Below are 50,526 nucleotides of genomic sequence, written 5' to 3' on the forward strand. Positions count from 1 at the left end.
TAACATTGGCTTATAAGACAAGTTACAAAAGTGTTCTGATACCTTTTTGTGATTGCCAGTGAAGCCCCCCAATTTAGAAATTCCTAGAATCGCCCCTGAACCATCCGGCTGAAACGCTGTAGTGGGATCTTTGTAGAAAGCCCGCAAACCTCAACAACTGAAAAATGGGCCAAAATTCTTCCACAAAAAGGTCAATCACTTACATTTACAAAAATAAGTGTGAAGCACCTGGCAGGCAAACATATACCTACATCAGTACACCGCAGTGTGAACTTCTGTTTGGCTCATTCCTGAGCGGAACAACAGAGCTACACGCAGCACGGGATTCACTGTGTAATGGTGACACCGTGTGGTGAAAGTTCTTCACTGCAGTTTGGGACAGGATAGTGGCGTCTTGGCACGCGACAGTATTTAGCGTCAGTTTCCACTCACTGATGAAGGTTTTCAACGTCTGAGACGGACAAGCGCAGTGAAACTGGCGATTAGAAACGCCCAGCAGAGCTTCTGATGGGTATGCAGTCTGTCAGCGTGTCTGTGTCCGCCTGGTGAGCTCCTGGATTTAGTGGAAAATGCTGCCCAGCGGGTAACCTTGACCTTACCCCTGGGGGAAAAGCAGGTTGTACGAGGTCAAAGGATTCATAGTCCGCAGTGCTGCTATTACAAACCCTCAGTGAACATATGAAGCTATATGAGGTATGACAGACAGCGTAGACAATGATTTATTCATTTATACCGTCCTGGAATGACACATAAATAAGATACAGTATACAATGTAGCCTACGGTACTGCATATGCCGCTGATTGCATTACTTATAGATTACAGCAGGTGGCAGCATAATGCAATGTGGTAGCTTGTTCGTTGCACGTCTAAGTACAAATTCACAAAATACATATTAGGAGTTTGATATATTTGTGTTGTTGTTTTTAAAAAGAAAAGCTCTATGTTTAATCTTTTATTTAAACGAACCCTGATATCTACAGGACCACAGTTAAGCTGTAACTGTGTGCTTTTTCTTTTAAAATGTTTTTCATGCATAAATGTGAGGTACTCAAATTATTTATTAGTTTTTTGTTGATAAGGAGAGTCGTGTTGTTATAGACACATTTTGGAGGCAAATTCTATCGACCCAACGGGATTTTGTTTTCTAGTTTATGTGAGTTTTCTTCCTGTGGAAAAAAAAAAGTATAAATATACAAATTATGACCCGATCTGCACTCTCCACTTTCACAGCACTCAGTTACAGCGGAAACCTGTGGCAGTGGCTGCATACTTCTCACAGGAGAGCATCCCACCGCTGTGTGAGATGAGTGACAGCGCACGCAGAGTGCTGTCAGTAGCATTTGCAAGTCAATGCTCAGATTTAACCTCTCCACTCTCCCTCCCTTCCTGCATTCAAAATCAAACTCTGAAAAGATGCTCTTTTCTCACTCGCTCCTTAAAAAAATGAAAAGAAAGAAAAAGAAAATGTGGGAATATGAACCATCGCATTGACCTTGTCTCGAAATTTCTCTGGCACGTATGAAGTTATCTTTTTGCAATGGGGGTCTATGAGGAAACCCCTCTAAGACGCTTCCTTGCCTCATCGTTACCTCTGAGTACACAATGCCATTTCAGATTTCATGGCCAAATTGTGCAAGCAGCTACACCGCCAGACATTTGGAAAGTCAAAAGGAGATCTTATTCGGCTTCACCGTCATACAAATCACTCCATTGTTCTGTTTTATAAAGAAAAAAAATGCCAGTGAAAAGGAGAGGAGTGCATTCCATCTTCCCGAGGCTACAACAGGTCATGATGAAAATGCCGTCCTATTTACAAATGGAACAATTTAGCAAATATCAAAGGAAAAGATGGCTCTGTATTGATCTCGTCAGCATTAGGTATGTGGGCAAAAGACTGCGGGAGACTTTTGAGCAGGGACACAATGTTATGCCGAAACACTGGAATTCCTCAGTTCTAAGATACACATGCCTGTGGGCATAAATGTGTCAGCGCCTGTTTTATGTGCGCATATGTGTGTATGTGTGGGTGTCACACAGGGTATTTATTTGTATCCGCCTGCAACGAGGAGAGAAGGTGTGTGTGTGTGTGTGTGTGTGTGTGTGTGTGTGTGTGTGTGTGTGTGTGTGTGTGTGTGTGTGAGTGAGTGAAGCTGCTGCTGATGTGGGTCATTACCCCCTTCTTTTCCCCGGGGGGCTATACAGCAGGAGAGGACAGAAGGGGAGGAGTTGGATTGAGGGTTTGGGGGCAGGGGTGGGGGTGGGGATGGGAAACATGGAGGGTGTTGTGGAGGGGATGAGAAGGAGGTAGAGGATGAGATTGTGTGTTGGGGAGGAGGGGTCCCAAAGGAGTAGAGACCAATAAATCACAGGGCCGTCTCTGCGCTGACACCCAGCTTGTCTGATGAGGGACAGAAAGAAGGGTAGGGGGGTGGGGGTCAAAGTAAGGCAGCGGGGAGGGGTGAGGGAGAGTGGGGCGGGGGGGTGGGCATTGTGACAACACTGTGGCCTTGTCTTCCTGTCACTCAAGCCAATGCAAGGCAGGAGCCGTTCTCTATACCAAACTAAAGGAACTGATGAAATTAGGGAGAGGGGGTGAGGCTGGGAAACCTAAAGTTTGACCCACGCAGGGCACCTTAATCTAAGATCATCCATCCCCTTTGCTGCTGTGTTGGAGAAAGTTGAGATGAACAAACTCTTCTTATTTGCCTACATTCTTACAGGACAATGGTGTTTATTCGAGGGCTTAAAAGCTGCTTTCGGCTACTCCCTGATTCATAAGAGGTCAGAGAGCGGGTAGCTCCACATGTTTGATTTGGCAGATTTTATTGATGCTCTTCCTGACACGACCCCAAAGGGATTTGTGTCTCCACCCAGGATCAAACTGGGGATCTTTTTCTGCTTAGGTGAATGTGTAAACCGCTACATTATGGAGACGTGTTTAATGTTTGAATCAAGCAATTTCAGATCTCAGAACATTTAGAAGAAAGTGGAATTTAACTTGTTACACAGCGTCCGTGTTATGGATGGGCCTCCGTAAGTTACACTAATTCATTTTGGTCATGAAAACCATAAACAACCATACTGGCGATAAGTTATTGCATTGCAACCTCAGTTTAATTATTCGGTTCACAGCAGTTTAGTGTTTCTGCCACAACTGTTGTACCCAGCATGACCAAAGAGGACATTAAGCAGATCAGCCTATGCAGGTCAGACTTTGGGAAGTACCCCTCATGTGTCTTTTCAAACTTAAAAAGAGATCACACCTCAGCTTGTGCATTTGGTTTCAAAGCCTGACCTTACTCGAAAACTGCAAAACACATGGGGGATATTGTGCGTTCACAGTCAACTTGCCCTAGTATGTGTGGTAAGTTCACTGATCCACATCTGCAGATAGATAGATAGATAGATAGATAGATAGATAGATAGATAGATAGATAGAGTAACAGGATAAACAATAAAAATAATAATGTCTAATAAAAAAAACAGTTAAAGTGTCACAAAAGCATCTTGAGAGCTTTATAGTGTATAGCAAACATTTTAACCCCAAATGTGGGGAAAATACAGAAAATACAAAATAAAAATGTATCTCGTATCTTCACACCATAGGCATTTGCCTTCAGATGACCCCAAAGATAAAAGTCTAAGGGGGTCAGATCGGGAGACCTTGGGGGCCATTCAACTGGCCCACGATGACCAATCCACTTTCCAGGAAACTGTTCTTCTAGGAATGCTCGGACCTGGCACCCATAATGTGGTGGTGCACCATCCTGCTGGAAAAACTCAGGGAACGTGCCAGCTTCAGTGCATAAAGAGGGAAACACATCATCACGTAGCAATTTCAAATATCCAGTGGCCTTGACGTTTGCATTGATGAAGGATGGACCCACTGTCGTTGTACCCCATATACCACACCAAACCATCACTTTTGTTGTTCCAACAGTCTTGGAGGGATCCATCCAATGTGGGTTAGTGTCAGACCAATAGCGGTGGTTTTGTTTGTTAACTTCACCATTCACATAAAAGTTTGCCTCATCACTGAACAAAATCTTCTGCGTGAACTGAGGGTCCTGTTCCAATTTTTGTTTTGCCCATTCTGCAAATTCTGTGCGCCGATTTGGGTCATCCTCGTTGAGATGCTGCAGTAGCTGGAGTTTGTAAGGGTGCCATTTGTGAGTAGCTAATATCCGCCGAAGGGACGTTCGACTAGTGCCACTCTCCAGTGACATGCGGCGAGTGCTACGCTGTGGGCTCTTGCTGAATGAAGCTAGGACAGCCACTGATGTTTCTTCATTAGTGACAGTTTTCTTGCGTCCACATTTTGGCAAATCCAACACTGAACCAGTTTCACGAAACTTAGCAAGCAGTTTGCTGACTGTAGCATGGGAGATGGGTGGTCTCGTAGGGTGTCTTGCATTGAAATCTGCTGCAATGACCCGGTTACTGCGTTCACCAGATATCAACACAATTTCGATCTGCTCCTCACGTTAACCTCTTCAACATGTCAATGGCTGTGAACAAAGAGAAACTTGTAAATAACTCATAAAAGAATAAAGTTATGTTGAAACCAAGCACACCATTGTTGTTCTTGTGACATTACCAATAAGTTTGATGTGTCACATGGCCCTCTTCCTATTGAAAAAAACAAAAGTTGTATCCAAGATGGCCGACTTCTAAATGGCCACCATGGTCACCACCCGTCTTGAGGAGTTTGCCCCCTCACATAGACTAATGTGCCACAAACAGGACTTTAATATCACCAACCATTCCCATGTTATTACGGTGTATCCATATAAATGGTCCACCCTGTATTTTGAAGGCCTATCTCTGAAACCGTCAATGCTTTACATAGTTGGCTATATTTTCTGTATTAGCTTGAGTGCTCTGAAGTGATGTCAGGTCATCTAGACTTTTTCCTTTCATCACTGCTATCCTTTCTTGACTTTCTGAGAACATGTAGCAGCTTGCATTTTTATTTCTGGATGCAGTATCACTGTATAATAACACAAATTCTCATGTCTAGGGAGAAAACATCCAGACAGGTGAAGGTTATTGATCCAAGCAAAGCAGCAATAACCACTCTCATCACGCTGCCCGCCGGAAACAAAACATACAACGGTCCATCGTCTCAACAGGATGTCTGTTCGGTAGGCTTTGTCCGTTGTTATTGGGGCATCATTTAGTATGAATATCAGTCACAGTTTGACACTGATATTGCTGCTGGCAACCACAAGGAATGAAGCTGTCTCTAAAGAATAGTGAGAAGCGAACTTGTTTTCATCGCCACTCCCTCCTGATGTTTTGCTGCTCGGTGATACTTTATGCATAACCAGCGTCTTGGCCTTCGCTCCTGTTTTCTTTTCTTAGCAAAGCAGCCCTACTCCCTTGGGAACTTTCCACCGTCCCCCCCGAGACAGGTGTGTGCGGTCATTATGTGTTTGCTTAAACTCGGCACACATGAGTCTGATAGACCTCTCTTAACAACCTCACATAATTGAGGTAAAACCGAAAGGTCCCGTGACGTTGCGACCACGGCTTCCTCTCCTTTTTGTAGAGCTTTTTTTTTTTTATGTCCCTTTGCTCCGAGCGGTTGAGTATAAGGGCACTGTGGACGGAGTGTGTTTAATCACTGGAGCTCAGCCAACACACACACACACACACACACCTAGAGCACTCCTTCACCTGACCTGCCAATAGCAATAATATGTGTCCTTCACTTATCATTTTCTATCATCTATATTATTATGCCCCGCCAGCACAACATAGCCTCATACATCCCATGAACCCTCCCACCTGCCTTCTTCCCTATGCCCCCAACACACACGCACACGCACAAGAAACATCTCCCTGTGCAGCAGCAGACTGCAAAGCACTGCATTCCTCATGACTTTTTTTTTCTAATAAATGTGATCCCAGAATCCGGGAGGGAGACCAGTGCTGTGCATTAAAATTCATGGGAAAAAATGGCAATAAAATCTTTCTTTCTCTCTCTCTCTTCCCTTCTTTCTTTCCTTCCCTCTCTACTCTCCCTACTTGCTCCCCTTCGCCCTTCTCTCTTTTTTCATTCCCTTACTTGTCTGCTCAACACATGCACGCACACGCAAAACCCACATGCACAAGCGACACACACACACACACACTCATTTTTTTTCATCACCCGTGCTCTCTCTCTCTCTCTCTCTTGTTCAATCTCCTAACCCTCCTACTGGCTCGTCTTTCTCAGCATCCCCCCTGCTGTCCTTCATCCTTTATTCTCTTCCTCCTCCCTCCCTCCCTACCCCCCTCTGCCTTTTTCTCTCTGTCTCTTTCTCACACACACATATATATTCTCACACAAACAGACACACGCACACACTCTCACACACCCATCTATATTTTCCAGCTCCACCTCTGGCAGGTTGTGATTTCCACTGTCAGAAATTGCTTTTTCAATATCTATCTCTCTAATTATGAGCCCAGCTAAAGGGGTCATGCCACCAGAATACCAATTTTTCCACCATTTCTCCCTTCTCCTCCAGAATAATTCTCCTTTTCCAGGTAACAACAAAGTGCACGTCAAAAGAATAGCCTTGTGAGTGTTGCACCATCATCACTGTTGCATTTATGTGGTTTTCAGATGCCTTACTTTTAATGTGTTTTGCCAGTTCTCTGTGGTCAAGCTTATTTTTTTCTCATCTACAAATGACTAAAATGATGCAAACATTAGTGCAAAGTCTATTTATTTCCACACTGACGAGGATGAAAGGCGGGGTGAGGGGTGTGTAAGTTTTTTTTCTCGAATGCATTGCCGAGTTTGTGGGGAGAAAAAGGAAAACCACTGAGTCTTGATACAGCAACCACACAACTCCTCGCCTTCTCAGTCACTAGACGAAGCCAGGAAAGGGTTAACCTGACGGAGCGGTTGTAGCCCCGCTTGATTGACGCGTGGAGCATTGTGCTAGCTATCCCCTCCAATCGGCAAACGGTCGCCACACCCCACGTGGGTGTTCTCCATACTCATTGGCTCGTTTTACCAATGTTTACCGTGCCGAGGCCGAGCCCCACGTGGAGATTTCATTCAATCACTGAACAATTCCTCAGAATCCCTTCTTTCTAAATACATTTTGGACTTTTTTATAAAATTAAAAAATTCCCAGTTGTGCGGATACGTCTTTATTTCCGACGCTGGATGCGAGTAAAGCTGGTTACAGTGCATCCCTAACAAGACACATGCTAAGGTTTCTTGGCAAATATCATCAGGCTGTTTGAAGAACAGCATTGTGTAAATGCTCTGATTTGCCCTCTATTTATATCCTGCATAGACTATATGTGCAATATTTCATTCTGTTAAAAGAACAATAGAAAATCTTAAGGCTGATAATTGTGAAGCAAACCGTGTCTTAAGGTTCTCCCCCAGCCCCCCCTTCCTCAAAGAAAGCTACTCATATGTAATGTCCCATTGAGGATCAGAGCAAGGGGGAGTGAGAGAAGTGAGGGACTGGGAGTGTTGTGTGAAAAGAGTGCAGGCCAACGAGCGAGACAAAAGAGGCTGCGGCTGCATTCAGTGTGCTGGTGGTGTGTCCGTCTCCGAAGCCACAAGCGAACCACATTTCCCCCCTTCCTTCTCTGGCGTTTTACGCTACAGACGGCGAATATATATATTTATATATATATTTATCGAAGAGGAGGGAAACAATTTGCCTCAGTGTAATTGCTGGAAGCGTGAAGTTGAGGACTTGGAGGAGAGCTTCCTTGGACCGGGTGTTTCTCCCTCTCCTCCTCTCCCCGTCCTTACTACTCGTCGAGCGCGGTGCGGTGTGGGGTTGGAGATATAACCCAGAACAAAGGAGTCTTGAAGCGAGGAATGAGCGAGTCGAGGCTAGCTTCGCTATTATCTTTGAAATCCGGCCAAATGCCTCTGTGAGACCAACAATAGTACATCGACTGCTCGTATTTTTCGACGAAGCTTTGGGCACCGAAAAGGGGGAAAAAGGACAAAAAAATAAATAAACGCAAAGACTCACAAGTCGGCGGCTACAATGTTTCCCCAGAACCGACCACCGGTAAGTAAGCTAGCTACTATGTAACCACGCGCTTATTGAGATTATTGTATCAGACTGAGTAGCAGTTAAATTCAGTGTGATTGAAACATTTTTTGAACCTCAACGAGAAAGTGCGAGTCAAAATTGCTTGTCTTTTGTCCTCAGTGTGTATTTCCGGGGACTCTCTTGTATGGAAAGTGTGATTCTCCGCAGGCTCTTCTCTAGAACATATATTATTTGCCTTCGTTGCTAACGCTGGGTGTAGGCTTTGTCTTATGAAGGTCAGGAAGATTGTTGTCAGTAAGGCAAAGCCCCACTCACACAACGTCCAACTTTACCCACTGCCTTTGTGTGTAAATCTCGTGTCCTTGGTGGCCACCACCAGAAACGCAGAGCCTCCCATCTCCACACTATTGTGGACTTGACCCAGATGATGAAGTGTGTGTGTTTGTTTCTGCTTTCCTCGTGAACCATGAGGGGGGGAAGTGAGTCAGCTTGGCATGTCACCTTCCCTTAATGGCCTGCCCTTCTCAAGTGCCACTCATTGTTTTTACAAATTCGGCTTTTGCTTTTTTTCCCTCCCATCATATCAAGTGATTCATCGCCCTGATTTACCGATGTGATGCTGGAAACTATAAACCCTTTTCAAGAAGATAACTGCTAGTGCCAAACGATCTCAGTAACAGCACGTGGGCTCAAAGAAAAATAAAATAAAATAAACGAAAAGAGAAAATGACAAGGTGTTTGTGTTTTGAGATAGATTTCTGCAAGGTTAGGACAGGAAATCTGTGCTGCATGGGTTTAATTTGCTTTAGTGGAGTTTATGTGGAGAGCTTTTGAGCAGGCTGAAATACATAAACACTGGTCCTCCAGCTGTGTGAAGTATCAATTAAGACCTGCTCATTTGCCTAACCCTCCTCTACATCCCTCAGTCATGCCACCCTGCACCCCACCCCTGACAGTGTTTTGACATTCACGTCCCTCGTATTGAAAAGTTCATGGGAATGTGTGTGTACGCCATTGTAATTAACGTTTCACAAATCCAGTCAAGCAGGTGGAGACTAGAAAGACATCGTTTGGATTTTTGTGGGTTTGCCATTGTGTCTATTTCAGCATTTCAACCTATACTTCCTTGTAGGAAAGACTGCATTATTGGAGCCCCCGTCCCAAACATACAGCACATGCAGAAAGATTACACACTAGCAGCAGCTGTGCTTGTAGTATAGCTGAGTGCAGGAAGGCAGGGCAGGAGGCAGACTGTGGGTCTGTGGTTTGCACTGTAAACCCAATCCCTCTCATCCAGCCTCTCCTCACTGTGTTCCTGTGAGAGCTAAGAAACCACATCTTAATGTATGGGCAGGCGTCCCAGGGTGAGAGTAGCAGACTGTGGCGGGTCTGGGTGGGATGTTTAGGACAGCGGTCCCTTTTGATTTGAACTCTCCACAGAGCTTAACGGTACCATGTGAGGCAGCCGTCATAAGGAAGTCTACGGCCATCAGCGGCTCTTGTTTGCACCTCGGAGTGAAGGGCCACTCAACCCAGCAAACTGTTTAATCTCGGAAATGCTAGGCTGGCAGTAACCTGTCATCACTGGATATTGGTGTGCTCTGAAGGAAGTGACCCATATAATATACAAACACGCAGTCACGTATTCTGACATGTATAGTTGCCAAATGGTAACTGTAAAATGCTGCATGTATTTTCACATTCTAAGAAAGAGACTTTGCGGTTGTATCTGGCAGTCAGCAGGTAAAATAACCTGAATCGTGAGAGCTTCTTACAACAGATCTTCTTTCCCGATTTCCTTCTTTCAAATACAGGAGGTGCTTGGTAATCACGAGCTTCAAATATTCTACTAGAAATGACTCTTACCTTCAAAAAAAATATACGCACATACTGTTGTAAAGTGCAAGAGGCAAATCAGAAATTAACTTTTCAATCACACATCTTGCACATCTTGGAAAATGAACGCTCTGCATGCCAGGGCTGAACTTTTCACCAGCTAATCAAAGTAAAATTATGTGCACAAATTAGATCCCTATGCCAAAATAGCATTAACACCGCATGGAAGAATTCAGTGTCTGTTTTCAGATTATTTTAGGGTCCAAGCGATGCCAAAAACAGAATAGGAAAGAAGTGCATAGATCATGGCAGGCATGTCTGGCTGTCTTAGGCCATTAGTGTTCATTCAGATCAGCCACAGTGGCACAAACACGCACAAACACAAAGAAGAAAAACATCAGAAACATAATATTAAAATATATTTAAATAGGAAACCTCCTACACTGACCCTAACCATTTAATATACATTAATGACATGTAAGATAAATGTGATGATTATTGGATGGCTAGTTAGATGTCAGGTATTCCTTGACCATCTGTTTTACTGATTCTTTTATTGTCAGAGTTTAGGGGCAATAACATAATTACCTACCTGCCATTTTATCCTAAGCAATGTCCTGGTCTAAGGGGAAGGGGTTGGTTTCTATTAGTTTAAGTCATTATGTCTGATTAAAACTGTCTATTATCCATTTAGTAGTGGCTAATGTTAGATGCACTGAGGTCTCTCCAGAAATTACAGACATCAGTTAGCAAATCTAACACAACATCCTAGATGGAAATATCGTAGACTTCTGTGAAGGTGACATTATTGCTGATTAATATAAAGCATTTCTTTTTCAGCCTAACTCATTACCTCACTGATGCCAATTCACCCCAGCACCTTTAAGAGCAGGGACAACAGGAATTAGAGTTCTGGATCTCCTTTGGTCTCTCTTTTCACAGTTTGTTAAGTAAAGCTTGAGCTGCTAAGGACATTTGTTTTTGTTTTTTTTTAGGTCTGGTAGTTAGTCTAGAGTAGCATAACAGACAAACATAATGAAAAAGGCTAAGATGTGCCTGATGGAAGCCTAGGGTTCAAATCCAGTGTGAGGCCAGAAATCAGCAGAAATATTTTAGGGCTTATGCCCCAGCTTGTCTGGTAGGAGGGGCTTAGATTATAGATGGGAGAGCTGCAGGAGGTGCGCCATGTGTTTTTAAATTCTGGCTTTTTCATCTCTAGATTTTCAGCGTTGCTGCTGTTGTTGCTTCAATCATAAGGTCTACATCATTTTCGAATTACTGTTTTGCTTTTGAGACCAAAAGGAGGCATGCATTTTCACCTTGTATATCTCCTTATTATCCACTAACACCAAGCAAGGAGTATTTCTTACTGAATTAATTTTATCTAGAGTGAGAGTAAAATGCAAAAAAGAAAAAGAAAAGAAAAGGTCAGAGAGACGAGTCATCGGCTCTCCTCCCTCAGAGCTAGCATAAAGCAAGACCCACTTCCGTAGTCCTAGCATGCTTTTAGCTCTTTATCACCAGTGTTGTCCTATGGTGAGAGCGTGGCTATCGATCTGCAGCTCGCCTGCTTTGCTCAGCCAGTGATTAGAGAGAGAAAGAAAAGGTAGAGGAAAATGAAGGAAAAGAGGCTGAAGGGATTTCAGGTTTATACAAGCTGTTGTGGCGATGTGTCTCGGCGGAAGGAACAAACGAGCTGAGGGGGTTACCTAATAAAAGAAGGCACCTCCAGCAATTAAGCCAGCTGACAGGCAAACTGTGGCGCTTTGCTAATGTGGGCTGACAGCAGGGAAATTTGAATAACGAGGCTTGCGGGAGGAAGGAGACGGGAATGAGGAGGTGGTTGTGGGGGGGTGCTGGTGGTGGTGGGAGAGAAGAAAACTGAGAAAGAAAGATGTGTGGCACTAATGAAACAGGTGCCTGGCAACCCCTCCCCTGTAAGAAGAGAAGTCATTGAGAGATTACCAGCAGGTTTCTCCAGCACCGAGACCTACTCGATGGAAGGTGGCGGGGGGCCAGAGGTGTGGGGGCAACTTCTCTTCCACACTGCACACTGTTTTAACAATGCAAATGACTGTCAAATGTTGACAGTCATGCCTGAATAATTTCATATGAGAGGCTTTAATTTCAAAAGCTTTTTTGAGAGGACAGGATATCGACACGTTTCGTGGCCCTCAGAGATGAGTAGGTGTGGGGGTGGCGACACACAGATACGCATTCGGACATGCTGTTCGGGGTTAGACCTATTGTCATTGCGTCCTTGGTGGTATTCAGATGAGACACAACAAGAGAGAGCTCGGTGGGTGTTTACTCTGATCGACTCTGTGGGTAAGCGGTGTAATTAGTAGCCTGACTAATGAGCTATATGAGGGGAGGCAGCAGTAAATTATTTTCCCAGTTGTAGGAGACAGACGGAGGAATTGACATTCGATGAAACAATTAAACATATATTTGGCAAGGGTTTTTTTTTTTCAGTCATGCAAGTAGAGTGACTCGAGGGATGAGTCGGTTGGTCCGCCACTTGGTGTCGGTCCAGCCTGAAATGTCTCATTAAGTCCTGGCTGGATGAAAATGAAATTTTGTTGACATTTATGCCTCCCCAGCAGTGAATCCTGCTGACTTTCACTGGTGTTATTATGTTCCTGTATATATATTTTATTTGTGGAAACAAATTTATTGACTACATTGTTACATTGCTGTTCCCCTCACGAAGGATTTCAATCATTTTCCTGACCTCCTGACTCTTTTTTCTAGTGGCATTAAGTCAGAATATTGCCATATGCTCTCTTTCTTACTTATGATGTTTCAGTACGTCTCAGCTATAGTTCGTTTCCAACCCACTACCCAGAAGAGCCTGGATACTATGTAACGAAATACAGATTGAATGTTCAAAATGGGATTTTCTATGAAATATAGCGTCTTTCTGAGTTTAAGATTATGGCTTTATTAGGAAGGTGATTCTGTTAAGCTGCTCAGCATAAAGTTTCAAAGAATTTGGATTTAAATCTGGAACCGTATCTGGAATAATCTCTGTATGCAAGGCTGAAGACTGAAAACTAAGACTGAATTTCTGTGATTTTTATTGGCCTTCAGACGGCACTGCATTAAAGCATGATTCTGTAATGGAAGCCCGCACATGGTCTCAGGGACACTCCTGAAAACATAATTTGGAGCTGCACCCACAGGTTTGGGTAAAAGACAACAAAAAACCCCAAGAAGGAACAGTCTTTTCTATTTCGCCAAGATGATGCCAGATCACGTTTTGCTTCTATTACAACACCGTGGCTCGTATGAGTCAGAGTGCTAAATTGGTTTACCTGCAGCCCAGATCTGCCACCCACAGAAATTTGGCACATTATGAAACGAAAAATATGACAAAAGCTTTTTAAAAAAACTAGGCCACGCACCACCTTGCACAAACTTGCCACGTTTTAAACTTTTTTGATGCGTGTTGCTGGCATTAAATTTTCAAATCAGCACATAATATTCAATTATGATAAAATGGTGACATTTTAAAGAAAATGCTGTGTTATTGATTTACAAATCCATTCTTTCTGTTTTGTTTACATCTACAGCATCATTTCTTTTGCAATCAGAGTTGAACTTTTGATTGGAAAATGTAATCACGCTAACACACAATGAATGTGGACATGGTAAATATAGCCACTAACTGCTGACGCTGTCGTGCGGAGAATGTCTCACCTAACTGCTAGTGTTATTTGAGACTCTTAATCTTGTTTTACTGTGAGCAGGCTTATTTTTAAGTTGAACATGTTTTGCTGCAGTGTAAATATTGGCGTTGGTTGCATTCTTTTGCAAAGGCACTATTCAGGATTTGCAGTGTGGAAGTCAAATCTTTTATTTTTTCTTTCTTGGATTGTGCATATGGAAAAACACATTTTTTAGTGGTGAAGACTACAGTTTAAAAAAAAGTTATTGTTTTTGTCCACTGGAAATCTCTTCCTTCCCTAATTACCTGCATCCTTATAAAGAAGACACTGAAAAGCATTCTTCAGAGTGGACACAACTACCTCATGACAGCGACGGCCCCATTTCCGCTCCATTTGCGAATTTTGTATCACTGTAGGTCAGCGTGAGTAGCGAGGACGAAGACACATCTTGCAGGTTTCCGCTGATACTGACGTTGGAGCTGCAGTCATGTGTGAATGCAATGAAGTGCATATGTGCTTGTAAATACTTGTGGAAAATTTAATGTTTATAATGGTCATGTGTGGGTGTGTTGTCTCATCTGTGAGTCTGATTGCACATGTTTGTTTGAGAGCGTGGGGGTTCGAGCAAGGATGTGAGGTCATGGCGGTTTGCTGCTCGTGGTGTAATTTGAGGTAACTCAAATAAAAACAGGAATGATATAATTCAGAAAACACCACACTGGCAATGGTCCCTTTACATCAGATTTTTAATGGGTGCTTAGTTTCTCCTTTATTCATACATTTATAATTTTGCTTGTCTTTGCACTGTCGGGTGCATTGTTGGATTGTCACGGCCACGCTGCTGTGTTTGATTTTTGGATGCAGTGTTTGATGTTAAATAATATCTGTCTTTATGGATGGCTGTGCTCTCTTCCAGGAAAGATCTTGTTTAAATCTGTGAAACTGAACTAGGCTTTTCAGTACTGACAAAGATTAGTGGCGAATATGTCTGTGTGTGTTCGCATATACATTTAATCTGATGGGGTCGCAAGTTAGGGTCCTGGACCTCTAACTTTAACTTTTCTCTCTACACAAGAATGAGCAGTTTCATAATGATTTAACTGAACAGTTGAGTAATCAGATGATCTCTCATCATAACAGATAAGCTTTCCTTCCGTGTTCCTTGCCACCCAACTTCCCGCAATCCCTGCCCAGTATTACAGAACCTGACTTCATAATTGTATCACACACAAAAAGGTCGAGCCTGTAATTGTGTAACAGTGATTTTCAGCCTATGTAAGCTTTGTTCAAGGGCAGACGGCATGTCTCTTGTTTGCCTTCGAGCCTGGGACACGGCAGAGGAGGGAGGGAATAACTGACCGTGGGATTATCAGGTGAGGCTCCCCGCTTAGATCTATTCCCAGAGGTTACCAGGTCAGCTTAATGGTCTGACCTCTCACTTTTAAGCCTGCTCAGCTGTTTGCCAGATCAGGGGTTTGGACAGACTAAGAGCGCTGGTTCGTGGGAGAGGAGTTAAGACGCTATGCTGTGATAGGATGGATGCTTTAGTGTTTCACAGGCAACATCTGTATGTGCATCAGTGTAAAAAAAACAACAAAAAACCCAACAGACTGACATTTTAGGGCAGGGATAGCTCAGTGGGCAGGGATAGCTCAGTAGGTAAAGTGGTCGCCCCATGATCGGAAGGTCGGCGGTTCGAATCCACTTAACGGCTACCCTGAGGTACCCCTGAGCAAGGTACCGTCCCTACACACTGCTCCCCGGGCGCCTGCTTAGTGGGCTGCCCACTGCTTCACAGAGTGAATGGGTCAAATGCAGAGGAAAAACAAGTAATTTCCCCATGGGGATCAATAAAGTATCCATTATTATTATTTTACATAAGAGGGGAATGGTAGATTCCTTATTTTCGGAGGGGATAAAATCCTCTCTTTTTGAAGAAGGCACAGTCTCTCCTCTCACCTGTCCTTTGAAGACATGAATATGAGATAAAATGGGGGATATTTTTTTCTAACGTCCAGAATATGTTGAAGAGAAGTAGAGGAGGAAGGAGAGCGATAAAAAGTCCCCTCTTTCTTACACCTTCCACTGTCCTATAAAATGGCCATGGCCTTGGTGTTCTTTTTTCCTCTTGTGAAGAGTAATTGCTCTCCGTGTGTGCGCGCGTGTGTCTGTGTGCGTGCGTGAGAATGAGCGGAGTGTGTGCGTTTAATCAGAAGTGTGTGGGGAGTGTGTGACTGACAAAATGTGTGTGTTTTGTGGGGGTGAGTGTTTGTAATACTGGGTTTGAGTGTGTAAGGGAAAAACGGAGTGTGCGCGCACACGTGTTTGTGTGGCTTTCTGTGCTCTAGGAGGGGGATCTGGCCGACAGATTGAGAGCAGCTTGTTAGAAAGAAAGAGGAACAATGAGGCCACAGCCCTTCTTCTATCAGCCATTTTTCTTTTCCTTCCATTTCTTCTCTTTTCTCCTTTTTCTTGTTCCATTTCTCCCCCCTTTCTCTTCTCCATTTAAATCTCCTTTTAGAAAATTCTTCCTCATTCACCTCTTCTCTGTGTATCTCCAAAAATAGTCTCATCCATCTTATCTGTCCATTTTTACTTTTCATCAGTCTTACCTTTTCCCCCCTTTAAATTCTCCTCCCAATTTCATCTCTATCCTCTGTCCTTGCACTCCCCGTCTTTCCTCAGTATTTAATTTCCTTTCCTCAGATAATGTTTCACCTGCTGGCAAACCTCTCCTGGTGTATCTTTCTTTCATGCGTCTGCACACATGTGGACACGCACGTTTTTATTTAACATCTTTTACACACTGTTTTGCTGCATTGTAGCTGAGCGATGTTGTAATTAAGCCTTTAATTATACATCATTAATGCCTCACAGACACTGCTGATTTGTACAACATCAGGATTTGTGGGGTTATTTTTTGAAACCAAATTAAAAATTGTCACAATCCACGCTTAGAGAAATAACCTTTTAGGTTATTTGATGACAAGGTGGGCAGCTTATTATTTTTGGACACGCTGTGATGGAGAAATTCCAGCCAGATGGCTTGGAAGACAGGATAGCATATATAATGTAGTCTCCGGAAGAACTGGATGGGAAATGTATATCGTTAAAAATGGAATCAAGCAAAAAATGTTTAACCCTGCATGTGTTTAACTTAAACACACAGTCTGCTATATGCTTGGGTTTGACAGAATGCAGGTGTGAGCACAGCTTTCTCCCTTTGCATTCAGCATAAATATTCCACATTGCACAGGGAACTTGAGTACTTCCTAGCAAATCTCCAGGCAGCGAGACAAAATGTAGCAAAGCTACATGACTACCAGTTAAGAATGCATATAAGAGAAAAATGAGTTGCACTCTTCTACTACCCTCAAAGGAGAAAATAATGCCGCAGGGTAAACACAATGTGTGTGGCACTAGTAGACAAGTCGTATCTGCCCTGGCTGGAATTGTAACACTGCCCAAACTTTTGGTTTATTCTTTTCAAGAGAGAAGAAATCTGCATTTATATCATGAAAACGCTCAAGAAATTCAACGTTCCAAGTCTGTTTGTACAATTCCTGATTTTAAAAACGGCAAAACATCGTCAGCTGTTTCAGATTTTAAATGTATCGATTAAGCAGCGCTGTGTAGAGTAAAATCTGTGGCCTACCAAATATAAGTTTTAGTACTTATGCTTTAGTTCGATATAATTTTTTAAGTGCTAGAAGCTAAAAATGAACATCTTAGATGACAATCATGAAGCTTGTGAACCGGCTGTCTTTTCTTCCCTCTGTTATTTTGAGAGAGAGCCAAACAGACAGACAAATGGACTGACAGCCCCGACCACCCTCCTAGGCCTGCTCTTAGCCCCCTTTTGTCTGCCTGTCCTGCAGCATTACCCCTATGGTTGTAGTCTCCTAATTGCTCTGGATCCCGCAGAGAGGAGAGGCTATACACAGAGGTTGGAAGGGGTCTTTGGCCACGATGGGGTCCTTTTCCTCCCCCGTTCTGCACCCCCGCTGCTCTATTTTGCCCTTTATTTCTTTTTTTCTTCTACCCAGACTTGCAATTAAACAAAGTGTGCTCATTTGGCTGAGAAGCTCTTGTGTCTCTCCGCCCTATTCTGCTGACCCGCTCACATCTGGCAATAACAGTATTTCTATATTCAGCAGCTCCTCACAGACGTGAGAATAGATACGGTGCTCACGATTATTGCTTCTTTGATAACATTCACTGTAGCAAATTCCTCAAGGACACCGGGAATGACGCGATTTTGACATTTAATTCCAACAATCTTTTTAATAAATATTTCTTGTATTTTCAGGCACCTCTACAGGCACCCCCAGGATCCTCTGCGTCAGTGGTGGCAGCTGCAGCGGCAGCGGCGGCTGCAGCTTCGGGGACGCCCCAGTCACTGAAACTGACCTACCCAGAAACTTTGGACCGCATCAAGGAGGAGTTTCAGTTCCTTCAGACCCAGTACCACAGGTGGGTGTGGAGCAGTTTTCAGTACTGTTTGCAGTCTGTTTGCTTCCAGTGCCCTGGGCATTCAGGGTGAAAATTAAATGATCATGTGAAAGCTTCATGTCTGAGTCGCACCATGATCACTTCTCTGTAAACTTCACATTGGAATGGACAACAGCTACATGAGATTTTAACACTGATCATAGCTGCATAAAGTCTGAAAACAACACTTTAAATATAGCCTGCATAAGAACACTTAAATATACCCCCCCCCCCCCCCCCCCCCCAAATATTTGCTAAAAAAGTATTGGTGACACGAAGGTGTTGTCCTGGTGTTAAATCAATGAGTTTAAAGCTTATCAGTCACTAAATGACTGCGGTGATTTATTTTACTAGAGGAGCTACAACTCTGGATCACAGCAGCATCCATGCTGTTATCTGTGGGAAAAGCAGAGGGCTAAATAGTAGAATTAGCATCTTCAGCGCTGCCACATGACTGTGCAGTAAAGTGTCGTGGCAGAAGTTGAGGCAGGCTCAGCTTTATTCCCAGGCGACACACTGGAATTGTTTCTCTCGCCCATGCCATACACATGCAAACACACTTGATCTGGCTGAAATAATGCAAGATAATGCTATGTGACGTTTTGACATCTACTCTTTTTGCCTGACTGTATGGTGTGCTTGATGCGCAGGAATGTGCCCAGAATGCCTTTGAATGTGGGATTTGGGCTGGCTGTGCAGTCCCAGCCTTCTCCCTCTTTTCTCTCTCCCTCTCTCTGCTCTCTTGGCACACCTTCACAGGGTCATTCCCGCCTCCCAACTCTTCTCCTCTCATCCTGCTTTGATATAGCTGGCCAGAATCTCCTCTCCCTCCCTTTCTGTCCCACTTCAAACTTCTTTTGTACACCCATCCCTCCCCGTGCACAGCCCCTCTAACCCCTGCGGCTACTGTTACCCCTGTTCACACCACTGCCTGCATGTGTTGCTGTTCTTATTTCACTGTCCGTTTTGTTCACCACAAGCTCGAAAGTATAAATCTAGAGAAAGAAAACACACAAATTTCATACTTTCCAGTGGATTGCTTCCGCATATACTGCTAATTTTTTCTATTGACTATGAACCGGAGCATAAAGTTTGTATGGAGATGCATAAGAGTCACATTGACGAAGATAAATGTAAAATCTGTAATTAGCATGGCCGGTTAGAGGCTTAGCAATGCCTGTTTGGTTTCTCTAACTTCTGGTTTGTGCAGCATTTTTTTTTAGTCATGAGACTTTTTTTACGAATACCGACTGGAGTAAACGATGTATAAATGGTAAAGCAAGCAGTGAGAAGAAGGCAGCATGTGCTGTTTGTTTTAACCTCAAACCAGTAAAAACATATATCTTTACTCCAGTTTTCCAGTCTTGTCACATATGCACACTTATTCAGTGCAATGCTAGAGGTATGATGCCGGCCACGTCTAAGCCGTATGATATGTTTTTGATGTGTTTGTTTGCATGGATGAAGCAGTTTATCTCCTTGTCATCGCTGTCAGCAACAAGCCCCCCTCCCTCGTTATTTGCATTGTCCCTGCGACAGATCCAGTCATTCACTGAACACGAGTTACCTCTGAATCTCATGGTGATGAACTCCTCTGGCGGGAGCTTAGCATAACACCTCATGTTACAAAACACCTGGAGCATCGCCCTCTTGCAAGTGCTGGTACTGAGAACTACTGAGCAGGATCAACAATAAATTAATGATGTGATTAAGAACACGACCGAGAGCGGGATTGGGATTCTATCTGCGTCGTCCAGTTTCGATAAGTCGGCGTGTTGTTTTAACGGGTTCAGGTTTCCAGGAAAGATTGTTTAACCACCCTGCAAGGTTTCTCCCAACAGCCCTGCGGGATGTTTAGAGCACAAAGAATCAGAGCAGATTAATTCACTGCATATGACTACAACTGAAAACTAATACTGTAACCATGGCTTGGAACAATAGCAACAGTTTCTGCAAGTGGAACAGCTTGTGTTATCAGACATCTTCTCACGTATCTGTCGGGTGCATGTTTAATCTGGCAGGTGGGGATGAATCTGTTAATTGGATTGACTGGTTTGGCTCGCTCATAATTGGCGTACAAACAGCAATAAACTTGAGCTGCTGCTCGTGTTGTGTTTAAGGAACAAAAACAACTATACTGCTTATCTTTTAGGAGTAAAAAAATTTATTTTAAATGAATTATTCAATGAAGAGTCAATCAAGCCAGGATCACAATTATCTAATTGGTGTTTAACTTGTTTAACCAAATTTTACATTGTAACATATGTAAAGCAAAACAATGTACTGCTTTGTGAATTTATTACACTAAAGGTTAACTCGGGCTAATCTCAGTAGGCAGTTATTAGGTGCACCAAGCTAAATCTAATGCAGTCATGTACAACAGACCTTTAAAATAATCCTGCCACCTTGAATGTGTAGTTATGTTGGAAGTAGGGTTAGTGTGCACGAAAATCACCAAGTAACCAAAATATGCAGGCCAGCCTCGCTTGAGCCATATGCCACTGTGAGGTCATAAAACCACTGTCGTGCAGTAAAATTAGAAGTAATACTTTACCATTGCAAGTGGCGCAATAAAGCCACTTGCCCCTCTCACAATTGAGTAACTCCTGGAAGCTGTTTGGTTCGGTTACCCCCTCCCCCCAACAGTTTGGCAGCAGTTTTTGAAAGGAGCACACATGCATACAGTGGCAATCAGTATGATTAGCAGTGGCCTTGTTTAGTCCAGCAGCAGACAGGTTGCACCACAGAACCACTTCTGATTGCAGGCTACACCTTCATGTAATCAGATCCACTTGTACACTATTCACCCTGCAGGGAAAACATGACCTGAACGCCCACAGAGACAGACACAAACACACTGACCCGTTCAGACAGACTCCCAATCCGATGCATATGCTTAACACGCTTAGACACATGTACGGGCCTCCCCAATTATCTTCACACACAAATAGATGTTGTCTGGAAATAGCTAGGCTTAGTTGTGTATTTTGGCCACAGGGAAAGTGGCCAGATTCTGATAGATGCCGGATTAGATGGCAGGAAAGAGATGGTGGGAAGGGATTTGGGCTGATGAGCTGAAACTGTGCATTGTGTGTGCAGGCGGGCGGATAGATGGATGGGTGGGTGGTAAGTAGAGCTGGGCGATAGAACGATAACGATATGTATCGCGATATAACTTTTACTCGATAGAGAAATTAAGCTATCGCGATAGACCTCGCCGCTCTTGTCCTCAAAGAAAAAAAAAAAAAAGGTCAGCCAATCCAAATTAAGTAGCGCAGAGCCGAACCAATCACAGCCGCAGCGTCACGTCGCGTGGCTTGTTACATACAGCACAAGTGCCAAGCCGCACGTGTGTTTGTTTGGGAAGTAGCCAGCGGGTAATGGAGGAAATGAGTGTGCCGACTAGAAAAATCAACCGAGCGTGACCGAAGAGAAAACAGATGATGGTTCCAATGCCGGAGAGATTGTCAAACGGAAGAGCCATAGAAGTTCCGTAGTGTGAAGGTATTTCGGCTATTTCAAGTCTGACAAAAAACAGAGTAGCGTGCACTGTAAATTGTGCCGAAAGCAAGTCTGGAAATACAATAAACTGGTGCATGCGTCACACTGTGCGCCACGTTATTGTTTCGGTGAAATGAATTTCTACAATACTGTTACTGTTAATTCTACTCTCTGCAGTGTTTAAATGCTTACATATACACACAGTTACTGTCCCTCCACACATACGACTCGGTTCTGCTTCTATGCCCCAGCTTTGATTACTTTTTCCCACCGAGGCTTCTAGACTTCTGATTGGCCAACATTTCTGCACGGTTAGGAATCTAGCGCCACCTGCTGCTTTGGCATGTTCATAGCAGCGTTTTCCTTCATTTCTGCCTTTATGTGTGGACGGGATTATTTTTTAAAACGAAAACGGAAAATCTCCGTTTTCAAAAATACCCGTGTACGTGTGGACGTAGCCTCAGTCTCTGACTGGAAGCGCTAATTCGTCATTCGGCTTTTGTCAGACTAAAGTAACTGTTAAAACTGTTTGAAAAGCTAAGCTATACAACAAGGAGAGATTGAGAATTTCCTTTTAGTTCTCAGTTTATTTGATATTGACAAAAGTTAGTCAGTTTTGTCTGTTCTTCTGTAAAACAAACTAAGATTTATTTTTAGAATTAATATTTTGTTTCTAAGTGGAATTGACAATTTAGTCTGTTTCGTTTGTTCTATTTTGAAACTTAAACGCTTTAGCGGCTGCCTTTTGTGTAGTTTGCAATATTTGCCTTTATTTATCTGAAAAAGTCTCATGTTCCATAAGTACATCTACCCTGTTGAACTTATTATGGGAAATAAATATTTAAATAAAAACAAGCTGCTGATTATTTCACATTTTACTTGTGAGCAACGGCACATTTAAATCTTACAAATATAGTTATTTGGCTTATATCGTGATAGATATCGTTATCGCCTGAAATGAAAAAAACATATCGTGATATGAAAAAATCTCATATCGCCCAGCTCTAGTGGTAAGGGCGCGTTTCTAAATTTATGTGTCCCTTTTTTTTTTTTAGGTGCTGCACGTGGTTGGTAAGATCGAGTGAGAAAGATTTCTAAGCAACCTAAAGAAAGGGAAGAGTTAATTAATTAGAGGGTCATTGCTGGGTCTGTGTGTGTGTGTGTGTGTGTGTGTGTGTACATGTGCACGCGCGTGTGTGTGCTAACTATCTAAACAGGCTGTAATCAGCAGGCTGAAGGGAGACGGGAGGAGCTGCTGACACAGAGCTCTCATTACAGTAATTTTCTTTCTGTACAAACGCACACACACGTTGTTCTCGGTGACTGCAGACGTGCTTGCATTGTAACTCTGTGTGTGTGTGTGGTCTGCAGAGTAAGATAGACTCTCCACTCACCACTAATATGCTGCCACTCATCACTAAAGAGCCCCTCCACTCATCTCTGCCCAAATACGACATAGCGGCACTGACGCACATACAGTCAGTGCTGCGCGCGTGTAATAATTTCACAATCAACCGATCGTCTGATTATTGAACCTTATACAAAAAATACAGTTTTCTAGTTTTGCGTCCGTACACGACCACACAGGGTTTTAAAGCCGACCGATCACGAGACACGTGCAGACTTTCAGCTTTAATTTTGAGGGTTTTACATCATTTTGCATAAACTGTTGGAGAATTGTGGTCATTTTTATACACAGGCTCAAAAGCAATTGGACAATTGGCTGACAAGCAGTTTCATAGCCATGTGAGGTTTGTTTACTTGTTATTTCATAATTAGAGCGATGGGAACACTAACAAATATGGAGAAGAAGACAAACATCTCATGATCGGACACATCACACATGGCACAGGCAGCGTTATGGCATGGAAACGGGTCACTAGTGTTTATTGATGATGTGACTGCTGGTAGAAGTAGCAGGATGAAGTGCACAGGAATATACTCTCTGCTCAGATTCAGCCAAATGCTGCAAAAACCGATCAGACAACGCTTCACAGTGCAAACGGATAATGACCCAAAGCATCCCGAAAAAGCAACCCACGGCTTTCTCAAGGAAAAGAAACGGAATATTCTTCAATATCAAATAGCAAAGTCAGTCGCCTGATCTCAACCTCACAGAGCAGCTTTTCACTTATTAAATAAAAAAACTGAATGCAGAGAAACCCACAAACAAGCAGCAACAGAGCATCTTAAAGGATTCTTCTTAACCCCTTGAACTAAAGCTGAAAATCTGCACTTCAATCACATATTGATTGTTTGATTTAAAATCCACTGAGGTGGAGCAGAGAGGTAAAAATTCAAAAACCGTCTCTATCCAACAAATTATCTCTGGGTTATGGACAATAATGGTTTGGACAATAATTCATAACACAGAGATAAGACATATGGAGACAGTGCTCAGACTGAAATCTTTTCACGGTTTCATTTATGTTAATAGGCACAAATGATAAGTTTAAAAAAATTAGTAGCGCTAATTAAGTAACTCTGTCATTTGCATACCTCTGTTAGGCAATATATTACACAGTGCTGCATGAACACCGAATAAAGTGTATTTAATTTCTTTAGAAGCTTTTGCTGTACCTCTTTGTGCTTAAACACAAGTATGTAACTACGCCTGTTGGCTCTTTACTAGAAGGTCGAGATGCACAAATACGGTGACGCGTGATGCGTTCGCTGTCATCAGTCAATCTGCAAATACGATGGCATTTAGCAATGGCAGTGGCCAGTGTTTACTTTTGTGCCGCATTGGTTTTTGGCTTGGTAGATTTTCAAAGATGAGCCATAATTTTAAAATTTTTATTTATTTATTTGTTGGTTTTTGTTTGGTTCACTGGCACAAAAGGCAGAACAAATAACAAAACAAAAAACGCCGTAGATGTTGGTATCGGCCAATAATGTCAGAATCGCTGCATCTGTACTAAGTCGACTTACATACGCTGTCACCACCACGTGTGGGCCTGAATTGAATACGTCTTTACAGCGCATGTAAATAGATAGGTTGTGTTTGTGCGTGTTTACAGTTATAATTGGATAAAACGGGTATCCTGTGTTTAACTGTCATTCACCAAATGATAAAATTATATTTGCTTTAGAGCAGGCTGAGGGTTTGTGGTTTCTTAATGTGATTCTTTTTTTTGTGGGTTGGTTTGTGTGATGCAACCTCTCCCTTTTTAATTCAGTGTGTGGTTGTTTGTGTGCATTTGTTGGAGACAGTTATAAAAGACCAGCCTTTACAGTAAGCCTAGCGGCATAGAGGGTAACAGTGTGACAAGTTCCTGGCTTGTGTGTGTGTGTGTGTGTGTGTGTGTGTGTGTGTGTGTGTGTGTGTGTGTTTGCTCTTGTACTTGCCCTTGAGAGATGATGAAAGAGTACACTGGCAAGTTGGGTGGGTCCCTGGTATGTATGTTTGTGCGTTTCAGAGACAGTGTGTGTATTTGAAGACAGAGACTGGGACGCAGGCCGGAGGTTTTTGTGGCAGAGCAGAGAGGGGAGGTTGATCAATAGTTAATGAGATGTAAAGTGAACAGTCACATACCTGCAGGCTGGCAGGCTAAATGGTCCTGACACTGTAAAGGCACTACACTGGCGCAGTCGCTCCCATCGGTGTGTGTGTGTGTGTGTGTGCGCGCGCATGTGTGCATAATGCGTGTATGTTTAAAGCTGGGATTACTAGTTAGTATTCTGTATTTCTGCAGCACTTTGTCTGAATTGATGGTTCTTTCTTTGTTTCCTATCACTCTGAACTCGGTGTTTATCCTGTGATTTACAAGAGGAAATAATTGAGACAAAAATTTAAAGACAAAAGTTCTCTGCCAGCTTTGACAAACCGTTTTTGTTACGATCAGTCCACACATCATTTCTTCTCAGCTGGTCTTTATTCACTTTATTCAAAAGTGCTCAAAACCCAAGTTTTTTTTGTTTGTTTTGGGGGGGGGGGGTCATCTATTTTTCCAAATCCCTAAAATATTTGCTTATATTAACTACGAAATTAATTAAACATCTGTGAATCTGGCACCAGCTAATGTTTGCAGTTTTTCAAGAAATATAACAATTAAATAACTCCTCTGTTTACGCTTTTCTGAATGTAAATAGATTTAAATGTTATATATAATGTGGTAAAAGCTTTATAATGTAAATCTAGTCCTGCCTCATTTCACACGCTCCTCTCTTCACCTCTGGGGAGAAGATTTTTCGACCACACCTATAACTGGCTTGTGGAAGGAAGAAATTAATATTTTGTCAATATTTTGATGGTCTTTAGCGACACTTGCCCAACGTGTGCAGAAAAAAATATCTGTTATCACAGGAAAAGAACAAATAATTTGGCAATTACTGTTTCATCATTTACCATCATTCATCAACTAGCTTACAGAGATCCCATTTCTGCAAATCTGATCACTCATAAGAAAAATAAAATGCTCCTCTTGTCCCCTTAGCTGAAAAAAAAATCCTCAAGTAAGCAGGAGCAATGGACAAGCGTGTTATTGAGGGAAAATATGAAAATACCTTTGTTCCTTTAGCATAAAAAAATCAATGAAGGAAAAGGAAAAGTATTGTTTAGAAAAACAAATGCTAGGGAGGAAAGCGTTGACATTTTTACAATACCCACAAGCCCAATTTTAAAACACGGCGACTTAAAAAGCAGTCGGCACATTTCTTCTCCAAGTGCAGAATTAGATGCTTTACTGTCTGTAGGCTCTCATTAGAGTGTGTGTGTGTTCCTCGCTGTGTTTATTTAGCAGCTACGTGTGCACGTGTGTGGGTGTATGTACAGTCTGTGCTCACGTGTACGTTATGTTTCCGTGCGCCTGACACATGCAGTGTATTCGGTTAATATGCTGGTTTAGTGTGTTCTCACACACATCACCATTTTCTCCCATGCTTTATGTGGTTAGTTTGCGCGTTTCCTTGTGTGCGTGCGTAAAGAGCATTTGTGTGTGAGTCTGTGTGTGTGTGTGTGTGTGCTCAGTAGCAGGGCAGCACTGACAGAGCTGTCTGAAGGCTGGCAGGCTGCAGATTTGTAGCGCATTCGGCTGATCATCTTATCTCCTGTCACCGCCAGTGAAAAATTGGAGGAACCGAGCCCACCATGCCACACAGGCACACACGTGTGCGCACAGACACACACACGCCATTTCTTTTTTCTTCTTGCTTTTTTCTCTTGTTCGCTCGCTCAATCTTGCTTTCTCTCCATCCTCGGAAACCATCTCTCCCTCCCTCGCAGTAAATGGTGCTGAGCCAAAGACTAATTATTACAGGCAATCATTTCGACATGAAATACCTACTTCCTGCTCACCGCTCTCCTCCCCTCTCTCCCTCATTTTCTTCTCCCGCTCCAACTCTTTTATGCTCCCACAGTCCCATCATGACAACACACACTCGCGCAGTAATTCCAATCCTTGAAGTCCATTTTCTGGGGAATGGTTATTGCTTTCTGAGTACGACCTTGGGGTCTTTCTTGTAAGCACAAGAGCTGTCCATCTGCACGCTGTTTGGGTGTAGGCGTGTATATGTGCATACGTTTGTTTTTGGCACAGCGCTCCATAAATTGCTCAGCAGCATTGCAAGACTTTGTGGCTACATGGATGTTTGTTTTTCTTTTATTATTTTGTAGATCGGGGGTATGGAGGTGTTTGCACTTTAGTGGTTCATAGGATGACTAACTGTTGCTCATTTGCTGATTTAGTGAATGTGGTGATTTAGTGATTGTCTTTTAGTTGTCGGTTGTGAATTCTCTAAAATAAGTAAGGAGGCACGCGTTCTGATGGACGTTATCAGCTTTATTAAACGAAGCAAAAGAAAGTGGGAAACAATACATAACAATGTGTTGATGATAATTGGTTAAAAAGTGAGTCATTTTTTTATTATCATTATCATTATTTTATCATCATTTATTTTTTCGTTTTGCACTTTTCAGGAGAAACACTCAGGAGAAATGGCTAACTGCGCAGGGGAAATGCAAATCAGACCACTCATGAATGATTTCACATGGCATTCCCTATTTTTTGTCCTTTCAGTTTATTGTGATTGTGTTTTTTTTTTTTTTTTTTTTTTTTGGAAAATGGTGAAAGTGTTGCATTATGGCCGTTGTTTCATGATTGTGTTGTATTTATTTATATAGAGAATCGCTTGATTAGCTCTGAGCCGGTGGACAGTTTCTGTGTGTTTGTGTTCACAGCTATTCTGTAAGCATATTCCCAGTTTTTCATGATTAACACACTGGAAGCCATGCAAACACACACACACACATACGGAGTTGCATTAGTTCCCAGCCCAGCTGTGAGTGACTTCTGCCGAGAGGCAATTCCAGTGTAATAAAATCTATAGGGTGGCGGTGGCGGGGTGGGGGTGGTGAGGTTAATCCTCACTACCCTCCCTCCTCCTCAGTCACCACCACCTTCCTCTCTCACTCTGCGTCCTGCTTCTCTCCATCTCCTCCCTCGTCCCTCTTCTCCTCAACTGACTGGCAATGATAAATGAGTCAATTATGTGTGTGTGTGCACGCTGCACTGGAGAAAGGGAGCGGATGGGGCTGTTATTACCTGTTGCGGCTGGGGGTAATGTTGCGGTATTAATCATATTCTAATTTTCCTCCGCCAAACGACCCCCACATCACCACCGACACCACCTCCGCACACTCTTTCCCGCAGCACCCACCTTTAATGTCCCACCTCACCGCAACCCCCCCCAATCAATCTATCTGCTGCCCGCAAACAAGTTGGCGTAAACTGCCTCAGGCCCAAAATGTACTAGGTCTGTTTGGAGGGAGGGTGTGGGTGTTGGGGGTGGGGGGTTGAGGTCAGTGTATTTCTGTGTGCGGGAGATGAAGAGAGCGCTGCAGAGGTAACAAGGAAGGTGTTTGTTTGCTCGGACCTGAGCGCATTTAGAAATGGTGTGTGTGTGTGTGTGTGTGTGTGTGTGTGTGTGTGTGTGTGTGTGTGTGTGCGTGCAAGTCTTTTGGACACATGGGAGCTGTGTTTGGCTGCTATCACCTCAGATACATTTTTGTGTTTGATTGCATTAGACTCCACGCCAGGCCTCGGAGTAAGCAGCATCCCGAGACGCTCACAGACAGACACAGGTCACGTCCCGAACACACGCACAGACAAGTGAAACAGAACTGCCACACTTGACCCACTTGAAACAGAAACTTCAACTTCAGTCAAACTTGGCAAAGTTTGCAGTTCAAATTGAAGCAGGGGACGGTCAGATCCAAAGACAAACAGGCTGGCTGGCAAATGGGAAAGCAACAAAATGAGGATGAATGGATGACACATGGATAGACTGAAAAAGAGAACGAGGGAGAGACACCTCGGATGTGCCTTCCTGCCTGCAGTCTTGGCTGAATTTCAGGCCCCGAGCGTGACTTTGTCTATTTCTGCTCTGCTCTGAGGTGATAATGGGCTGTCAGCACCCCGGTCACCCTGCTCCCTCCTCCCCAGTGAATGATGGAAACAGGAGGGGTAGGGGGAAGAGAATGAGTAGGGAATAATTTGTTGTCATGTTGCTAATTACACTGTGTATTTTTTATTTTGGCGTGTGATACAAATCAAAATGGCCAGCCTATATTGTTTCCATTCTTCTCTGTGTTGCAGTTTGAAACTGGAGTGTGAGAAACTGGCTACAGAGAAGACTGAAATCCAGAGACACTATGTTATGGTGAGACACACACACACACACACACACACACACACACACACACACACACACACACACACACACACACACACACACACACATCTTTCCACATTTACTCACAACAAGTGCAGAGCCAAGTCCCCTGAATCCCTTTCATCTGCTAACAGCTGCCAAACAACACCCAGCAAAAACCACACACAAGACCACACATGCACACACACAAACACATATTAGCGAACTACAAAATAAACCCAAATTTTAACAGTTTTTTTTTTCCGATGGGAAAGTACTGGTACGTTTGTGTTTAGAGAAAAATAAAAATGTGGTTTATTTTCTCCAATAAGAAAACTCTTTATTAGAAATACTTTATATTCCTCGAAGGAGGAAACAGATTGGCAGAAGTGATGAATGTCTTAAAATTGTCTTGAATGTGAATTTAAGGTGGTTTATTTCGACTCTGTTGGGATCTTTTTCGTTCATTGATTGGAGCTGAAAATGATCGCCAAAACTGGCGTTACTCAGAGCGTTAGACGTCTCACCAGCACAGCTCTGATTGATCACTTCTGGTCTGTCTGTTCTGGTGCTGCTGCGTAATGTGCCCAGTCATTGCAGATATTCCACCAAGTCTGAAACATTTGCATCTCATCACAAAAATGAGAGAAAGTTATAGAAGCTGATGCAAGGCTGTGATTTGAATAGCAGAAAATATCTGTAAATCTGGGCATGACAACAAGAGTAACAAAGCGTAAAAGTGGTCCCTCTACCTCCGTGCTACTTAGAGGTACGACTGATTGTGAAGGATACATGATCAGCAGATCTTTTTCCAGATAAAGGGAAGGCCAAAACTCTTTGTCTTCTTCTCCTTTTTTGCTGTTTTTTTAGTCTGCAAACCTCCAGCCTTGATTTACCTGTGATCAGAGCCATAAACAACCACAGCTTACAGAGTGTAGGCTGCCCAGAACCCGCTGTGCCAAAAAAGAGCTATGTGGCAATCTTGGCACAGAGCGGGGGGCTTGAAGCAGGGAGGGGGATTGAAGTTTTAGCAATGGGGAGGAGGGGGTAGCTGGCATCAAGCACAGGCCAGGTCTCTTTGCTGGCTGATGATTTGGGGGAGTTTGGATGTTGCTTAGCAACAGACGAAACTTGGCAAAGCAATTGCCAAGCAGAGCTGCCAGCTGCCAGGAAAGGCGTCTTTTATGGAGGCTTACAGGCAAAAACACACACACACACACACACACACACACACAGGGGAACGTGCACACGCGCCTTGAAAACACACACTCACAGCAAAGCATGCACACAAATCACATAGATGCACACGCCTACACACTTTGAGACTTGTGCTAAAAAACACATACACCTGCACAGACACACACACAAACACACACATGTGCGCTAACTGCCAGGAAAGATGTCTGGAGAGAGAGGACCCCTGCCATCTCCTCTCCCATCCTGCCAGCCTGTTCTGGCTGTCCAACTGCCAATCTCATCTCTCCACAACCAGCCACGCTGAAAAGCAAATGTCAGCCTGCCACTTTTCAAGGCATCTGACTTTAAAATGTTCTCCCTTTCGGTCCATCTCTGAAAGAGAAGAGGGGAGACTGAGTGAAAGAGAGAGATCCTTACCTGTCTCTCTCTCTCTCTCTCTGGCATTCAACACCTCGTGCATTCCTTGCAGCTCCTTGTACTTTCGGGTAAAAGCCAGGGTCAAATAGCTCATATTAGACATGATTATTGCAATCGTCTGCCACCTTCCTCTGCCCGGTGACAATTTCCCTCCCCCGCTTTGGGTTTCTGGCTTCCGAAACACGCCTCAGGGTCATTTTATTGCCATTGACTTTCAGCAGATTCAAGGTGAAATTAGCAGCGATGAGCTTTTAGGGACATGCGGGCACTTCAGAGTGCTCATGCTTGGCCTAACGTCGGGAAACTGGGAGCAAAGGAAAAGGTTGCGAGTGGTCCGGGAGAGTTGATTTGTCTCAATTCTTTTGTGTAAGAAAATAAAAATAGGTATTCTTCTTGGGTATACACTCCTTGTCTAGAGAATATTTGTGTTTTTCAGGTGAGACAGAAATATACTTTTTATATGTTATTGAATTAGGCTTAAAGTCTATTGATCCTGTGAAAATGCCAAGACTTTCAATACTTTTGACTTAGCAGCCTAGTTTGCAGCAGTGTATTTGTTGGGCTGTTTTATCACAGCCTTATTGGTTTAATGAGAGTTGCCGAAAAATATAAACTGGGTTTATTTTATGTTAATGTCCGTGTTTTATCTTTCAGCGGATGACTTGTTTCCTACAGTGTATCCATGGGAGATGATTTCATTGTACATCCTGTGTTACCGCTGTGTTTCACAGTCTCTTATTCTCTATGTACGTTCATGTCTGTTAACCGATATTCTCCTTTGTTTCAGTATTACGAAATGTCCTACGGCCTTAACATTGAAATGCACAAACAGGTGAGTCAGGATTCTCTCTCTTTCTGCACCCCCACCCCCATCTCGAAGCTTTGCATCTTTCTCTTGTATTATCACTTCTGCCTTCCTTTGCCCTCAATCAGCTCGAAAACTGTGAGAATTATTTTTTAAGGAAAATCTCCCGTCTCTGCTGCTGTTATGTCAATTGTGACGGACTTGTAGAGCGGTGTTATGCTGTGGAGGTGTTAATAGGATCCACAAACAGAATTCATTTCTCCACCACAGACAGATGAGAATACTCTGCCCTTCCCTCTTGCCCATCATAAATCCCCGTCTGTTATTCCCTCCCTCTGTCCTTTCAATTCTCTCACTGTCGCCCTACTTCTCCATCCCATCTTCCTTTTTTTTTTTATCTTTTCCCTTCAATTTATGTCTTACTGTATCTTTTTAATGCTAATCTCCATTTCTTCACCATCTCTGTCGCTCTTCCTTTTGATTGATTTCTCTTTCTCTTTATCTCCCTATTTTCTGTGCACCCTGTCTCCACCTCTGTCTCCTTCTAGACATACAGTCCATGCTGAATTTCACTTTAAATCAGGTCACTGCCTTCCTGCTGTCTGCTCTCTTTCCTTCTCTTCGTTCATTTCGCCATCTCAATCGCTTTGCTTTTGACATGCTGCTGTCCCCCACCCCACTCCCACCTCACATACACACACACATGCACACGACACCACCACCACTTCCCAATCTCGATTTTCCTCCTCCGCCTTCCTTCTGTTCTTCTTTCTATTTCTCTTCACCCTCCTACATCCTTCGTTCATTGGCTGTCATTTCCTCAACCCAATCTGCCCTTTTCCTCCTCCTCCTCCTCCTCCTCTCCTTCCTCTGCCTCCTCTTTTCATTTCCCCTCTCTCATTTTGTCCTCCCCTCTTTATCCTCTTTCTCTCGATTGCTCGTGTTCTCTCCTTCTCTCTCTCTCTCCCTCCTGAAGATGTCATTTAGTAGTTGGAGCTCTCTAACAAGAAATCATTGTGTCTCCCTTGGGGTGGGGGGTGATGGATTCAGAGGATGGAGGGGAGAAGGGCAGGAGTAGAGGGGGGCACTCTGGCTGGCTGACAAATGGAGAGTAGAGGGAGGGAGAGAGGTGGGCAAGCAAGAGGAATGAGAGAAAGAGCATGAGAGAGGAAGAGCAAGAAAAAGGAAGGGTGGAAGTTCAGTCCAGCATCAATAAATCACTTAAGAGAGAGAATGGGGTGGGGTGAGTGTGGCTATGCACACAAACACACTCACATGGATTCTCACACATGCGAGCACACATCCACACAGAACAGGGTCTAGCTGTCAACAAGATAAACAGCCTGTGGCCATAATGATGTTGTCATGATCTCTGCATGCATATCATTACTGGCCCTAACGGCCTTGTTGGGCCTGCCGCTAAACATGATTTTGCGTGCGTGCGTGCGTGCGTGCACACGCGTGTGTGCGTTAGACGTTACATGGCGGAGCTTGTAACACTGATTACTGTGCTAATATTAGGGAGGGAGGAATGAAACGAGGAATAGATGGATGGAAAGAGCGATAAATGGAGTGGGATGGAAGGAAAAAGGGAAAGAGAAATGGCGGTGAGTGGGGGTGGGGGGGCGTGGAGGAAGAGTTTGCTGTTGGCTGTGTAGTAGAGCAGATCGAGACAGACACACACCCACAGCAAGAATCACTGACCCCCAGCAGGAAACACACACACACACTCAAGCATGCAAAATGCAAACACACACACAGACAAACAGACATGCAAGGACACACCAGGAACACATGCACACACACAAGATGGTGAGTTGGGCGTGTATGCACAGAGACACACACGATGTGTGGGCTGGCTGTGGCCACAGCAGATGCTGTCCATGAATATTTTAGCCAAACTCTCTGGCAGAGTTTCCATTTGCATGGACCAGATGTAAGCAGCTGAAATATTTACCACACTGGCCCTGGGAGAAACAGGCCACAGCCACACTGTGTGCGTGCGCCTGTGTGTGTAACCTTCACGAGGGTGTGCGTGTTCTTTGTGTTCATGCTGAATCTTGGCTGTGCGAGTGTTTGTGTGTGTGTTTATTCATCAAAGTGACAGTACCTTTTTTTCTCTTTTAGACGGAGATTGCCAAGCGGTTGAACGTGATCTGTGCTCAGCTCATCCCCTTCCTGTCACAGGAGGTGGGACACACACACACACACACACACACACACACGATGTGTCACATTCAGTCCTCTTTCTTTTCTCTCCTGCGTGAGATCGACGCACACAGGAGGTGTGCACATACATACACATTCATCACTGTCACACACAGAGCTGCAGATGGACAGAGCACATTCATTTTCTTCAGCCACTAAAATCAAACAACAAATGCTATAAATTATACTTGTTATGAGTTCACTGTTGGGGGAAAAACAGACTAAATGTCCATCTACCTGCCCTTACTGACACCTTGATTTGTTCCACAGCACCAACAACAGGTGGTCCAGGCCATGGAACGCGCCAAACAGGTGACCATGGGGGAGCTAAATGCTTCGATAGGGGTACGTGGGCTCCCCCCTCTGCCTCATAGCGTGTGTACCTTATACTCCAGAATTTTTATTTTTCTTTCTGTTCTTTTCCTTTTAGTAAGAATATTCATTGGCCAGCTCTAAAATATGTTGATTTTTTATTTTTGTTTTGTAAAAAAAGACTATTTTTGACTATTTATGGTGTCTGACAACCACCTAAAAAAGGCCCAAAAGTCATAAATTTAAATGATGTCCCAGGTAGTTTGTTTGGAATTCAGATGCAAATTAAATTCATGGAAAATTTGGCCTTGCTTTAAAATTACTTCCCATCCCTTTCAATTCGACTGCAAAGCTTCCCATATTAAAGAGCCACTCCCTCGACCTTAACATGCCTCCTCTCGTGCACATCGCAGCAATTAGTTCCCTTCTTTTCCTTCCTCTTCTCTTCCTCTCGATCAATTCCTGTGAAGTAAGCTTGCGCTTGTAAGTCACCCAGATATTTCTGTCTCCTCTTTTTCTGTTTCTTTGTATTTCTCGTTATAGCAGCAGCTTCAAGCTCAGCACCTTTCCCAGCACGCCCAGGGTTTGCCAGTGGGCCCACACCCATCAGGACTGCCCCACCCCAGCCTGGCCCTCAGCAGCGGGTCCGGCCTCCTGGCCTTGTCTGGCGCTTTGGGTGCCCAGCTCGCTGCCAAGGATGAGAGAGCTCACCTCGAGGCAGCCGCAGCCGCCGCTGCCGCCGCTGCCGCCGCTGCCGAGCATCACCGAGGTACAGCGGCAGCGCACTTCTTGTTTCAATTTGTTCAAAGGAAAACACGTGAAAGTCCAGATGAGTTTGTGCCCGAGAGACGAGCTGGGTTACACCTCGCTGGGTTAGCAGCAGAGCAAACATCAGAATGCGCTCTATGAGCTCCAATGATCGCCTTTTGCTTTGGAATTTTGGCAGGGCACCGGAGCGCTGCTGATCGCAACACCCCTCAGGGATATTTTCCCACTGAGTCATCAGCTGCAGCGTGATGTATAGTGATGGCATGTAGTCTGACGTTTGTGTATCTTTATGTGTGTGTCTGTCCGTCCTGCTGTCCTCTGACTGGATGTGCTTCTGCATGGAATGAACAGATCGTGAAGCAGGACCAGTGAGTACAATTTACTACGCAGTCGCTTATATATTATTTGTTGATGTTATAATGGATGTTTTTTTCTTTATTTACAATTTCTTTTACTGTTGCGCATTATTTGCCTGCAGACACATTTTCCAGTATGTCGGCATAAGTAAACATTTCCTTCTTGCATGTGAGCACAAAGGCGACATGTTTTTACAGCTCTTCTCGTTCTCATTTAACAACAGTAACGTAGCTTTTAGCGCAGAGTTACTGTCGGCTATAGAGGAACCACTATGATAACAATTTTTATGCCAGCGCTATAAAATATTTATCTGGCTGGGTTTAAAAAAAAAAAAATGGTATCAGTGCCAAATCATGCTTTGACCACTCGGCACTCTTTTCTGCTGCCTTCAAGAAAACTTGAAAGATTCTTTCTTCTCCTCACTGAGCCGGCCAATCGATGCAGCCTGATATTCTTTCACATTCATCTCTGCAGCTTATGAGCCTGACATGATTTATGCAGTCCCTCTCACCTCATTATCACCCTCTTCCTTCGCGCCCTCACGAATATTTCTCCACTGCTCTGTCCTTCTTACCTTCATCTCCTCCTCTTCTTTGCACCTCCCCGCACACACCTCCCCCTCGCTCCCATACCTCTCTGTCTCAATTCCATCCTCTCTGCCCTCTCTCCCTCCTCTCCGCAGAGCTCTCTGTCCAATGGGGATAAGGGTCGCCCAGCAGACTACCTCAGCAACGGCAAGAAGAGGAAAGCTGATGAGAAGGAGTTCATGACAGACTATGTGAGGACGTTTTCATAGCGCTCTTAAATGTTTGAGCAACTGTAAGAAAGTTCCATCCAACTCTGCCTCGTCAGATAAGACTGGTGGTGTCTGCGTAGCGAGAGGCCAGCAGACTTTTAAAAGCTGCTCTTTCTTCCAAAGTAATTGAAATAGTTTCACTTTCTGCTGTGCTTACTTTGCTGCTGGAGTAATTGTGAGAGATCAGATATATCAGAGTTAAGAATCTCTAATTAATTACATTTCTATCGTTTATTGTCCACGTTTACTGAACTTCACCTTCACCGGGTATTAATCAAAAATTTTCCAAATGCAATAAACTACACACAGAGAAACTTGTTTGCGTGTGACTTTGTGTGTTGTATATTTCTACATGTAATCTGCATACATCAGACCGCAGAGCGGGAGTGTCTCATCTCACCTTCTTTCTCTTTCAGGGCAGCGATGCGGATAAGAGTGATGATAATTTGGTAGTAGATGAGGTTAGTAGGCGGCCGCTGGCCTCTGTTTGCCTCACTTGACCGCTTTCATCTGCATACATCATGTAAACATACCCAGCAGGAACACGTGAATAGTAATTATACTAATCCCTCTCCACCCTCCTTCACCTCCACCTGTCCTCATTTAGCAGCACAGAGCTATAAAATACATAGGTACACAAACGCCACTGTGGCTCAAGCTGTCCTCATTTTAAAAAGCCTCTTGATTAGAGGTGGGGTTTTTTCTTCAAGTTATGAAAAAGTGGAATAAAATAATTTATTTACAGCAAAGATTAACAAAAAAAACCAGTCAGCACATTTATTCTTTATCTTAAAATTATGCAAATAAAAGAATAAGCATCAAAGCAAGGCGATGAGCTTATATCGGCTTTTAAAAATGTTGTGTTAGTTTAAAATGAATTAAACAAACAATAGCAGCAGAAGTAGATCTTCCAAGTTTATGTAAGCAATTAGTTTCCACTAAAAATAACACAGATAAAATCTGTGCATCTATCATGTTGGGTCATATATCTTACACATCTTACAGACAAGACTTCTGCTGCCACAGTTGTTTTATGAGTCGCTTCAAATATCTAGCAGTGAGGCTTAATTGGGTTACGAGGCCATTACAATGGCAGGCTCCGACCGTTCGGTGTAGGACCTCCATTGAAGCGATGACCAAAGATTTCACAGCGATTGTTCAACCCGCGGGTCGTCTTTTATCTTCAAAAGCCCAAAATAAATTCTTTGTTTCGCAAGGTGTGAATGCAAAAGACGCGTCTTTACCGATTTGACTTTACCTACTCAATGGGGCAAAGGATGAGGACGTCATTTACACTGGAAAGCATGTCAGCCAAACATTTTTCACCTTATGAACTGGCAGAAGAATTACAGCGAGAGAAATTGGTTTCGTTATTTTGTTTCCTGGCTTTTTTGGAAAACATAGAAATGTGTCTGTTTGAAGTCGGGAAAGATATGACTTCTAACTTCTGTGTTTTCAAACTCAGGATCCATCGTCGCCCCGCAGTGTGCAGTCCTACTCATCCCGGGAAAATGGTTTGGACAAAATGCCCCCGTCCCGTAAAGAGGGTCCCCCGCAGGCCAGTCCCACCTCCCTGGCCTCATCCAGCAGTGCCACCTCCCCGTCCCGTGGCAAAGAGCCCCCACAGGTAGACAGACACAATGTTTTATCTCAAATGGAGACAAGGTGAAGCAAGAAACCCCATTAATATATTAATTTACTGTAGGGTGCATTTTATTCAGCTTTTCTCTTCATGGTTGATAGTTTGTCTCTACGTTATTTTGTTGGATGCTCCCATCCCACAATGGTCCCGTCCACTCTTGGTCTTTCTTAATGTCATCTTGTGTTTTATTTCCCATCCTTCTTCCTCACTGTCTCTTTCCTTCTGTCCTTTATTACTAAGTCCTCCCAGATTGAAAACATTCTTTTTCCTGTTCCACTCTCCCCCAAAAGAGAGAGAAATCCAGCACTCCAGGTATGAAGCCAGGGACCCCGATGTCTCAGGAGTCCAATACCCCAGGACCAAGCGGACCCCCACAGTTCAGACCTGTCCCCGGCAAGCCTGGCGTCGACCCCCTCGGTGAGAACGTCCTTAGCTTTCTTTAATTCCCCTAAAGGGCGCATAGCCTGTGCTTTATTGCTAAAACCCTTCACTGGACTTCAGGGAGACTGTAGATAAAGTGTGAGGCGGACAGCCGAGGACACCGCGGACGAGCAGTTCTTGTTGTACTATTTCCTAATCCTCTTGGAGTGTGCGTACATGCTGCTCAGAGGATCCATTAAACATATGAATCTGTATCTGCAGAGCCGAGCATTTAGCTCTGTTACATTGGCTTTGTTACACGAAATGTTTCTAGCAACATCGGGCTGCAGTAGTTGGTATGGGTGTCAGCCAGCTCCCCACCACCCACCACCATCTGGACTTAATAAGCAGCTGTGGGCAAAAATATTCTGTGTGCCTCACTTTTTAAATGGAAAGATTAGGGGAGGTGATGGACTGTGACTGTGAGCTGCTTCATAATGAGCCTCCATCTATTCCAGTGTATCATCTCTTTTCTCTTTTCTCACGTCACCTGTTAGCCTCTGCTCCGTTTTCTGTCCGCACACACATCTACACTATTATGTATGCATGTATGCGCCGTCGTAGGTGCACCTACACGTGCAGATGGAGGGACGTAGAGGATGCTAATTTGAGCGCACAGAGACGTACATTGCGTTCCCCCTGCAGGATGGTAAGCTGGCCAGCAGGGGTCAGTAGTGGTCTAGTGCTGATATCATCCAGCCTTTTGTTGCAGCTTATTCACAGCCTGTCAGTCACAGCTGTCGCTTGCTTTAAAAGACTCTGCAGAGGGAGTCACCTTAATAACATGTGTATGTTATTCCAAGCTATGTGAAAAAAATCAAAAATCAAAATTAAATATGAAGCTCAGGTCTCATTCAGTAATTTTGCCACCTGACTAATCCAAAACAAATCATCTTTTCTGCCCCTTCTTTTCCCTTCAGCTCTCGGTCTGAGAAACCCCCTGGCGGTGCAGGGAGCGTACCCACCGGGGGCTTTTGGCCTACCCCCTCCAGGGGTGAATGGGGACCTGCCCGGGGCTGCGGGCTATGGCGCTGGTCTCCACTTGGTCTCCCCCCAAATGAATGGAGCTGCAGCGGCGGCGGCAGCAGCTGCCGCAGGCTATGGACGGTCCCCTGTGGTGAGCTCGACGCTCTGCACATAATTTGTCTTTGCAGTGTCACTGTCATATGTCATACCTCAGCATATAAACCAGTCAGAGGGCAGAAAGAGGGATATTTATGGAAAAGAAGAGAGCAGCTGCTTTGTCATTTTTAAAATCTACTCTTCAGAAATCATATATGTCATCTCGTTTTATTTTGATCTTTCAGATTTACGCTGCCTCTGTTTGACCAATTTTAACAAATTAACTGTGATCTCTTCTGTCCTCTACCATGAACCATCTATTTTACTTCATAGTCTTCAGTGTTATTTTCTTCCCTATGTTGACTTATCTCTGACTCTTCCAGGTGGGCTATGAGTCTCCACACCCACACATGAGGGTCCCTGGGCTGCCTGCCAGCTTGCAGTCTGCTGCCTCCGGGAAACCGTGAGTTTCCTCTTCCTTGGTTGCTATCATGCAGATCTTCTCCTGTTCACTATTAACGGCACTAGGAAGCTCAGTTTGTCCTCAGAGTTCAGTTACAGAGCTTTAAGAAAACAAAAGATGAACAATTAGAGATTTTGAAGCCTTTTGAGATTTTAAACCTTCGTTAGGCCAAAATGTACCAAGGCATTTTATTTTAAATTAGAAAGGTGGCGTTCATGCATTAAGAGCTTGTAAGTGAGTTCATCCTTAAAGCATTTGAGAAATGTCTTTAAAAGTGTTAGCAGTGTGCCTCGTTTCAATTTCTTGTAATATTTCTTACTTTAGCAGATGAATAGCCAGAGTGTTCTGTGATGTTTTAATTTAAACACAGAGATATGACCAAAGTACAAGAGCTTCATGTGTGCTTTTTTAAACTGCATACATAGAACGGTGCCCGTCACAGTAACTTGTCCTGACGTATGGTTACTGCAGCACTGAATCTGTTATCCATCTCTTTCTCTTCCCTCAGCGCCTACTCCTTCCATGTGAGCGCTGACGGCCAGATGCAGCCCGTGCCCTTTCCCCCCGACGCCCTGCTCGGACCGGGCATTCCTCGTCACGCCCGTCAGATCCACACCCTGAGCCACGGGGAGGTGGTGTGCGCCGTCACCATCAGCACCTCGACGCGTCACGTGTACACCGGAGGGAAGGGCTGCGTCAAGGTGTGGGACATCAGCCAACCAGGAAGCAAGAGCCCCATGGCCCAGCTGGACTGTCTGGTGAGAAATAAAGGAGGACAGATAGATGGATGCTGTGCAGATCGGTTTTAAAGCTTGCTGCCCATCTCGTGTCTAGTAATGTTATTTTACTGCTGAAATTGATGTGCTTGCTTTTCACACTTTGAATGATGAATCACCTTTTCAAGATCAATCCTGCAGCATCTTTATACTTTTCTGTAACCACATGCTTTAATTTATATCACATTGTTGAACTACCCAGAATATATCTGTCGGTATGATTTTATAGTGATGCATTTATCATTTTATGATGCTCAATCAGAACAGGGATAACTACATCCGATCCTGCAAGCTGCTCTCTGACGGTCGAACCTTGATTGTCGGAGGAGAGGCCAGCACGCTATCAATCTGGGATCTGGCCACTCCTACTCCTCGCATCAAGGCGGAGCTGACGTCGTCCGCTCCCGCTTGCTACGCCTTGGCCATCTCGCCCGACAACAAGGTCTGCTTTTCCTGCTGCAGCGACGGCAACATCGTCGTCTGGGACCTTCACAACCAGACGCTGGTTAGGTAAGAGGAGGAGGAAGTGGCTGATTCATCGTCTTCACCGGTTTCCTGCAGTCAGATGAGGAGAGCAGATGGGAGTGGGAAATAGCCAGATTATTTTCAGGTTGGGAGACGAGAGACTGATGGAAAAGGTATCGAGTGGGATGTTGAGAAGAGAGGGAGAGTAGTATAAGGAATTGGTGTAATTTTACAATCTGCGCTGTCAGTCATGAAATAGACATAGCGCCAGGAAAAACTGCACTTGGGGCACCAAAGCAACGACTTTTTTGTAAGTTTGGAGCTCAGGCTGTGCATTTATCTTCTAGCCAGAGTGACGACTTACAGTCTTCCTTCCTATCTGTCTTTAAATGGGTTTTACTGGTGGTTTTCCACATTCACGTGTGCAGCATTCTGCTTTTGACAGTTTTTATTTAAATACAATCTTCAGATTTACCTGTGTAGACACTTGTCTGCACTTATGGAAGTTTCAGATGTTTTAAAGTAACACAAACACTATAAATTTGTGCTTTTGATGCTAAATGCAACTTAATTTTGCTAAGTAAACATTAATAAAATCTCTGTAGCCTTGAATTCTCTCGTCTATTTGTGGTATGAAATGCTGAGTAATGCAGAAAAAAAATTGCTCACTTCAACAAATTGTAAAGATTAAATATTAAATGTACTTAAATGAAATGCAGTCAGGGCTGTGTACCTTAAGGAACGTCTCTCTGGTTGTAGTTTAGCCTAGCTGTGTTGACTACCTTGTGTCTATCCTGCAGGCAGTTCCAGGGCCACACGGACGGAGCGAGCTGCATCGATATCTCCAACGACGGCACCAAGCTGTGGACGGGAGGGCTGGACAACACAGTCCGCTGCTGGGACCTCCGAGAGGGACGCCAGCTGCAGCAGCATGACTTCACATCACAGGTGCACACACAAGTCTAATACACATAAACCTCATTACCAATAACACTTTACATCTGTCATCATCGCATTTCCTCCCTCTTTGTCTCCAGATCTTCTCTCTGGGCTACTGTCCGACAGGCGAGTGGCTGGCTGTGGGAATGGAGAGCAGTAACGTGGAAGTTCTGCATGTCTCAAAACCTGACAAGTACCAGCTGCACCTTCACGAAAGCTGCGTTCTCTCCCTCAAGTTCGCCTACTGTGGTACGCACGCACACACACACACACACACACACACACACACACACACACACACACACACACACACACACACACACACACACACACACACACACACAGACGACACACACACACCGATTAGATTGATGGTTTGGTTACATCACACTACCTGAGGGTATCTAATCAGAGGGAAGCAGAACAAATCTTTTGCTTCTCTCATTAGAACACAGAAGCTGTCCTTTCCCTTTCGCCTCTTCTCTCTGCTTTTGCTTCGCAGCCTCTCAGGCTTCTCCATATCTCTCCTCCCCTGAGGCTTTATCTGCTGATGGCCGTGTGTGTTTTTTCCTGTAGGTAAATGGTTCGTGAGCACAGGCAAAGATAACCTCCTGAATGCATGGAGGACACCTTATGGATCCAGCATATTTCAGGTAAAACCCCAGAGAGTTAATGCAAGACACGCAGCCTGATCTGATGAGAAATTTTGATCTCTGGTCTGGAAACAATTGAGCTGCCAAAGCTTTAAAAATAATACAAGCTTTTTCATTTCCCTGCTCATCTTCTTCAAATATCAGAGGGTAATTTGGGGACACAAAAGTACCTTTAAATAACAGCTGTGAATTTCTGCATTTTGATTCACTGATGATGTCGTCTCTGTCTTTTTGCTTAGTCTAAGGAGTCTTCGTCGGTTCTCAGCTGCGACATTTCACCCGACGACCAGTTCATCGTCACTGGCTCCGGGGACAAGAAAGCCACAGTCTACGAAGTTATGTACTGAACTCCGATTGGCTCCAAAAAAGCAAACTAATAATCAGGGGGGGGGGCCAAGGCTCCCTCCTGCAGCATTGACTGGCATGGAAAGCAAGAGACACTCAACTTGTACTTTTGTCGTTTTGGTTATGTTTGTGAAAGAAAAGAAAGCGAAGCAAAAAGAGGCAAAGTCACATCTCTGGAAAAAAGAAAAAAACTGATTTTAATGCTCTAAGAATGCTGGTTAGTCTATAGCTGCGCAACTGTGGGATTCCTCCAAAGAACTTTTTTGTTTTTGTTTCCTTTTTTTGTCCCTTTTTTTAAAAAAAACAAAATGAAACCTCTGTAGTGAACAAGAAATTAGGAAAAAAATATTTTTTTAGCCTTTGAATTTTACGCAAGCAGTCGGATGGCATTGAGTGGAGGAACAAAAGACAAAGGTGTGGGACTGAGAACACGTGGGGGAGGGTTCAGAAAACCCTTGATGGAAAAATCCGGTCCATATTCTGTGCTGTGTACAAAGTCCAAGTCTGAGTCAGCTTGGCCTCGTTCGGCCCGGTCCGGTCCAGCTCTGTCCACAGCACCAAGCCACTCCTCGGGGCGGCAGATGCATGGCAGATGGCGAGACGATGTGGCGTGAGGTTCCAGCTATTTTCTTTTGCTCCTGGTTAAGTTTAAGCAGCAACACGATTGTATCATCTCTAGTGCATACATGACAAGAACAAGGCTCGGTCCTCTAAGGTGTCCTGAGACTCACATTGTCTTTGTTGTTTTACTGGTTTTTTCCTCCTGTTTCTTTCAAAAGAACAAAGACAAACGTGTTCTGAAGATGTTTGATAGAAACCAAAATCAGACGGAAGACTAAACTCAAACAAGTACTCTCCAGTATCGGGACATCATTGACACTCACTCTGCATTAAGTGTGTTTTTTAAATTTTTTTTATTTTAAATGTATTTGTTAGGGCACATAAAGACAGACAGGTAGTTTCACAGCTGCATCATGAACTTGAACCTTGCTATATATGGACATGTAAATAAAGTTCTCTAAAGGCAACCAAAGACGTAATCTGTGACTGTGAATTTTCTTGGAGTGTGTGTGTGTGTGTGTGTGTGTGTATTTGTTGGCTTTTTGGGAGGGGGTTTAACTGCAAACCCAAGTCAGGCTCTCGGCAAGTCTGGCTCGGACATTTAAAATGAACCATTTGTTGAATATTTGTTTAAACCCTAACAGCCAGAAAAGCGCGCTCTCAGCGTGGTGCCAGAAAGCATCTTAGAAATATAAAAAAATGAGGGATCTGAATGAGGGTGCACACACTGTTCTAAGGGAATACGGTGTTTCTCCAGTCTGCATCTTCAGACATGTGAGAAAGCGTCTTGGGATTCAAACCCACAGCATGAGCGAGCTCTGATTCACAGCTCCTTTGTGACTGGCGCTCTCAGTAAATAATGCCGTCTTACAGTTGTGTGGGTTTTTTTTTTTTTCTTTCTTTTTTGTGCAGAGTGAGCTTGTAGTGTGATGAGACAAAGGTGATCTGCAGCACAATAAACTGTGGGATGGGTTATTATTGCAATAATGCCCAAGAGGGAGTTCTTCAGTGATTATGGGTGTCGTGGTGACTGTTCTGCCAAGACAAAGCTTTAACTGCGTGAGAAGAGAACCTGAGGAAAGAAAAACAAAACAAGTGAAGCATTTATCTCCTGTCTGGAGTGTAGGGTTGTTGGCATACTTGTGGATAATGATGCATTTAGCTTCATTTAATTTCAGTTTGAGCAGGATTGAAATGCAGGTTTTAACCCTTCAGTGCCTGCGATCGCAGCACTGATTTGCCACAAAGTTATGGCTTTTGTACGGTGCGGCAGCAAGCTAGAGCAGAACGGAAAGTGTTCAGGGAAAATGGATTTCTCACCTGCTCTGGGCATTAGTTGTATCACTGAGCTGACACTGCCAGACTGAATAGAGATAAATGAGAATGCGGACTGCCAATTAAACACAGCTTTGGAAGGCATTTGTTTGGTTTTGTACTTCAAATTTAGGCCCAAAGTACTGGGATCTTTTTAAACGTTGACACATATGGAAATGTGTGCAAATGAGCCTGGGTATCTGCTTTATTTGATGCGTGCAACTTATTTAGAATCCTGAAGAACCTCCAACACATCAAATAGGGTCAGCGGGTGCCTGGTTTTTTAATAATTTTTTCCTGTGTATTGTCCGTGTTATGCAAAACATTGTGGCATCAATTTGTCTTTGTACTGTCACGGGTCAAACGTCATGTTTAGTGTGCAAAACGTTTTTCAGAAGAAAATGAATGAAGGGATGAAGAGAGAGGTTTGTCGTCAAATCAGGTAAAACTGAGGCGGAGGGAATGAATTTTCTCTCGTTAATCAGATTTTTCTTTCAGCATCCAAACATCAAGACTAAATGTCTGCTTCCATAGTGATTTTACATTTGAATCATTTTACATTAAAGGGAGGGATTGTTGTAGAAGAGAGTGGACATATTCTTCCACAGTGTGTCCTTTGTCCCGTCTCCCTCCCCTCACCAACAACTGGTCACAGCGATTGCCCATCCTTGAGGTTCCTTCCTGTTATAAGAGTGTTTTTCCTTCCCACTGTCACCAAGTACTTGCTCACAGAGGCCATCTGATTGTTGGGGTATTCTCTGTATTATTTGTTGGGTCTTTACCTTACAACATAAAGAGATTTTAGGTGACTGCTGGTGTCATTTGGTGCTAGCATTCATGAACCTAAAGATAATTAAAAGCTGAATTTGAAGCCCCTGCTGGTTTTATAGTGTTTTCTTATAGAGTTGATTGATGCCTTTCATTTGGGTCTGATGCAGAGTTTTAGGGAACAAAACATAAATTTGCATGTTTCCTGCATCTATGGCAGCCGCTCCATTTAGGCGGAGGAGATTCCTCAAAGTTTAAAATATATATAAAATCTCCATTATAGAATTCTGTATGCATGGGGCAGAGAGGAGGACAGCACTATTTTGTCTATGACCACCTCTATGAATTCAATGCAATTTAATGATGTTCTGAGTCAACAACCAGAAGAACAACCAGATAGCATTACTGGCAAGATTTGGTCCAATCATCCTTCACTTTTTACTTGTAATGTATAATGTGTGTGAAGACCAGAGTGATGTAAAAACTTCTGCTTAGACCTGTTTGAAAGTAGAACATTTTGTATTTTCTGATTTCATTTCATGTCGATTTTTCTTTTTGTAATGGACCAATAGCTAGACACCACACTTAGCCAACGCTAACAACAAGCCAGCAGCAAGCTTGTTGTAGCAGTTCCGAGAGACTATTAAACTAACAGAGAGAATACATTTGGACTGGAGGTGCATGGATGGAGAGCCGTGCTCTGCTGGCACATCCTCGGGCATCGCTGCCTCTGCTGTCTGGTATGGACCTGGCTCTGTGCACCTGGCACTGTATCCCATAGTGGGCAAGAAACTGCTGCACAGGCTGCAACATGGAGGGTTGTGTGTGTGTGTGTGTGTGTGTGTGTGTGTGTGTGTGTGTGTGTGTGTTTTATCTTACAGCCACCCTTCAGTTCTGTCCTTAAATACACACGACTCATCACACCTAAGAAGATAATCTCATAATAATTTCAAGTCACAGTGGGTGGAGGCATTTTCATTTTAAAAAGTGTGTTTAACTGCTGTTGTTATCGCGTCCCCATTTCTCACTAAGGACATGGCTGTAAAAAAAAAAAAAAAAACGGTGTAAAAAGCAACGGCTACCTTGTTAAAAAAAAAACAACTTAATTAACCAATCAGGTGAGGCTGTAATTATACAACTGCCAAAGTAAGCCTGAGCCCTTGAATACTAATAGTACTTGAACAGTATTACTATTCAGGAGCCATTCATCCTTTTGACTTTTGCATGTTGAATTACAGCATGTTATCCACAAGCGGAGCAACTGTGTGAAGGGCCTTGGGGCAGATATTTGTGGGGGGGGGGCTTACAGCCATATTATACTGTAGCAACTGTAGCCCTTTCTCTCTCACACACACACACACACACACACACACACACACGGTGACAATGTTTCAACCTTTACAAGCACATAAACCACTCACCCTTCAGAATTTTGACTTTTGAGCTTTGTGTTCAGCAAAGTCATTAACAGCACTGCTCAAATGCTCAGTAATGGTGGTCGTCCTGCTCATGTCTTTCTCTTTTGAGCACCATGCTTTCTTTCTTTTGTTTCTTTTTCCTCCCCCTTTTTTGCTTATTCAATGCAATTTTATTTATAAGTTCCTAATCACAAAAACATATTATATTGTAAGGTAAAGACACTACAATAATACAGAGAACAATCACATGACTGGCGAGAGGAGGAAGGAAAAAGTCCCTTTTAACAGGAAGAAACCTCAGAGGGGCAGCCATCTGCAGAAAGCACACACTGCAAGAGAGTTTCCAACAGCACATTAGCTAGCTGGTAACTTCAGTTGCTTTTTCTCTGGCCTTGAATCATTGTGGCAAAGATTCATTCTCACAATGCTGCTGTGAGATTTGTAAAAGAAGTTATCTAAAGAACACTTGTGCACAAAAATACCAGCTGACTCTGTGGAAAATAAATGTAAAGTCTGGAATATGAGTTTTAAAAAACTTGGCCACCATGAAAGAGAAAGAGAGATACAGACGGCACTTCTACAAAAACTGGTGAGCAAGACACCAGAGCACCAGAGCTGTACATAGTGCAAATTTGTGCATGGGAGAGTAGTGTTTTATGGTTTATGAAATTAATTATCATCAGTGTTGGTCAAGTTACTTGAAAAAAGTAATCAGTAACTAATTACTGATTAGTTCCCCCAAAAAGTAATCCCGTTACTTTACTGATTACTTATTTTCAAAAGTAATTAATTACTTAGTTACTTAGTTACTTTTTAAAAACACGGTTTACAACCTGAGTAGGTGATAAAGTGATAGATCTTTCAGCCCAATTCTACTTTTTCTGCACAATCCATCATACAAAATGTAATCAAATGGAAAAGTCCCTTTTTAAAACTTGTTTTATTAGTTTTAATCTTTTAACTTTATGCATCAAGCAAAAATGTAATTATATGCAACATTCACTGACTGGAAGAAATTTGTTTAACATTTAAACCTATTTTCTGCACATTCCAGCACATAAATTTTTTTTTTTTTTTTAGATTAGATAGAACTTTATTAATCCCTCGGGTGGGTTCCTCTGGGAAATTCGATTTTTGTGTGTTAACACTCACTCTTTCAAATAGATGCAAGTAAAACACAGCAGAAAATAAATAAAGTCAAAGACTCAGTGGTCCTGTTGCTCTATTTTCACCTGTAAAGCAGGAGCAGGGTAGGCGGAGGTTTACCCTGGTGCAGGTGTGCCGCGGTCAGTGGAAGAATCCGCGAGTTTCTCTGTGAGTTTCCCATTACGTCATTGCGCACTCGGTGCTTGCTCGGAAGTTTAGGGGTTTTTGTCGCTGTAAAAAGAAGTTTTCTTCCCACGCACAACAGACTAATGTTTTTGTCACTTTTTATGGAATCAAACTCAAAGTAAGGTCAGTACTTCCACGCTTTAAACGCTGCACGCTCATACTCTCTCTGCACTCATATATGATCCATTGTTGATCTGCACACAGCTGTTGTCACCAACGTCGCACTCGCTTACGTCATTGTCATGAGACATTCTTGCAAAAAAAATCATGGTTTTAGTAACGCAGTAACGCAGCGTTCCTATGGGAAAGTAACGTAATCTAATTACCGTTTTTGCAATAGTAACGCGTTACTGCCCATCTCTGATTATCATTAATTTGCATATTCTGAACACATTTTAATGACCACTAAATCACTGTGATTTTTACGACAAAGCCCACCTTTCAGCTTTTGGAGAAAAGACCAGGAATTTAAATATGCCCCAAAGGACTTTGGGTTAAAAACGTCATAGTGCATGTTTGAGGTATATTTTTTATTTCCAAAAACAATTGTTTATTTAAAACCAGAGGTGGGACCAAGTCATTGTTTTGCAAGTCTCAAGTAAGTCTCAAGTCTTTATCCTCAAGTCTCAAGTCAAGTCTCAAGTAATGTCAGGCAAGTCAGAGTCGAGTCTCAAGTCACTGGTGTAAAAGTCCGAGTCAAGTCACAAGTCTGAAACTTTGAATTTCAAGTCCTTTCGAGTCTTTAAAAAAAAAAATGAAAAAATAATGTTGCAGTTATATGCTAAATGTAAATATTAGACCATGTAATTTTTAAATCTGTGTTTTTCTCAACACATACAAAATAGTGAACTTAGAAAATATACACAAATTGTGAAATTGCACCTCTTTAAAATGCAGCTCAATTAAACCTAGCTCCAAGAATAATTTTCACCGACAGTTCTGAGATAAGCTGCATGTTATTCTTGGATGCGGTTGTAGGACCAGCTTTAAAATCGCATGACAAAAATATCATACACATTAAAAAAACTGTATCACCAACGTAGCCTGGACAACATTTGCTAGTTAGATGAAGTCAGCTATCTCATCTTAGCATATTTATATGCATATTTATAATTATACGCTTCTTGGAGTGAGCGCATACACTCATGAAGTTTAGTAACTTCAGGTCACTGCAACAAGCCCAGGTACAGTTTACCGACGGATGGGTGCAGGACCTTGAAATGCACCGTGTAGAACGAAAGACCATCGTACGTATCATAAGTTTACCAGTCTCACAAATCGTCGTCATAAATACACATTCGTTAACCGTTTATTAATATAACCTTTGAGCTCAATGGTAATTAATTAGTAGTGGAAATAATTTCTGGTAGCATCACAGAAATGTAGCAGTGACAACAATATTGTATGCTGTAATCGTACTGGGCAATTAGTGATACAAAAAACCTGTTTTATCCTGTGAATAAAAGTATATGTTTTTGTCAGTGTACCATAATAACAGAAGCGAAACGCAATATTGTGTCAGGACAATTTACTATTTATGCACAATAAATAAAGGAGCATAGCGCGACCATTTCTGTTCAGCGCCAGACTTGCTTGTAACCTATATCACCAATTATGTTATGAAAAATGACGCATTAACTACAACAGCAGACTGACCTTCGTGTAAATGCTTGGAGCAGACTAACCTGTGAGCTGGAGGGTTCCGGGACGTTATATTTGATCTTTGAATGGCTGCAATCCAGGCCATCCGTCGCCTCTTTGTTACTTCAGAAACATGGCTCGAACAATTTCTCTTCAACGACGTAATCCGATAACAACCGATCTCTTTACCCGTCGGCTTCCCGTGGCTGTCATGCGACCGGCTATTGCAGTTAATAATACAACAGCTTCTTGACATTTTTGTGTTTCTTTTTATCGCTGTATAACTGATTTTAATTGAAAGCCTGCGTGCGCTAGTACCGCTTGCCACGAGTTCCCAGAATCCTTTGCGGTTCTACCCGTGAATGACGTCACATTTTCAATCTCTATATAATATGCATGTTAAATTTTATATTTGGGGTAAAATATCAAGTCTTTTCAAGTCCAATTCAAGTCCCAAGTCATTGGTGTAAAAGTCCAAGTCAAGTCACAAGTCTTACAACATTTTTTCAAGTCAAGTCTAAAGTCATAAAATTAATGACTCGAGTCTGACTCGAGTCCAAGTCATGTGACTCGAGTCCACACCTCTGTTTAAAACAGTATAATGTGCTACATACTGAACTTAGATGACAGAAACCAACCATCATCAATCATAATGCACTACTATCGAGCCAGCATTGGTATTGATACGGTTGA

The 50,526-nt window shown here is 43.2% G+C and overlaps 1 protein-coding gene across 6 annotated transcripts; it reads left to right on the plus strand.

The window, feature by feature from the left end:
* The first annotated feature begins 7,450 nt into the window (after window positions 1-7,450).
* On the plus strand, window positions 7,451-43,832 carry tle2a (TLE family member 2, transcriptional corepressor a). Of its 6 annotated transcripts, none has more exons than XM_085397720.1 (20): window positions 7,451-8,040; window positions 17,842-18,005; window positions 29,120-29,183; window positions 31,576-31,620; window positions 33,721-33,783; window positions 34,072-34,176; window positions 34,657-34,882; window positions 35,233-35,249; window positions 35,921-36,016; window positions 36,451-36,495; window positions 37,500-37,661; window positions 37,967-38,093; window positions 39,017-39,213; window positions 39,542-39,621; window positions 40,130-40,379; window positions 40,660-40,907; window positions 41,663-41,810; window positions 41,900-42,050; window positions 42,378-42,454; window positions 42,694-43,832. In XM_085397720.1, exons 1-20 carry the CDS (start codon window positions 8,017-8,019, stop codon window positions 42,799-42,801), a joined length of 2,397 nt encoding a protein of 798 aa, XP_085253846.1. In that variant the 5' UTR covers window positions 7,451-8,016; the 3' UTR covers window positions 42,802-43,832. The 6 variants fall into 6 exon arrangements, with proteins under 6 accessions (XP_085253846.1, XP_085253847.1, XP_085253848.1 ...); XM_085397721.1 differs by having other exon boundaries at window positions 34,660-34,882; XM_085397722.1 differs by having other exon boundaries at window positions 34,072-34,146.
* The last annotated feature ends 6,694 nt before the right edge of the window (window positions 43,833-50,526 follow it).

The sequence above is a fragment of the Rhamphochromis longiceps genome, linkage group LG23 (assembly GCF_057381845.1).
Source record: "Rhamphochromis longiceps isolate RC_006_pf linkage group LG23, R_longiceps_female_GT1.1, whole genome shotgun sequence".
In the NCBI taxonomy this organism is placed as follows: domain Eukaryota; kingdom Metazoa; phylum Chordata; class Actinopteri; order Cichliformes; family Cichlidae; genus Rhamphochromis; species Rhamphochromis longiceps.

Coding starts and splice junctions, on each gene's coding strand:
- tle2a (XM_085397720.1), top strand. CDS start 8,017: ATGTTTCCCCAGAACCGACCACCG. Junction 40,380..40,659: donor TGGCCCAGCTGGACTGTCTG/GTGAGAAATAAA, acceptor ATGCTCAATCAG/AACAGGGATAACTACATCCG. Junction 42,051..42,377: donor CCTCAAGTTCGCCTACTGTG/GTACGCACGCAC, acceptor TTTTTCCTGTAG/GTAAATGGTTCGTGAGCACA.